The following is a 72,089-nucleotide window of genomic DNA, read 5'->3' on the forward strand; positions in this document are numbered from 1 at the left end:
TTTTTTTGCACTTAGCATGTAAGCTGTTCATCTGTTTCTATACATAGGCGCTGTTACACTATGTTTTAACTAAAGTCTTATAATTGGTATTTCTTTTGGTATTAAAGGTGCGCATCATCTCCGACCACAAATTGCTGTTCAGGCTAGAACTTAAGTCGGAATTTTCTTTATCTAGTTCCCTTAACTAATCTATTAGTACTTTGATTCACAAAGAAATTCAACTTTATCGACGGACGGTTGGATCGACTAACGGATAGACTGACGGGGTTTGTCACATCCTCTTCCACTAAACGTTAATGTATTTCCCATTTGAATGGGCTTTTAGGAGATTGTTCTTGGCACGGGTTAATGCAATCCAATACTTTTTTTTTTTTTTTTTTTTTTTTTTTTTTTTCCTATACAAACTTTAACTTTTCGTTCTTCTTCTGCTAGCCCTGCTAGCTTGGTAGTTATATATTTCCATCTCATTGTCCCGATTCACACCAAATATAAAAATGCATAATTCGTTTTTTTGTTTTTATATTTTTCATGATATTTTATTGCAAACATATATAGCTTAAATATGAGTTGAAGGTATTTGCCTGGTTACTGCCTCAGAACTATCCCACTATATGATACTCTAGGATTCTCGTAAAAGAAGACAACAGAAAAAAAAAACATGTATATAAACTAGAAAGATAGATCATATCGATACAGTAATTGGTAATCAGTTTAGTTTGCCCTATTGAAAGCATTTTGTTCTTTATCATCATCATTATCGTTGACTCGTTTTCAATTTGTTATCATACAATACATATAGGGATTCTCCATACATTCACAAAAAAAAAAAAAAAAAAAAAAAAAAAAAATTCATAGTTGTAGTAGTCGACACCACCCACCCACACATATCTATGTCAAGAATGCGCTTAGAGGCTATGCTTACATAATCGAGTATCACTAACAATATATATCGTTATTAATTAATATATGAATTTGCTTTATTATTCGCCCTCTTCTCATCATTATCATTATAATACGTATTATCATTATTGCTGTAATGACGATTATTATTATTATAATTTATTTTTATTATTATTATTACTCAATTCTCTACAATTTCATGCTTGTACACAAAACAACAGTTTTTATAAATACAAGTTTAAAAAAAAAAATGGGGGTCTCATTATTTTATTTATATATATGTATGTATATATATATATATAGAAAAAAAAAATGCTAGTTGATCCATCTAATATTTTATATTAGCCTAGTAAAAGTATTGTTTATAATGAGCGCCGGTGAGCCAAGCTGCAGTTTGGATTGCGAATACTTTCTCCTCGTCCTTCTTCGATCGATAAGTCGACCTATCGATTCATCGATTATGATTATGAGCAATGCTGTGTAGTCCTAAGTTTTAGCCTGATATTGCATGAATGAATTGTTGCTGTCCGACGACGATGCTTCAGTGATAAAATGCCAGCGCCTTGGCATAGTACGAGGTACATGGTCATGATATGCGATCCGGCGACTGCCGCTGGCTCTGTCCGGCCTCCTCGCCGGCCGCCTGCATGTGCATGTGTGTGTGCGCATGCGCATGCCCATGATTCGCCTGCGCATCGTACTCGGGCGATCCAGATCCGGAGCCGGAACGCGGACCCATGCCCATCAGCGAGACGCTATCGCAGCCGCGTGCCCCAACGGGCGGTGTTATCGAGTGCTGGGAATTGGAGTCGGAAGAGGTGCGACGGCAGAACGGACTGAGGGCACTGGCACCCGCCAGCATGTGGTGCGTCAGGGGTGGGAAGCGCGGCAGTCGCAGGCCGGGGAAGAGCAGCGGATTACTGGCATGATTGAGCAGCAGACGTGGATCGGTTGCCGGCATGAAGCCCGGATTCGGATTCGCATTGACACTGACATTGGCATTTGGATCGGCAAATCCGACCGGCACCTGGCCGTGGCCGTGGCCAGCATGGAAACGATGCTGCAGTGCCTCGAAGCAGAGCGGCATGCTTAGGCCATGTGCACCCGCACAGATGCGTGCCAAAATCTCGGCGTGAATGCTGCTGGGCATGCCGCCGGCTGCGGTAACGGGACCGCCAGCAGCGACGCCAGCACTACCGAAGGCCTTGTTGTTGTTGATGTTCATCAGCTCCAGCAGCGGATCGGGCGGCAGCAGCAGATTGTGCTCGTCGCTGGTGGAGAGCAGCTTGCGATGCAAGTTGAGGTTCGAGCTGTGGCGATCGCGGCTGCGCTTCGAGGGGAAGGCCGCATTGCAGCCGTCGATGTTGCACTTGTGATGGAGCTTCAGGTGGACGCTTTGGTAGTGGGTCTTCAGGTGGAAGTGGTTCTGAAAGATGTCACCGCAGGCGGTGCACTTCAATGGATTCTCCTTGTCGATGGGTACCTCTGGTTCGGGCTCTGGTTCCGGCTCCGGCTCGGGCTCGGGCTCGGGCTCGGGCTCGTGCTCGGGTTCCGGCTCCTGTTCTGCTTCCGGTTCTGGCTCCTGCTCGTCATCTCTTTCACGCTCCGCTTTCGCCTTGATGCTGCCATTGGAGTCACGGCTCTTGCTCGTCATGCTCTCAGTCAATATAATGTTGTTGTTGTTGCTGCTCTTGCTCAAGCACTCCTCGACCGCTGCACGACCAAAGCTGGGCTCCTCGTCGCCCAGCAGCTCCTGCTTGATGCGCATATAGCGATTCTCGTCCGCATCGGCGCCATAGCTCAAGGCCAGCTCATCCAACGGCTCCTGCTTGATAATCGATCCCCCACTGGTCGTGCTCAGCGACAGATCGAGCGTGCCAACTGCCTCGTCTGGGTGGGCGTACGGATTCCCTGCCGTTGCCACGTCCGGCCGTGACACAGCCTTTGGCTGCTGCACCTTCTCCATTGGCTGCTCCCCCTCCTCATCGTCGTCTTCGAGCTCCATCTTAATGTGCGACTTGGCCTCGCTGGTGTAGGGCGTTAGCGGGGGCGAGGGTATCGCCTTGGTGGACTCTGTGGAGCCGGTTAACACCTCGGCTTCTTTGGCTGTTGCGTCCAGCTGGGCGGCCAATGGCGCATCTGTTCCTATTACTGCGGCTGCGGCTGCTGCTGCTGCTGCTGCCGCAGCTGCCACTGCATCCACATCCTCCTCCTTGAGCTTGATCTTCTTGATGGACAGGTCGGCGGCCACATCGTAGTTATCCAGTGAATTGTCGCAAGAGTTCTCATCCGATTGCACGGTGCAGCGCACCGGATTTTGGCTTTTGCGTTTGCGTTTGCTCGCCGTCGTCTGGCCGAGGGCGTGCGAGGAGTCGGTGAGGCTCTGTGAGTCCTCGTGCTGTTCATCAGCCTCCGGGCAGGGCTCCGGCTCAGCCTTGCTCGGACAGGGGCTTGGCTGTTGCTGTTCTTTGGTTTGACTGTGACTGTGACTGTGACTGTGAATGTGGCTGTGACTGTGACTGAGATTGTGACTCTGACTGAGATTGTGAGCGTGACTGTGACCGAGACTGTGACTGAGGCTGTGGCTGGAGATGGCCGAGGTGGAGCGCTCGTCGCTCTCGTTGCCATTGTCCAGCATATAATCATCGTGGCTGTGCTTGTCCTTGTCGGGAATGCTGTCCAGCTCATCGCCGACCACAACAATGCCATCCCCATCGGGATCATCGTCATCATCGTCGCCATCTCCCTCGCCATCCGCCTCGTCATCATCGTCGTCGTCATCGGGCATGTGGATGCCCACCTCGAGTATCTCGTCATCGTCATCGTCCTCGTCGCCCGGCTCGAGCGCCGTCTTGCGGCGCTGTCCCTCGTAGCGGCCGAGCATGCCGTTGCTGTCCATGTAGGAGCGCCGCAGATACTCCTGGCCATGCTTCAGCTCCATGCCGCCCATCGCATGGTGTCGCAGATCGGGCGGCGGTGTCAGCAGCGGGAAACTGCCGAACGGACCCAGCCCAGCCATGATGCCGTTCGGCGCCTGCAGCAGCAGCGGATGCGGCTGGGCGCTGCGTCCGTCATGGGGCGAGATCTTGCGGCGCAAGTGCGGCGAATGCAGCTTCGGATTCGGATTGGCGCTGTGACGATTGCGCGAACGCCGCGAGCTGAACATCATGCTGCAGCCGTCCACCGTGCACTTGTGCATCTCGCGCAGATGCACCGCCGAGAAGTGGATCTTGAGGGCGCCCTTGTCGCAGAATGTCTTCAGGCAGACATTGCACTGGACGCGCTTCTTGCCGGTCACCGGATTGATGAACTGAGTACCCAGATTGGCCGGCATTGAGCCCCACTGGCGCTTGCTGCCCGGCGAGTGGCCCGATTTGCGGCTGGCGCGCATATTCGAGCCGGACCCGGCTCCGGAGCCAGAGCCAGAGGCCAGTGCTAGGCGTGTCAAGCGCTGCGATCCGCTAGCTGGCTGTGCACCCGACGCACTGGACGAGGAGCAGCTGCTGTTCGACTTGTCCCCGGCCACGGCGGCGGCCAAGTGACGAGATTTGCTCGAGATGCTCGAATCCTCCGGCGAGGTGGGTTGTCCGGCCTTGTGATGATGCGAATGCGAGTGCTGCTGATACTGGCTGTGACTGTGGCCGTGACCAGGGCCGTGACCGTGACCGGGTCCGTGGCCGTGACTGTGGCCGTGACTGTGACTGTGACTGTGATTCACCTGTGCGTGATTTGGCGAGTGCGGCCCATGGCCGTGACTAAGTTCTGCGACGCTGCCGGCCAACGACACCTGATTGTTGTTCGATTGCTGCTGCTGCTGCTGCTGTTGTTGTTGGTGTTGTTGCTGCTGCTGCTGCTGTTGCTGCTGCTGCGGCGGTGGCGGCGGTGGGGGTGGCGGTGGTGGCAAGTGATACGGCAACGGATGCCCGGCCATTGCCATTGCGCTAAAGAACTGATTGCTCTGGGCAGCAGCCGCAGCAGCTGCTGCCGCCGCTGCCACCGCAGCGTTCTTCTCGCTTGCTGTGGTTGCCTCATTGATGCGGCGACGCGCCTGCGCCAGCACCGCCGCCTGCTGCTGCAGGTGCTGGTGGTGCACGAAATCCGTCGCGTTCGGCGGCGCACCGAACGAGTTGATTTTGCGAAAGTCAAAGGGCTGCATGTTCTGCAGATCGCTCAACGGATTCAGATGCGCTGCGCTCATGCTCGTCGCCGGCGGCGATGTGCCGGTGCCGCAGATGTTGCGCTCCCGTTCCCGTTCCCGTTCCCGCTCCCGCTCCCGATCACGTTCACGTTCCGTTGGCGATGGCGAAGGCGGGTTGCGAAAGTAGCTGGCGGATAGCTTCTGATGCAGCTGCGACTGGAAGTGTAAAAAGTGAGCGTTCATGCACTGCGTCTGGGACGGCGTCTGTGCATGAGCCTGGGCCTGTGCCTGCGCCTGCGCCTGCGCCTGGGCCTGGGCCTGGGCCTGAGCCTGAGCTTGGGTCTGGGACTGGGAGTGGCTCTGCTGGGCAGCTGGGCCAACGGAGCCAGCGCTTAGTGCATGGCGCGTCGGCAGCGGCAGCGGCAACGGCTGCGGCGAGCTGCGTCGACTGGGTGTCATAACCATGGGACAGCCGTTGGGACTTCTCACTTGCCGCTCGCTCCCAGCGGAGCGCCTGAGGTGCTCGATGTGCAGTCGATGATCATGGCCGGGCGGCAGCGTATAGCGATAGCCAAGCGGCAGGCCGGGATAGTCAGATGGAGCGGCTCCAGCAGCAACGGCACCCGGGACACTGTGTGGATCTGTGCTGCGGCTGCGATTGCCGATCGCCTGCTGTGGCGGATGTGTATGCGAATGCGGATGCGGTTGCGGATGTGGATGTGGATGCGTGTGCGACTGCTGCGACTGATGCGTATGCTTTTCCTGACCAATATTCATCAAGAGCGTCTGCCTTACAAGCTACCGTTAATCTATATAGAGCTGTGACAATACGTTAGACTAGACACTGATATAGTATGTTTCCGTTGCAGATCCAGAAATATTCGTTGTTTTTGCTTCCAAAATATTGCGACAATTTTCGAAGCTGCAATGAGAAAACGAAAAAAAAAAGTATAATGTAGACTAAGTATTATGACTAAAAGCTAAAGGGATCCAGTGAGAATGAGTAAGAGGAAGAGAGCTACTGAGTTAGAGCTACTGAGGCTAGATAAAAAGGGAAAAGATAGAGTGAGACAGAGACGAAAAAAGAGAGGGAGGAATGGATGGAGTGAAAGAGAGAGGATAGAACGCTACGAAAATAGCGAGAAGGAGCGAAAGAGCGGCTGAGAAAGAGAGAGACGGATACTGCTGAGGGAGCAAGAGGTTGATAAAAAGAGAGAGGTACATAACAATAGCGAAAGAGAGAATGAGGGACAGAGAGGGAGAGATTGAGAGAGAGAGAGAGAGAGAGAGAGAGAGAGGGGAAAGAAAAGGAAGAAGAGAAGGTACAAACTCTCTGATGCTATCTCTCTTTTCCTCATTGTTTAAATCTGTTTCTCTCTTTGTCTCCTTCTCTCTCTTTCTAACTACTTATTGCTCTTTCCCTCCATAATTCTATGTCTCTTTCTAGCTTTCTCTCTCTCTCAAATTTATTTCTCTCTTTGTCTCTTTCTCTCGACCTTTTGCTCACCCCCTAGCTCTCTCTCTCTCTCTCTCCATTCATTCGCTCTCGTTCTCATTCTCACTCTCCCTTTTCTTAATTCGCTTGTTCAGGTATTAAGCGTTAGCTTTACAAATTCATTTAAACATCTAAATTCCCCTAATTATTATTTATTATTTTCCATTCGCAATATATAATTAATTGTCACATGATCTGTAGGTATAATAAATCATTTCTTTAGGGCTTATTCGCCTGGCTCGCAAGCGTTCGATTCGAATTCGTGTCTTGTCATCGATGTGGTGCACAGCTCTCTTGGCCCTCTCCCTGCGCCCCGCCCCGCCCCTTGGCCCTTCGTTGGGGGCAACACGCACCCGTCGCTGTCACTGTTGCTGTCTCCATGTGAAACATTGTCCACTGCTGATGCTCAAGGAGTTCCACCGAAACGGCCTAACGAAGTGGCCAACAGACCTCCCAGGCGCACCTCAGCCAACTGCCATGTATTTTGCGTGTGTGTGTGTGTGCGCGTGTGCGTGTGTGTAAATATGATTATTTAAAAGAAAAATAAGAATAATGATGTGACAAATTCTGAGTGGACACTTCACGTTTTTAAGAGCGATGGTAACGATGCCGCACAGACAGTCACTGGACACACAGAGTGGACATTTGGCTGAACGAGCTGAGCTCTAGAGTTGCCCCGGCGTGACATGACAATGTACACACACACACACATACACAGAGGAAGAGAGCGAGAGGGAGAGGAAGAGGGAGAGACAAGTACCAGTGCCAATACGAGAAGAAGACGCTGACGCTCTGACGGTCTTCGTGCTGTCGACCATGGCCACTTCCACTTCAAATTCCCATGTCACATTCTTGTGCGCCGCACAAGAGGCGATCTCCATGTCGATGTCTAGCCAAAGACCGCCATGGCACCAGCCATAGAGCCAGCTAGACCCCCACCTCCCCACTACCAGCCCGTGCCCCAACCCAAGTCGCAGCTCGTGATCGCGATCGCGATCGCCATCGTTGTGCGACTCGGATACGCAAATTATGATTGGGAATGGCCTCGTCATCGTTCAACATCGTTCCCAAATGGTAAGCAGCATAAGCCGATCATTAAGCAACGAGGCGAGCACAAATTGCGCCTAATATCACCTAAATAGGTATATCGAATAGTGGTATACGTATTGCCAGCGAGAGCAACAACATCTTGTCGCAAATGCGTCAACACGAGCAGCGCTGCGGCAGAGCCACCGGAGACAATTTAGTTTAATTTTAGCAAATGAATGAATGACAGCGCTTGTTTTAACAGATTACGGATTGCAAGAGATGAAAAAAAAAAAACTACATTTTAAAACTACATTTTATTAGAGATAAAGAAAAAGATATGGCAACTGAAATTGGCTGTGAAAGAATGGGGATGGACAAGCAGATGGACAGGGCTAAATCAGCAGAGTCGATCTGATCAAGAATGTAATAAGGCCTTCGCCAGTATGCTGTATGCTTTATGCTGTATGCTGTGTATGCTGTATGCTGTGTATGCTGTATGCTGTATGCTGTATGCTGTATGCTGTATGCTGTATGCTGTATGCTGTATGCTGTATGCTGTATGCTGTATGCTGTATGCTGTATGCTGTATGCTGTGTATGCTGTGTATGCTGTATGCTGTATGCTGTATGCTGTATGCTGTGTATGCTGTATGCTGTGTATGCTGTATGCTGTATGCTGTATGCTGTATGCTGTATGCTGTATGCTGTATGCTGTATGCTGTATGCTGTATGCTGTATGCTGTATGCTGTATGCTGTATGCTGTATGCTGTATGCTGTGTATGCTGTGTATGCTGTATGCTGTATGCTGTATGCTGTGTATGCTGTATGCTGTGTATGCTGTATGCTGTATGCTGTATGCTGTATGCTGTATGCTGTATGCTGTACTGCTGTATGCTTGTATGCTGTATGCTGTATGCTGTATGCTGTATGCTTGTATGCTGTATGCTGTATGCCTGTATGCTGTATGCTGTATGCTGTATGCTGTATGCTGTATGCTGTATGCTGTATGCTGTATGCTGTATGCTGTATGCTGTATGCTGTATGCTGTATGCTGTATGCTGTATGCTGTATGCTGTATGCTGTATGCTGTATGCTGTATGCTGTATGCTGTATGCTGTATGCTGTATGCTGTATGCTGTATGCTGTATGCTGTATGCTGTATGCTGTATGCTGTATGCTGTATGCTGTATGCTGTATGCTGTATGCTGTATGCTGTATGCTGTATGCTGTATGCTGTATGCTGTATGCTGTATGCTGTATGCTGTATGCTGTATGCTGTATGCTGTATGCTGTATGCTGTATGCTGTATGCTGTATGCTGTATGCTGTATGCTGTATGCTGTATGCTGTATGCTGTATGCTGTATGCTGTATGCTGTATGCTGTATGCTGTATGCTGTATGCTGTATGCTGTATGCTGTATGCTGTATGCTGTATGCTGTATGCTGTATGCTGTATGCTGTATGCTGTATGCTGTATGCTGTATGCTGTATGCTGTATGCTGTATGCTGTATGCTGTATGCTGTATGCTGTATGCTGTATGCTGTATGCTGTATGCTGTATGCTGTATGCTGTATGGTGTATGCTGTATGCTGTATGCTGTATGCTGTACGCTGTATGCTGTATGCTGTATGATGTATGCTGTATGCTGTATGCTGTATGCATGCACACATATAAATAAAATGCACACAACATATATAAATATAAATCAAAATTCGGAGACTCTAGCTTGTAGGATGTACGAGACGAGTATTATGCAGTCACTTATACCCATTGAAAGTTCTCGGATATACAGCAGATTACATAAGCATTGAGCAATGTCACTTTCAATAAATAATATTGTTATTGACAATTGTACATGTGTCCATAAGTAGATACAGATATACACATACACATATAGAGATGCATATATGTATGTGTACAGTTTGCTTCTCTTTGAAGCTCGTATTGTTTCGATATTATTGTTATTACGACAATCGCTTGTTGTTTGTCGTCTGTGGGCAGTTTGCATGACATATGTCATCTCGGGCAAGTCATTTAAATACTGCACAAATTGTATTTTAATTGCCACCTGTTCGTGAATGTTGTTGTTGTTGCTGTTGTTGTTGTAATGACATTTATTTCGATTACGCCAAGCTCAAAGCCCAGTTTACTTGACGCTCTTGGCTCTGGCCACTTGCCCAGCAGAGATGAACGCTGGCCAAGTTTTAATTGCTTTCGACTGAGACATACATATATATAGCTATATATATGTATGTGTATATGTGTATCGTATGTCTGTCTGTCGATTTATTTAGTTTCATTTGTCACTGTTGCCAAACAAGTTCTCAGCTGTGGCTTTGCCTGACGTTGTTGCTTATTGAAATATTTGTGTAATTATTTCAGGCGTTGCCCATATTTAACAAAATTAAATGACATTTTTTTGTATTTCTCTCAACTACGTTTTAAGGTGTGAATCAATGGGCTTCAGTTTAAAGTGATTTTCTATAATCAAAATTTCCGGTTTATAGACTCACAATAAATCACAGTTGACCTGAACAAATTCAATTATACAACTTTTTGACTTCCATTTGGCTATGTCAACTGGTTCTAATGAAGCACCTTTACTTTCCCTAGAAATTCATTAAAATTTCATAATTCTCAAAAAGACCACCAGAAAATTAATACAGAAATATTCATCTCTCGGCTTAGCGCTGCCAGGCCGGGCCAGACCAGACACCAATCATCTTTATTGGCTTTATATGTATATATATAAATACTACGTATATATATATATATATATCTGTATATATTTTTTAAAGGTAACGCATTTCGAAGGCCATAAAGCAGAAGCCATAAATGCGTGTTAAAGTCGACCAACAAAAATTTCAAATGTCAACCATTAAACGAACCGAATGTCCCAAAAGATGCCATAAAGAGGCGTTCAGGAGTTGCCAAAGAGAGAGAGAGAGGAAGAGAGAGAGAGAGGGAGAGAGCGAGGGGCAGCCCAGAAGCGACAGCGTGTCGTATTCTCTCTATTTTGTAAAACTTAATTTATTAAACACATAAAAAGTGTCAACACGGCTTGCTGCATATAAAATATGTGTATATACAAATACACAGATACATATATACGTAGATACATATGTGTTGGTCAAGCCGGCAGCCGGCAGCCGGCAGCTAACGCTCCAACGCTCCAATCTTCCCATGGTCTCCCTCCGCCGTCTGTGGCCGAGTCAAAGCCGCCAGCAGCGTGACCACCGCATCACTTCAGTTTTGATTATGAACGCCTCTGATCGCCTCCGACTGCCGCCGAACAAAGCTTAACAAAGTGATTTCAACAAAAATTTTATATTCTCTTCTTGTTGTTGTTGTTGTTGTGTGTGTGTGTGCTTTTTTTTTTTAATATGCAAATCGCTTTAGGATCGTTGACGGACACCGCTGTTGCATTGCCAACAGCAACAGCTACAGCACAACAAAAACAACAGCAGCAACAACATCCAGAGGTGGGAAGCTAAGACAACAACAGAGCGCCAACAGACGCTGGCATCCATGTGAGTGCTCAATGGCAGGACATGGACACGAACATGGACACGAACCGGGACATGGGCATGGGGCATGGGGTAGGAGCTGGCGGTTTTTGGCATTGCCTCTGACACATTTTGGGCGACAAATGCATATTCATCTTCGGCGACTAAGACTGTGGCGCTACTTGTACCGGCCGGGTCCCCATGTCTCTCCCGATCAGTTCTGAATGTGTTGGATATTTTTTTTTCGATTTGGTTTCCTTAGCCTTTCGGGAGCACAGCAGGAGCTGGCATTCTCCGTATTGTTCACAGCTTTGTAAGACCCTTGGCTCAGTGAACGCAATTTAGAGCTGAGCCCTGTGTAATTGAATCAAGCACCAGAGATGCTCAGCCAAGCAAATCAACAGATAGCAAATGGAAAACGAACGCCCGAACGAACGAACGAACACGATCGGTAGGGAGGCAAGGTGTGAATTTGCCACTATGTCCTAAATATAGCCACCAAAAGGTAGACAAGTGGAGTTGAAATGCATGAGATCGATGATGACAGTGGCTCTACACTTAGCCGAAAAGCAGGGGACACGATTATTTTCCTATTTCACAGTTGGAGTTAGTTAATTCCATTTATTAAGATACTCCTTTGCTTGAAATTGCATAAAAGTGATCCTTTAAATGTGATGATTTAAAAAGTGATGATTTAAAGAATCGATATTTATCGATAGAGAATAGTTAGTATTTCACAATAGCATAAAAAATTTACTGAAAACTCAAATTTTTCACTATCACATGGAGTTTTAATCAACGGTTGTGAGAGAACTAGTCACACATCGATATTTATCGATAACAAGCCATACGATATATTGAGCTGCACCTGAATAAATTTTTTAGAATTTAAAATTGATTTAATCCTATTGATTATTTCTTATAAGAAAGAGAAATTATAAATCGATATTATCGATAAAAATACCAAATTCGACTACCATAGAAATAATCTATATTAAGACATTCAATTTGCCTAAATTGGATATTGATTGAACTTCTTGCAAGTCGATAGATATATATATCGATAGTATCGATACCAATTCTAATCTATATACTTAAAATTTCTCATGATTTAAGAACATCAATAAATGCCATCCGTTTCGATCACAGATTGCTATTTGCAATTTATAACTAACACTGATTATCAGGAAACACATCTGATATTTTGTTATTTAATTTTCATATTTTGTGTAAATCGAAAAATGTGTAAAGGCTCCAAATGCCAAATAACCATTGTGGAGCAGCAGTTTACGCCCTCCCTTGCTGTGGCGTCATCAACCTGACGACAAATTTATGAGTTATGATACGCTCACTTGGCCACAAGTAAGTCAAAAGCCCTGAAGACAGCCGGACCCCAAAAAGTGGGGGAAAAGGGCAAAGAGAGAGAGAGAGACGGACGAATGGACGGAAAGACTCGTAAATACATTGCCATATAAAAGGCATTTGGTGAAGAAGAGTCAAAAGCGAATGAAACGATGCAATACGCGAGACACAAAACGATACGAAACGATACGAACTGAACCGAACTAAACTGAGCTGAACCGAACCAAAGACAAGAGCCCATTCTTATATCTTATTTGTAGCCGGGAGCGAAACAAACGATTGATTGAAGGCAAGGCGGCGGCTTTGTTCATGTGCTACAACCATCGCATTTAATGAGATTTATATCAGTTTTTAATAGCTTTGTGACTCTATTGTGTTGGCCCGGTATCTGAGGCGCATATCTGAGGGCATCTCGGTCCGCTTAAGATATGCTACGAAACAATAAAAATTAGTCTGTTGTAACATTGTCAAAAACGCCTATGAGTGACCGGCAAAAAGGTAACATGAATGCATAAAGCAACAGACACACAACAGACATAATCTTTGCCACCAAAGCTCCAGATCAGTAAAAGGCTGCCACGGCCATCGATACTTACATATTGAGAAAAGTGCATAGGCCTCCCAAATCAACATCTGCAAATAGAGATTTTAAGTGCAAATTAGTTAAGTGGAAATGGAAAGTTTGGTTTTAGAGATAATTGATAATGAGAGACGTATCATCTGCTTACTAAAAGTCGACTTTAATCGATTTTTATCGATATCATTGAATAATTGGTGGTTTAAAATCATATCACGCTATATATACAGTCTTCATATTCAAGATTGGGCTTACTTTCGATACCATATAATAATCAATAGTAAAGCTATCGATAGTCTAGCCACAAAATGGCTCATTTCTATTTGGGACTGATCTTTCTAACCGTTTTATATACAATTTATAAATATCTACTTATCGATAACAGCTCTATCGATTGTCCAATTATACAAAAATCAAGCAAATATTTTTTACCTATGACAGGCCAAAGGCTTGATTATATTTTTGATAGTGTTAACTTTTGATTACAAATACACACATCTAGATATTGATAACAATCTTATCGATAGTCAGCGTACACACGCACAAACCTTCAATGACAATCAAAAATGCTCTGTTTATTATAGAAATATGAGAATATATTTTGCTAACGCATTTGTAATGCGGCATAAAGCGAATGCCACGAAATGGTGTTAATTCAAATCAAATGACAAAATATAATAAACGACCATAAAATTTAATCCGAGTCTTCTCTAATACGATACGGCAAAAATGTGTTAAGTGCCTTGTGCAAACACAAGATCCCACGACATTCGCTCGCCGGCAGACAGTAAACTATTCGTAGATATTAGAGAGCTGTCAGTCGACTAGGTTCAGGAACGTTTGATGTAATAAATATGCGATAATTTGTGAAACATTTACGTTGGCTATCGATAAGTAAGTATCGATTTGTCATATTCAAAAAAAAATATATATATATATATATATATATATACGCCAAGGCAAAGTCAGTTGACAGCGTTTGACACAAAGTGGAAAATAGAAAACCAATTAAACTGGCTAATCAAATATTATTGTCATTAGCACTACGAAAAAAATTTAAACGGCTTATTAGCAGTACCATTTAGGTCTCACTGACCGCTATCGAAACACTGTGCTGCTTGCTCGACTACATAGGAGATTCGATGATTTAGGTGAAGTGGGAAAGTGTTGGACATTGTTTAAAGAGATTTCAATTTCAGGGAAATCTGTTAACATCTAACATAAGTTCCATTTTTTGCTATTATCTTTTGATCTTCAAACTTTTGAGATCAATACCAGATATAATTATTATTATATTATTATTTCTATTTGAACCATCAAAATATTTTTCCTCCATTGCTGCATATTTAGACGTCGTGCATACCCGCAGCTATCCATGTATGTTTTTTTTTTGGGCAGTGCTTTTCACTGGCCTTTTCTCAAGTTTGTTTGGCTTTAAAACTTGGACAGTTAGCAGCTTAAATTCGTTTTTAACAATGCAAATATTGTATATAGTAATTAGCAGTATTATCAGATGTGTATTATATTTTTTCTAAAAAGGCACATGTCAACGTCGCAGAGACGTATAGATACGTAGATACATGCATGCATACACATGTATGTATGTATGTGAATGCATGAATACTCATAAACGATTCAAATGATCAAAATGAACGAAGCTGATGACGAAGAAGAAGAGGCAGTAGAAGCAGTAGAGGCAACAAAATTGAATTGACAGTTGATAAGTTGATGGCAAAACTGTATGTGATTGGCAGTGGCGCACTTGACAATCCTGGCGACGACCATATGCGCCTCCTTTAGCATTGACGTTGTAATTGAATCAATAATAAAATCAAAAGGTGCTCTTGCCGCACCCTCACCTCATCCCAGACCCCTCCACAATGACAACAACAACTGGAACTGCATATAGCAGCCAAGCGTGTCCGTGTCCATGTCTGTGTCCGTGTCTGTGTCTGTGTCTGTGACACGGCGCCGGTGTCCGTGTCATCGTCAGCGGCGGGAACGGGGCAGCAAGCGCACTTGAACAAGGCTGACTCGCTCGCACCCTCATTGTATGGAGTGAAATGTGAAAAAGTGTTGTTGGGGTTGTCCTGGGTCTCTGACATCGGTCGTCGGATCTGGGGCTGATCCATACGCCTTACACCTTCAATCGAATGTGTACGAACAATGAAGCTTGACTAACTGACTGACTGACTGACTGACTGACTGACTGACTGACTGACTGGCTGGCTGACTGACTGGCCGTCGTCCCATGTGTCTGTGTGAGTGAGTGTCTCTTTTGCGTTTTAGAATTTGTTATAATGTGTATGTATATATTTCATTTTTTGAACTGTCTCCCTGACAGCCTACGAACATTTTGAGTGACGTACAAAATGATGTCGTGTTGTCGTTGCCGTTTGCCGTTTGCCGTTGTGTCGTGCCACGTCCACATCCACATCCACGTCCACATCCACATCCACATCCACATCCACGTCGACGTCCACCAGGTTGACTCTTTCAGCTGTACCGCCGGCATTTCGCATTGCTACGAGGGCCCCGTCAGTTGGGTCCGACATGGCAGTAGTGACTTTGACTTGAATGTGCGACAAGAGAGTGCGCGCGATTTTCGAGTGCGACGTCAAATCAGCTAAGTTTTTAATACCCTGTTAACAATGCGTTGACTTTATGGGTAGTTATAGCAGAGAGCATCAAGTTGAGTCCGGTCGGATCTTCACAGATCTTCCATTAGAATGCATTTAGGTCTTTAGCACACACCGAACATTAACCCTTGAGACTTCCTAATATATGGGACCACATATGATCCATTCCGCTGACGTTTTATGGCCTAGTTGGGACTAGTGAGCATCGTGACAATTGGGCATAAATCATAATGCATCCACATAAGGGTTAACGACGAAGTTTGGCGTCGTCAACTGCCTAAGGAACGTTCTGAAGTTGTTTGGCATTATAATCTTTGCTTTTCGCGCTCGCACGAGCTCTGACACTGCGACTGAGACTTAGACTGGAGACTGAGACTGAGACTGTAACTGTGACTGCAACTGAGCATTGAGAACTGCCAACTGAGAGCTCGGACCGGGACAGAGGACAGAGGACGGCGGATGGAAGATGGAGGACTGAGGACTGAGGACTGGCATTCGCCGGTTCGCGTTTGCGTTTCTTTGAAAGGCACACGTCATGGCTGTGTCAGTGTTTATGCCGGCCGAGCGCCCGACCATGCATTATATACGTAGACAGGCGCTCAGTCAGTCAGTCAGTCAGGCAGTCAGCCAGCCAGTCAGGCAGTCAGTCACAAAGGAAGCACTTGAAAAGTGAACACGTTAACGGGGAAAAATAGTTCGTCGCCTCCTCCAAATGCCATTCTCAGAGACCGCTTCGGGGCGTATGAGTGGAAGATGGCAGAAGGTGAATTGTGTCGCCCGAAAACACTTGCGAATGCCTCTCGACTCTGTCAATCCAATCCAATTCAAAACAACAAAAAAAAAAAAAAAAAAAAAAAGAGAGAGAGAGAAAAGAGAAAACGAAAAGAACTAACAAATTATGTAAACAATTGGTTGGTGAAGCGGTGCAATAAGTTCGAATTCGTTTGATGTGCATTCTGTCGAGGTGTTTAACGGAAAAAGTGACTGAATGTCGTCTATAATAACGTTTGACTGCTCTCATTTCGAATTGTTCAGGAACCATTGAGGTACATAGGGTGGCTTAGTATTAAGAACTGAAGAGAGAGGAAGAGACGGGTAGAGGCAAAGAAAAACAGGTCTGAAAACCCTTCAAGAAGAGTCTAGTTTAGAATTCCTACGTCATTATTACTCCATATTCCTAGGAGCTTGGATGATATTGGCGTGTTCAGCTGAAGTATAGAATTCGACATGATCTGATCCGTTAAAACTTTTGTGCACTTTTCTATATTCATAAAAGAACACTAATCCATAGGCGGAGTAGAGGGCGTCTGCTCTACCCCCCCCACCGCAAGTGAGTGAATCTGCACTTAAGACCCATAACAAAACTTCTCTTTTGGCCAACTGAACTTGGCTTGCAAACTAAATTCAAATCGAACTCGACATTGCCTTAATTTAGTCATAAGTATTTAAATGTAAGTCAAGGACCGGGTCATGAGCAGCTAGCTAGTAGATCTAATTTGTGCACACTCTCTGCTCGAGGTTAAGTTCAGTCAAGTTAAGGCCCGCCGCTCGCCCCATTGATTGCTCGATTCACTGTGATGCTGAGCTGGCCGAGAGATTACTGGCTCCGGGCGATGCGGTGGCTGCGACGTTTAGGCCGTAACTAAACCAGACAAAGTTGATCGGGCTTATACCGATCGGCTGCGGATCAGCAGCTTATGCTGGTTCCACTGCGTAACTAAGCGGAAAGAGCAGAGCAGAGAGAGAGATGCAGAGAGAGGACGAAGGAAACGCGGCACTGTACAGGCGGTGGGCAGGTGGGCCTGGGCACCGTATGTGGTCGCTCGCTGAAGTCAATTCCTTGACCATGCCGCGCAAGCTGACCAAAGAGGCCTTTGGGGCAGCGGATAAAAAAAAAAAAAAAAAAAAAACTGAATAAAAACAGAAAAAAAAACGCAGTTGTGCGTCTGCAACGACGACAGCCTCCAGTTTCAGCTGCAGCGCAGCGGTCGATTTTTGCGCACTCAAATCGAAATAGGCCATGGATCTGCCTGCGGTTGTCAGTACTCGATGTTGTTGTTGTAGTAGCTGGTGTTGTTGCTGGTGTTGATACTGTCCGCGTCGGCGTCGCTTTTGGCACATTCCCAGGCACAACACGGCCACAGTCGCAGCCATAGTCCGTATCGATATCGCGCTGAACGATATGGACAACCGTTTGTTAGTTCTTCTCTTGCCTCCTGCCTGTGTATGTGTGTGTGTGTGTGTGTTGATTCACAGTGATACTTTTACGAGCAAATGTTACCCAATCTGACGATTACAGACACCCATATCCATGGCAATTTGTTGCTATCTTATTTTCTCATCCTATCGGCGGCACGGCAGGACTCTTTGTTTTGATATTGCCGACGCGTTGATCGCCAACACCGATAAAAGTGCAAAACAGAATCAAGCTCACATACGTGCGCGTTCGTGTGTGTGTGTATGTGTGTGAGTGTGTTTGTGCGTGTGTGTGTGTGTGTGTGTGTGGGAGTATTACGAAGACTATAGCCTGCACTCATTCATATTTCGAGTGGTTTTCTTTTTGTTATGGCCAGCCACTCATTGAAACTTGATGTTTTCAGGCTTTGCCGGAGTCCAGCAAAGGATGTCATTATAATATTAATATTGTTATGACTATTATTCTTATTAAATATATTATTGTTATTATTAGAATTACTACTATTATTGGGGGACACACGCAAAAGTTTCGCAGGGAATACTGCGAATACTGGGAATACTTCATACTGCATTTATATGAGCACAAGAAGGGCACAGCATATGGCATAAAGCATACAGCATACAGCATACAGCATACAGCATACAGCATACAGCACACAGCATACAGCATACAGCATACAGCATACAGCTTACAGCATACAGCATACAGCATACAGCATACAGCATACAGCATACAGCATACAGCATACAGCATACAGCATACAGCATACAGCATACAGCATACAGCATACAGCATACAGCATACAGCATACAGCATACAGCATACAGCATACAGCATACAGCATACACCATACAGCATACAGCATACAGCATACACCATACAGCATACAGCATACAGCATACAGCATACAGCATACAGCATACAGCATACAGCATACAGCATACAGCATACAGCATACAGCATACAGCATACAGCATACAGCATACAGCATACAGCATACAGCATACAGCATACAGCATACAGCATACAGCATACAGCATACAGCATACAGCATACAGCATACAGCATACAGCATACAGCATACAGCATACAGCATACAGCATACAGCATACAGCATACAGCATACAGCATACAGCATACAGCATACAGCATACAGCATACAGCATACAGCATACAGCATACAGCATACAGCATACAGCATACAGCATACAGCATACAGCATACAGCATACAGCATACAGCATACAGCATACAGCATACAGCATACAGCATACAGCATACAGCATACAGCATACAGCATACAGCATACAGCATACAGCATACAGCATACAGCATACAGCATACAGCATACAGCATACAGCATACAGCATACAGCATACAGCATACAGCATACAGCATACAGGCACAGGGTTCAGAATATCTGCCTCGATTTAGATTTAATACAATCTTAGCCTTAGTACAGAGGTACATATGTAATCCTTAGGCTTATCGCAATATCAATTGACTTATAGATTTATACGAGTTCTTTTAGTTAACTCTGAGTGAACCTAGGAACGTCTTTCAAGTATTTTCTTTCATTTTACGACACTTGGAATTGTGGCAGCCTTAAGCGACTTCTAGGCATACACTGCAAGAAAACTGTTGACAATAAATCAGTTAGCTTGAGCTTTTTGCGCTGTTTACATGTCGCTTGTTCGTGGCTAAGTGTTCTCACGTTTTTCGTTACGTTCTTTATTTCCCATCGTTTTTTCGCATTGGCATTTTCTTCTGTCCTTTTTTGCGTGTTTTCCTTTAGCGCTAACCAGATGTACTTATTGGACAGAAAGGACCTGGAACCATCCGAAACTCTTCAACAAGTTCAGCAGTCATCAATCAGTCAGCCATCTATATAGATATATTCGCTGTGACTGGCTATGCGGCGTTGCCTTTGCGTTGCCTCACTTTTGGGCATTGTCTTTTGTGGCCCCTCGGACAACCGCCCGCCGTTTGCTCGTCCGCCCCCCGCCCCCCGCCACCAGCCTGCCCCTGCTCCAGTGTGTAGAATTTTTCGGTTGCGTCTGAAAGGTTTTATTTATTTATTTTTATGCGGCATTACATTTATTTTCCTTTTTATTCTCATGCCTGCTGTTGCGGCAACTGCTGCCAGGTGAGATGTGAGCGATGCCGATGCCATTGCTCCTTTGCCCCGCCTCCCGCCTGTCACCTCCCGCCTCTGCTCCTGTTCCTGTTACTGCGGCTGTTCCGTTTGCTTATTGAGCTTGAGAAGAGATAAGTGGCTTCTCTTTTATTTTTTCTCTCCTTTTTTTTTTTATTTTGCTTCTTTTTTTGATGTTGGCTGATCTACGACGCGGATGCGAGTGCTGAGGCGGCAAATGGCGGGGCAAAGTTTTCTCGTTCGCACATTTTATGATGGCTGAGATTGCCATACTTTTTAGCTGCTCCTTGTCCCTGTCTCTCAATATATATATGTGTGTGTGTGTGTGTGTGTGTGTTGTTGAGTGATTGGATTGGCTTGGTTCGCTTTGGATTGAGCCGAGTTAAGCTGTGCTCTTGGCCATATTGATGGCAGGTGTCTCTCGTCTAACTGTTTGGCTGCCGATTCAACTTCGACTTCGTCTTCGATTCGTTCTTTGTCGATTTGGTTGCCATTGTTTTACATGTTTTCGTGTTTAGCATCATCATCCGCATCTTCATCAGCCGCATTATCATCATCAGCTTCGCTCCAACACCGTCAACCGTCGTTGTCGTCATTTTGCGCCATTGTGGCAAACAGCGGCAACTGGTTTTCTGGACATCGTCGTCCCTCAATTCCCATTCCCATGCCCATGCCGATGCCGATGCCGATGCCGATGCCCATACCCATACCGATACTCATCCCCCGGCCCTCGCGCACAACGCCCCCGCCAGCCAACAAACTGTCCTCAATCGCAACTCCATTGCCTGCGTTTGTCTTTTAGCCAGAATTGCCAATCATTCGCAGCCGCAATAAAATTACATGAGTAAAATGTGTCCGCGAGCATTCGTGGTACTTGATCGTTTTCAAGAGTGCGGTAATCGGTTTCAATTTCATCTTTATAGTGTTATGAAACTTGGGGTCCGCAAAAAGAGCTTTCGGCCAGCTGAACGCCGCCACCGACACCGCCACCGCCTCCAACACAAGTCACAAACTGCACTCAGCTCACTCCAGCCGACAGCAACAGCTGCACAGGCGCCGTTTCATATTAATTCAATGGGGATTAGATTCCATTCTTTGACATAATATCTTATAATACATGCATATGTCTTTGTATATAGAGCACAAGACGAATTGGATAGTAAACTATATTAATTAGTTAATATATTCGTTTGAGCTTTCGATGGACTGACTTATCGATAGTTGTAAATTGAAATATCGAATCACAATATATCGAAATATCATCATAATGCAAAGTGATTTGTCGATAGCTGCAACTTATTATAATTTGAGCAAAATATTTATGAAAATCCAAATCGATATTTTGTCGATAAATTATCGATAAATGATTGATCGGTAGTTACATCTGCTTAATTTATGGTTGATCGATATATTCATTTTAGAAATGACAAACTGTCATCGAAACACCAATCAGTATATATCGATATATGCAGCTAATATTCAAATGAACAGTTACATCGATATATTATCCTAAAAGTCAGATAATTCATACAAGAATTTGTTGGCTAAAATATTAAAATATAAGCACCTAAAAATAATGATATAGCTTATTGTATATACTGTTATCGATAAATACATATATCGATATTTAAAGTAAACTAGCAGCAAACTGGCAATAGTTTGCAGCAGTATGTAAGTGACTATCGTTGCTACTCAGCTGGGGCTTAGCCAAGGCCAAACACTGGATTAGCCCCCCTTTACAGTAAGCCCCATTGCATTGGCATTTGTGAATATTCAAGCATGGCTAATGCCATAACTGAGCTCACTGAGCTAAGCCGGCCAACGCCGCCACTGGTTGACCAGGTGCGATCAGCATTTTAGAGACGCAGCTGCCGCTCAACGTCGCCATCGTCGTCGTCTCCGTCGTCGTCGCTGTTGTTGTTGTCGTTGTCGTTGTCGACGCTCTCACACCCAACGCTTACATCCGCTGGTCAAAGATGGACGTTGCATGCCGCCAGGCGCTGCTGCAACAGCAACAGCAACAGCAACAGCTACAACTACAGCTCCTGCTGCTGCTCCTGCTCCACCATTTATTGTGGATTGCCCGCCCTGCCCGCATTTGGCGGCACTGCCCAGAGTTTCAGTCGATCCTGTGCCGAAGCCGAAGCCGACGCCGCATCCAAAGCCGTAGCCGTAGCCTCTTTGCCTGTAGAAAGCAATTCACTGTAATTGCTTTGTGACTTATGGCCCGGCCCAACTTGTGCGCTCGCCGATCGTCAGTCGGCAGGTAGCCAGGGCCAGAGACTGCCAAAGCCAAAGCCCAACCTGGAGTGCTGTGCAGTCAGGCTGTCGAAATGGTAGTGGTAGTGGCGTCTTGACCTTGTCATGCCATTAAATAAATTCAAACAGAAACTAAACTCGGCATGTTCTACGACTCTCCCTCTCTCTCTCTCTCTCTCTCTCTCTCTCTCTCTCTCTCTCTCTGTGCGTTGTGGATGTCGACGGCCCAGGCCTAGTCGTGCGACATGACAAGTGTCCGCCTAGACCCCCACCCACAGCCCGTCACCCGCTGAAGCGCTGCAGCTCTAGCTTAAAGCCCAATAACCGACCCCACCCCCTTTGCGTGCTTCATCACGAGCCGCCGTCAACGGGCTGCCGTTTCTGGCATTCGCAACCGCAATCGTGATCCACTGGCCACAGGTCTTGGCCGACTCGCCCCAGCCGCCCCACCCGCTCCACTCGCACCGCACAGTCTACGACAGGCCCCACTAGCATTAGCTATATAACGAGTTGCCATATTTTGATGGATTCGTCTCTCAGAGGTGTAAATATTAACCAAAGGGCAGTGCGAAAACGTGCAGCCAACCACCGAACCACCAAGCCACCAAGCCACCGAAGCCAAGCCCCATTCCCGGTTCGTCATCTTCGTTCCGCTGTCAATCGGGAAGCCTTGTGTGCGTGCTTAGCGCAGTTGTTGTTGCTCTTGTAATTGGTTGAAGCTGCTGCTGCTGCTGCTGCTGATCTTGCTGATCTTCTTCGGCTATCCCAAGCTCATCCCAAGCCAGCTTCATTGCCTGAGCAATAGAGCGAAATTAGATGTCCATTGATGGCTGCCACTTGATGTTCGCTGAGCACACACATCGAAGTATCAAGTTCTTAAACCTAAATTAGTTCAGGCTGCATAATTGTTTGAGCCACAATGCGATAGTAACAAGTAGATGGATCCATTTACTCATGCTCTTCATTGTAAGCTTAACATGTACGTTAACATGCACTTGTAAGTGCTAAATTTATTTTATGAACTGCTTTGCTGACGTCAAATTAATAAAATCATGTGCTTCTAACTCATGTTCATTGTAAGTTTAACATATACTTTAACAAGTAGTTTAGCATGTATTTGCAGGTGTTGTATTTGTCTTAACTGTATGGCTGAAATAGTTAAATAGGATGGCATAATGTGATATAAATTTGTTTTGACTCATGCTCATGGCAAGTTTAACATGTACTTTGACATTAAACTTAATTTTAATATACGAATTTAAGCGCTAAGCTGAATTTATAACTATATTTATGCAAGTAACATGTTTCCAAACAACTTGCAAGTTTAGCATGTACTTTGACATGCACTTGCAGCCGCTAAGTTTCTGTCATCTAAGAAAATCTTAGCTGACTTCAATTTGTATTGCATTATTGGCTATAAATATAAAATTTCTGTTTATCTATTCTATAGACATTCGAACTATACTTATGCAATTTTTTACATTCCCTCAAAATTTAACTTGTACTTTAACATGCAGTTTATAATCGATGGACTTTTATTAGACATTGACTGCTTTATCATAACAAAATGCATTTCTATCCATGCCAACTCCAATGTTGATCTCTTCTTATGCAGTTAAGCATCTTTAGCTTCACTGTACGTTAAACTTCGTTGGAGCATCTTCAGAGCCTCTTTAGCAATGCTTGGCTAAACTATCAACTAAAGCTTAATCCCGATACTTTCATTTGGCATGCCCAATCGAGTTCCGCATGCAAACAGCTCTCACCAGTCGAAAAAAAAGATGAAGAAGAAGATGAAATAATAATAATAATGATCGAAAGCACATTTGGAGAGCTGTGGGATGAGGGGGAGACGGATGACTGTGTAGGAATGCATTGTCATCCCGTTGTTAATGTTGTCTTCGGCTCTGCAGCACAGCGCCAACTGCTGCCAGTTATGACGAGTGCCCCCCACACCGAGCCGATCCAAATCGACTCGGTCGACTCGAGTCAAGTCGAGCAGAAGCCCGACTGCGCCACCAAGAACATTGACTAATCAACATATCAGCACGATGGCCATGGCCATAACCACAGAGAAAGAGAGCGAGAGAGAGAGACGGGAGAGACAGAGAGAGAGAGAGAGAGAGAGAGAGTGAGAGAGGCAGTGCCAGCTGGAGGGCAGGGATTGAGCTGGCGTTGCGTGTTTGCGACCAACCCATGCGGCGTGGCAATTGCAGCAGATAATGGTGCAAAGTGCCGGCCAGATCATGGCAAAAAAAAAAATAAAAATAATAATAATAAAAAAAAAAAAAAAAAAAAATGAAACCAAAGGGGATCCCGAAATGAATCGCATCGACGCGACATGGCACGGCGGCAAGTTGGCGACTATCGATGCTGGATGCGTGCCCGCTCGGCATGCTTGGACCGGGCTTGTCATTAGCTTACAGCTGCCAGCGTGAGCTCAATTACAGGCGCTGCAAACAGCTCTGGAGCACTGGCCTGGGGGCCAGGAAATCGCTGGCTATTACAAAAATGTCCCAGTTCATCAATAAATACGAGTTTAATTGTGTGACACTGGATGTCACCCGATGCTCATTAAAGCGGCCCCAACGCTCGACCTTGAGACTCACTCACACACTCACTCACTCACTCACTCACTCACTCACTCATCCGCTCTTTCGCTCACTCGCTCTGCTTGCCCGGATCTATTTCCAGCGACTAATTGCAGGCCGGCAAAACCAATCGAAAATCTTATTTGGACCAAAACATAAACATAAAGTTTGCCCCGCGGCCATCATCAGCGCAGCTCGTTAAAACTTAGGCGATGCCGAGACACGAGAGACAGAAAGAGAGAGAGAGAGAGGGGGGTAGTGTGTGAGAGAGAGGCAGATGTTGTTGGCTTTCTTTAACAACATTTGCCCTGTTTGGCATGCGTGATAATTTGAATATAAAAGCATATTACTTAGCCCCCAGCTTGGGTTACTTGGAAAGCTGATGAGCGCGTACCATGACGACTACATCAAGCCAAACAAGAGAGAAGAAAACAACAACAACAAAAAAGACAGAAAATCAGAAAAAAAAAACACACATTTCTCAGACATCAAAAAAATGCATAATTAATTTACATTTGAACCCGGCTCATGTCTCTATCTATAGTTTCCCAGCCAGCCATCAGACGGCCGCCCAGAGAATTGTCAACGTCAGCCGGAGCTTGGCTGAGAGCCAAGAAGCAGCTGAAGTTGATTTGCTTTTTGTGGAGCAATTAAACGCAGTTTACGATGTGAAAAGAAGCCATTAAGGTCGCGCATGTCACAAATTAGCCAAAAACTTACAAAACCTTTAAGCTTTCAAGACGCCGCAACAACAGCTAAAAGCAACAAACAGTCGAAGCCAACATAACAAACAAAACAAACAACAAGAGAGGAAAAGAGTGGAGAGAAAGAAGCAGAAGGAGAGGGAGAGGGCGAGGGGTACCTGAAGAGCATCTACTGCAATGAGGTCTATATAGATGTAGATGTAGATATAGATATAGATATAGATATAGATATAGATATAGATATAGATATAGATATAGATATAGATATAGATATAGATATAGATATAGATATAGATATAGATATAGATCTAGATATAGATATAGATATAGATATAGATATAGATATAGATATAGATATAGATATAGATATAGATATAGATATAGATATAGATATAGATATAGATATAGAATAGATATAGATATAGATAATAGATATAGATATAGATATAGATATAGATATAGATTTATAGATATAGATATAGATATAGATCTAGATATAGATATAGATATAGCTATAGAATAATATAGATATAGATATAGATATAGATATAGATATAGATATAGATATAGATATAGATATAGATATAGATAATAGATATAGATATAGATATAGAATAGATATTAGATATAGATATAGATTATAGATATAGAATATAGATATAGATATCGATATAGATATAGATATAGATATAGATATAGATATAGATATCGATATAGATATAGATTATAGATATAGATATAGATATAGATATAGATATAGATTATAGATATAGATATAGATATAGATATAGAGATAGATATAGAATAGAATAGATATAGATATAGATATAGATATAGATATAGATATAGATATAGATATAGATATAGATATAGATATAGATATAGATATAGATATAGATATAGATATAGATATAGATATAGATATAGATATAGATATAGATATAGATATAGATATAGATATAGATATAGATATAGATATAGTATAGATATAGATATAGATATAGATATAGATATAGATATAGATATAGATAGAGATATAGATATAGATATAGATAGACATTGATACATATATATATTCTTTTCTCAATTGCTGGCTATTTAAATTTAATAATACCCTAGGAATTTCATGCCTGCTGGCTGTAAATTATTTCCCAATTAGTTCTGCGCTTCCGATCGCTCAGTTTGTGGCAGCTTTTTGGTGCAACCAATTGTTGCCGCACGCCCAGCTAGAGACGCGGACGCTGCCGCCCATTAGCCAAGCATTTATAGAGTCATAACAGACCAAGCAAAAGCCAATTGCACATTCTACACACACACACACAGAGAGAGTTGCTGCATGTGTGTGTGTTGGCAGAGTGCCAAAAAAGAAAAGCCAAAGAACACGTTAAGGCTGTTAATGCCGGCAAAGCTTTGATTAGCATTTCACATTTGGCAATTGAAAGTCTTCAGTTAATCGTTTGGCATGGCCAGAACAAACCGATTGCAGCACGCAGCTGAAGCACAGCTAGCGCATACCCTATAACAACTGGCATTCACAGGGTATACGCATAGAAAATCAAGAGCTTGAACAAAATATCTTCCATTGTAGTGCGGCTAAATGTTTATTAATAATTGTGATTGGGTAATTATATTTTTGGTTTCTAATTGACCTTGCTAGAGCTGAGCTGCGTCAAAAGGCCAATATGCATAGATGGAGATACAAATGGAGACAAAGATGGCGATGGCGATGGAGATGGCGATGGAGATGGAGATGGAGATGGAGATGGAGACTTTGCCAATCTCTCACGGCCTCGTGACTTTGACTGTGACTCTGAATTGATTTTGTATGAAAAAAAAAAGAAAAATGCTGTGCATGAATTATGTACGCACAGCTATGTATGTGTGTGTGTGTGTGTGTGTGTAGTCAGGTTGAAGCTGTGCGTTACCCCCTCGCTGAAAAAGCGAGCAATTTGATGTTGCTTATTATTTCAGGCCTGACGATTAAAGACTGTGAGTGGCTCTAAAGCAACAGCAACAGCAAGAGCAACAGTAACTGTATCTGTATCTGTGTCTGTGTCTGTGACTCTGTATATATGTATTTGTATTCGTATTTGTATTTCTGCTTCTGCAATTGCATTCGTACTCGTTGCTTTGTGTACGCGGATCGACTACCTTGAACCGCGACCCCAGCTGCCTGCGCAGGGGGGTAGCTGGGGGGCTGGGGGGAACGGCGATCGGCGATAGCGTTTTGTGATTGCGATTTGACGAGATGCCAGAGCATTCAGGTCCGGGACACAGCGACAGCTAGAGGCTGACAGCACACACACACACACACACACGCATGCATGAATTAATATTGCTGTCTTTTTTTGTTGTTTGTGTTTTTGTTTTGGTTGAGACATTGAGGCATTACGCATACGACACGCTGTACGAATCACAATCAATCGAGTGTTGCTAAAGGCGCAGCAGTGCCACTTCCGGCCAACAGATGGCGCACGTGTTGGCCAGCAGAAGGGCCAACTGAAATTGTATGCCTGCTGCTGATCCTTATTTTAGGCCAATTTAACGCATATCGCTGTCTCGCTCCCTCTCCCTCTCCCATCTACACTCGCTTGTTTATGACTTGCAAAGAGCAAAGCCAGCGCAAAGACTTTGAAATTGGCGAATTGTGCACAGAGCTTTGCGGGAAAATTCAATTTAAAGCCAGCCACAACAAAGCAGCAACAACAACAGCAACAACAACAGCAACAGCAATAAATTGTTTCATTCGCGCACCTGACACATAAGCTCCGAATTGTCGTCTTCATCTGCAGTCGCGACCGTTCGACGGGATCGCATCGGATCGCATCGGCCAAGGTACAGGCAATAATAATAATAACAACAACAGCGACAGCAACAACAACATTGGCCTGTACATGGGATTGAACATCTGGTTGGTGACTTGCTGTGCCAACGCACCGTGGTACGAAACCCTTGCAATTAGGACACAAAAACATATGCATGTTTCAGCAAATTATTCCAAAGAGTGTGTGTGGAGGGAGGGGGGAGGGGGAAGGTTGGAGATGGGGCTCTGCTTCTGGCTATTATCGTAGCTAGCCTAAGCACTCGCCCATTAAGTCTCTTAATTTGCCAACTCAATCTCGTGTCACAAATTGGCAGTTCGTGCGTTTGCCAGCTTAAGAACTTGAAATAGAACCGAGGAAATGTTATTCCAAAAATTTAAATAATAATAATTAGAATAAAGTAGTAATAATACCATATTATTTAAAATATATTTAAATTGGACCTATGCTGTGGCTGAAGTTAACCCAGCTGAGCTTGAGCTGATTTCTGTTGCTGTATTTAAGAACGTCAAGATTTTTTAAAGAAAAAGAGAAAATCTATAAATATATAAAAAAAAAACCTCAACAAAAAAAAAAAAAAAAATATTTATTTGATGCAGCTGAGTTAAAGATGATGAACTGATGGGTTATTATATATATTTACATATTTATTGATATATGTATGTAAATTATTTTGTAGAGCTTTCCTTAGGCCCCTTGATTGTATTTATTATTGTTTGATTTGATAGCTATTGGAAACACTTTCTAGCTCTATCATATTCTAGCTCTATCAATTTCTCTAATGCTGGATTGTTCTCCCATTAGCGAGCTCCCATCTAGTTTTTAGTTTTTGCATGTTTACTGATTATAGTTAATGCATAATTGTATAATAGAATGTATAGTACTTAAATATATATACGTACATATTATACGTATACTTCATATAACATGCGTATACTTGATATGTTTAAAACAAACAACACAAAAAATCATATTGAAATTTCATATGCAAAATAATGCAAAAGCTGAATATTAATATCACAGTACAAATAGAATCAAAAATACATATTTCTTCCGTATCTCGTTTATCTTATAGTCCTTCCCCTTCTACTTATTTTCTCTCTCTCCTACTTCTATTTCTTCTTCCTTTTCTCTTATATTATTTCATATATTTCTTTACTTACTTTAAATTCTTCGACTATTTCCTTCTTTCTGCTGGCTAGAAAACACTTTTTTCTATTCTTTACTCTTTTATTGCATATTGCACTAACAATATATATTATTTACATTCTGCGCCCTTTTAGCGCTTTTGTACCACTGTGCAGGGGCACAAGCGGCGACACTGCAATTATTGCAAAGGCAACGGATTATGAGAGCTGGCGCTGAGCAGCAGCAGCAGCAACAACGACAACAACAACAACGACAACGACGACGACATGTCGGCATGTGAATGTCCGTCCCCAGCAAGAGGGATGGGCGGAGCGGGGCGGGGCGGGGCGGAAGGAAGAGGAGGCAAAGGAAGGGACTATGCAACTGGAGAGCGTGCAAAACGATTATCGTCCTGGACGAGGACGAAGCCGAGGGCAATGGATAATATAGGAGATATCGCTTACATCCAAGCAAAAAGGGAATATCTCATTTTCTCTCTCTGGAACCGGAATTGCTTTCCACCTCATTATAACTCAACTGCTAATTCATGACGAAATATGTTAATTAATAGGCACAGGCAGCAGAGCCACTGCAGCTGACTGAAGCTGAAACTGCAACACGAAACAGCAATGAGAGCAAGCCAGAGAGAAGAAGAGAGAGAGAGAGAGAAAGAAGTCTAAGAATCGTAAATAGAATATATGGAAAGCATATGTGAGGATATACTTAGTATAGAAAATAGATGGAGATATAAAGGAAGGGGAAGAGAAAGAGGAAGAAGACGCGAAAAAAAATCGAAGATGATAACGAAGATTAAAGTAGAATAAGAAGAAAAAGATGGGGGAAAATATATTATGATGAAAATTAAAAATATGAAGGAAATGAAGAAAAATAAGATGAATACCAACAAGAAATTAAAGAATAAGCAGTTGATGAATAAGATAGAGAGGAGGAAGAGGCATCCCTCATGAAGTAAAAGAAACAACAATCCATAGAGAACCATATATAGAAATGAAACTATTACGATTGTTACTAAAGCGAAATTGTTGATATGATATATTTTATGATATCTTTGAGCCTAACCTTTAGGCAAATACTTGAAAATATGAGCAATATGGTATATATGTATATATGTAATCATCATTAAGATAAATCATCATTTAGGTAGCAATTATTAGCATAGATTAATTTCAAGAATTTAGGTCTTGGAATCGAAAACATTTATAGCTAGTCCTGAAGGAACTATAAATATGAAACTGAACTTAGACTTTCATATGGAATTTTCAATTATGTAGAATTTGCTTATGAGGGATATAAAAAAAAACTATAGAAAACTAAGCTTATATATATGAAGTCTATACATACAATATATCATATACATATGAGTATATACTGATAAAGCTTAATATATAAAATATTAATGGAATATATGTACATATATAATAATCAAATATATATTTATATATATAAATTCAAGATTTTCAATATATTTAGTATATCTATGCGCAAATCCAATCGTTATTCTTTTTCTTTTATTTTAATTTTTTTTTTTTTTTTTTTTTTTTTTTGTGCAAAAGTTCAATTGGTTTTAGTCACGAATTATACGTACATATATGTGTGTGTGTATATATCTTTAAATGTATATCTAAGAGACTAGCAAACGCGGCTCAATATAATAAATGATTTATCAGCAATTTGTCAATATTTATTTATTTTGTTTTTGTGGCCACAACTCTGCGGTGGCGACAGAGCAAACTCTATTGTCAAAGCTGTAGTAGTAGTTGTTGTTGTTGTTGTTGGCTTGGCTGCAGCTGCAGGTGCATTGAGGCATTGGTGGGCCCTGAAGTTGGCGTCAAGCGTCAACGCCTGAGCGACAATTATTGCTGGCAATCAAGCATAGGCAAATCAGCGACTGCCAGCAGCCGTAACGAGACGCAGAGCCAAGAGAGTGTGAGAAAGAGAGAGAGAGAGAGGGCGCTTAAGACAGACAGAGAGCGAGAGACAGACAGAAGTAAAGCCTTACAGACTTTTTGTTAACACTTGAGCAGAAGCTGTGTGTGCCTATGTGTGTGTGTGCGAGTACCTTATGAAGTTGCAGCATGAATATATATATATATAAATATAGGTATATATATCTGAACACAGATATATACTATATGCCTAACAATAGCATATAATAAAAGGAAAAAAGTCAACTGGCTGTTCTGTTCTATAGCTAATTATAAGCATGGTGTAAATTTACAATGCCTGTGTTTACAGCTCACGAACAGGCGATTATATATACCAATATACCGATAAATATACATAGGTATACCTATGCCAATTCACCATCTCCCTCTCTCTCTCTCTCTCTATTTCTTCTCCTTTTCACTATTTAGAGCTATGCGACTTGACAAAAGGCAAAGAGCGCGAGATGTTAATGTAAATATTAAGACAACTGGCAAATATCGAAATTCTTGACAGCAAAACACAAACACACACATAGATAAATATATATGTATATACTATATAAATATAGATAAACGACTTTGCTTAGCGCAGCTGGTCAAAAATATTTCAAAGACTTTCATTTCTTGAAACTTTGTTTTCACTGCAGAGCAGCAAAACTCTTTCTATATTTAATTTCTGTATTTTTACCAACCTCTGGTAATACAAGGTGTTAAAGATATTGAGAGACGGATCTCAGTTCTTAGCAGATTTCCAATTAATTTCAGCATTGTCCAGATGGAAGTTTGGTTCTTAAAGATATTTATAGATGTAGAGAGAGATACATATAGTGTATATATAGAAAGCGAGAGATTTATTGAGTGAAGATGATAAACTTAGTGAACAAAACTAATGCTAACAACAAAACCATTATACCCTGATTTTCACACATATACATATATATGTACATATATGCTATCAAGAGTCTGTATATATAACTTCAACTCGGCGTACTCATTATAATAAACTAAATTTCATTGCTATAACTCAAGTAATTCTCAAGATCTGCTTAAAAAGGCTGTGAAAATCATCGATGTTTAAACAGTATACATATATAGGATTTGTGTTGATTTCTTATACATATATATTAATATTATTATTAAATTCTATGATTTAATAGCTTACAGAGAGATAAGCAAACATACATATAAGGAAATATATTTTGTATATATGTACATACATAATACAGCTACGAGCTGCAATGAACTTTAAATGCCCTCAAGAGTATACGTATATGTATAGCCCATAATACATGTATAATCATAATGTGTTATCCATTATATAAAGAGTTGACATATAGCTTATTCTATATTTAATTAGTAGTATAAGTATATAAAAAATATATATAAAAATGATTTATATAGAGTTTATATGTAGCACATTATGTAAATATAGATATAGCCCCTTACTATGTATATACTCTTTGCAATCCTTAGTTTCGTTTGTTCTACTAGTAAATCTACTCAAATTTCTATAAGTCTTTGATATAACTGAAGATAGCCAACAACATATTGTCTATGAGTGGTATTCACTTGTTGTAATGTCTCATATATCATATTTCTTATTACATATATTTCAATTAAATGTTTAATTGAATTTAATTAAAAAAAAAAAAAAAAAAATCCTAATAAGGATATACATTGTAAATGGATCCTTCAAAGAAATAGTAGCAATGGTAGTACTATAGTGTGTATGATGATTATACATACATACATAGATATGCACTTATATATCAATTATCAGTTGTATATGATATATACATAAGTACATATAAGCATGTATATATTGTAGTCACTTTAAAAGTAGAGTGAGACAGAGAGAAAGAGAGAGAGAGAGAGGGAGATCTCTGTGTCAAAAATGTCAAAGAAAGTCTTTGTCGAGCATACGCCATGTAACACTTAAAATCTATATAAAAATCTGTCGAAACTTATATAAATCTAGAAAATATATACCAAGTATTTACTATATGACATACAACTATACAATAGCTAGTTTCTTATTATCGCAAGATAATGCGTTTAAGCCAAAATGAGAACTTACCTGAATGCTGAGTTTAATTCTTTCTGCTTTTGTTAACTCCTTTCTTAGTTAATACTCTTGGAACAGTTGTTGTAGTTGTTGTTTCAGTTGTAATTGGTGTTGTTGTCGTTGTTGTTGTTATTGGTGGAGTTGAAGTTGCTGTTAAAGTTGTTTGGTTTTTGTGTTTTCGTTGTTGTTGTTGTAGTTGTTGTTTTGATCAATTTGCTTGATGTGTTTGTTAAGTTAGTTAACTCGTTTAGTTGTTGAACATCGTTACACACACTCACACTCACACACACACACATACATGCACATGCCAAACACACACGCACACTGTTGGGCATATGTATGTGTGCGATTGTTGTTGTTGCAAATGTTGAGCATTTTTTGTTTAGCTTCTTCTTCTTCTTCTATATTAACTAAGTATTATTAGGTGTTTGTTTTTGTTTTTATATTTCGTTAATACTTCGTTGTCAGCTCTGTTTCTTCTACTTTGTTGTTGTTGTGGTTAGCACCTTTTGTTGTTGTTGTTGTTGTTGGTTTGTTGCTGTTAAAATTCTGATCACATCATAATTATAATTATATAAAATTATAATTATGTTTTTTTATGTTTATGTTTATGATAATGTGCTTGTTGTTGTTTGTTTGTTGTAGTTGTTTTTGTTGTTTGTTAGCTGTAAAATTAATGTTGATTTTTTATTATTAGAATTTGTTTTTGTTTTTTTTTCTCTATGGGTGCACCAAAACAAGCTCAAATCTTAAGTTCTGTTTTTGTTAAGCACAGCTGCACCCACACGCGCGCACACACACACGCACACGAATGCATATATACACTGAAACAAAATGTTTTGTTGCATATTTGGGTTAAAGAATATGTTTGCATCATTTATTTGATTTGATTTGATTTTTTCTATATTAATTCGATTAATTCGATTAATTTGATTGTTGTTGCTGTGTATTTGTCCGTCCGAGTGCGATTTTTTTGTGCGACAGGCAGAAGCAGCAGCGCCGCCGCTTTTGAAAACGGTTATAAAATCGCACGACACAAAAATTTGCTGCGGCAACGGCGACGACGACGACGACGGTTGCTTCTGCTGCGGCTGCTGTCGTTGTCGTTGTCGTTGCTGTTGTCGCCATTTTTGCTTGGCAAAACTTTTGTGCACTTTGCACTCGCTCTCGTACACACACAGACCCCCACACACACACACAGAGGCACGTGCATGCATATATATATGCAGCTAATGCGCTCTCGCTCTCGCTCACGCACACACAAACACATACACACACGGCGAGAGAGGACAACGACAACGACAACGACACAAATAACAAACACACACACACATACACAGTCACCCGCACCCGACGCCAACGACGACGACGACACACACAATCAAAAACTCATTCGGCTACTTGGGTGCACACGCCTCCTCGTGCTACCAGCCCTCGGCCCTAAAGCGCGCTCGGCCACCAGGCAGACCAAGCATTTCTATGTGCCACACCCCTACGCCCTTTGCATGGACTCTAATAAAAAGCCAGCCAGCCGCAGCAGCAGCAGCACCAGCAGCAAGCCGAAAGCCAATAAAAACAAAAAAACACAAAAATAAACGAGAAAAAAAAAAACGTGCCGAGACGAAGGTTTTGCGACAATATGCGACGACGCCGACGCTGGCAGCGCTGTTTGCGTTTGCCTTCGACCAATGACACTCGACGACAATATTAAAGAACACTCACACACACACACGCGCACAAAAAGAGCTACGCACACAGCGACAGCATGTATATACGAAACATGCAAAAAGCGAATCTCAAAAAAACGAAATGTCGTCGTCGGCGTCGCTGCGCGGCTGGAATGGGGGCGAACAGCGCTGCAGATGCTGAGGGACAGCAAAATATGTATTAAAAAAGAGCAAAAAAAAAAAGAAAAAAAAAATTACGCAGCCACACAGAGTACCTCAAGGCAGGCGACAGCAGAGACGACGTCGGCAGCGACGACGACGACGACAACGACAACGACTATGTAATCCAATCGAATCGAGAACAAACACACACACTCGCACGCACACAGCAGAATGAGAGGGGGAGGTAGAATAAAAAACGAACGCAATTGAAACGCCGAAACCAATCCAGAGGACGCACAAAATGACGAAGCAGAAGAGCAAAAGGCGACGGCAGCAGCAGCGACAAGCGACAAACGACGCGCGACACTTGTGTATGTGTTTGTGTGTGTGTATGCGGCTGTGCCTATGTTTATGTGCGAGTGGGAGCGAGAGCATGGCAATTGGAATGCAAGCCAAAAGCAAGCAGTGTAGGAATAGGAGTAACTGTCGAGTAGGTGGTGCAGGACAGCACCAGCACCATCTGAACAGAGCAGAGCAGAGCGAGAACGTTGTCGTCAAACGACGAGCGCGACCCCTACAACAACAGTTAGCTGGGCTCTGCCAGCCAGCCAGGCAGCCAGCCAGTGGCGACAATTGAGGGTAGTCATTTTTTTATGCTCGTCCAGTACATAGCCAGTCAAGGACTATATACAGTTATACATGTGACTCTCTCTCTATGTGCGTGTGTGTGTGTGTGTGGGTGTGGGCGGAGGGTGTGTGTGTGTATTAGGGGCAGTTTTTATGGCTTGTCCAAGTTTCACTTGCAGCACATTTTGTGCATTTGCATTTCGCATTTATCACAGAGTTTCCTTGTTTCTCTCTACTTCTTTCTCTTTACACATCAAAAACAAAAACACAAAAAAAAAATTATATTATTATTATTATTATTTTTTGCTGCAATTGCAATCAACTAAAACTATAAATTCTCGTTGACGAAGCACAGTAAAAAAAATAAATAAATAAAATGAATATATACCAAATAATTGAATAAATAATTTAAATAAAATGCTGGTAAACGAACGTGGAAATGTTTTTAAATCTTTTCTTTTTCTTTCGATTTTTGTTAATTTCGTTATTTATTTAATTTTTGCAGTTGTTCTGCGCTTTGCCGTTTTAGCGACGGCAAAACAAGACGCGCGCGCGCAACAGCAGCAACAACAACAAAACAGAAACAGAACGCAACGCAACGGAATACAACAGAACAGAACAGAACAGTACACAACACAACGTACAGAGGAAACGTACACAACAAAACGACAACGAGGAGCGTCAACGACAGCGACAACGACAACGATAGCGACAGCGACGGTGGCAGTGGCAGTGGCAGTGGCTTGGCCTGGCTTGGCTTGGCTGGGCTCTGGCAAAGTCGGCAGCGCAGCCAATGCCGGTGGGGGCGACAGTGCAGCCACAGCCACCACAGCTACAGCACAGCAACGGCAGCGGCGGCTATGGCCGCGACGATAAAATATCGGTAAGCAGTTCAGTTCACACAAGAGAGACTATGACTGCGACGACAACGACGACGACGACAGCGGCGACGGCGGCGGCAACGACGACGACGACGGCGACGACGATTGCGATGCGATTGCGATGGCGATGCGGCAGCGGCAACTCAACTTTACTATTTGAAATCACATCCAACGCACGTCGCCGTCGCGGTTGCTGCTGCTGATGTTGCTGCTGACGCTGACGCTGCTGCTGTCGTCGTCGTCGTCGCCGCATGGGCCTGGGCAGTGTTTGGCGCTCGTGCTTGGACTCGGAGACCGAGACCCACCTAGCGGCGAGAAAAGACAGCATAAATACACACAACAGCCACACACACACACACTCACACCGCCTCTCTCTCTCTCATATATTTCGCCGCATGCATAAGCTGAACGGCCACTGGTGGCGACCAGCACACAAACACACGCACACTCACACACCAATGCACAAATACATATACTGGCGCCGCAAGTGTCCATTCGCTTCTGTGCGTATTGTAGTGCTTGCTCCCTCACTCTCGCTCATGCCCAGCCCATAAGCAGCAAGCACACTCATATACACACACACACACCGAGAAAGACGAGAAAAAACATATTGGAACAGAATGGCAAAGAGAGGGAGAGTGATAGAGAGAACCAAAAAACAAGCAAGCAGTTCAAAATTGAATTCAAATGCTTATTTCCCACGTTCGCTCTTAAGAGCGAGCTCTGCGCTCTTTGGTGTTAGCGATGACTCTCTGCACTATGGTTATGCACCCTACGATTCGGCCATTTGTGAGCTCTTATCAATGAACAAATAGTTTAAAAGGTTTCTGTATTATTTTCAATACTTAGCTATGGTACTATAATACATATTTTTTACATAACTAATTGTAATTTTTTTTTATAACATGATTATTTAGCTTAGCCTCTACTATTACTTCAAATACATTTTTGTAGGGCATTTAGAGACCATGCTGGCCGCTCTGCTCACTGTCCAACTCATTGTGGGCGCTGGGCATGGCTTGAATCAAGTGTGCACTAATGAAATAATTAATTACGAGCACAAGCACAAAATTCAGCCGTTGCTCAACACACACACACACACGCATACACATGTATAGTGAGAGATGGGTCTATGCACACTCGCATATATTTATTTGTGTGTGTGTGTGGTGCTTGCTGGACATCTTAGCTTTAAGTGTCTCTCTGTGTGTGTGTATAAGTATCTATTTATGTCCGTCTGTGTGTGTGTGTGTGTGTGGATGGGGTGTCGCCGTTTTTGATGCAGCCAAAAAAAATCGAACACAACAAATCAAATCAAATTTAATTAAACCACTTTAAGCGATTTCTCAGCCACAAAATGCTATTTCCATGCAAATGCACATGCATAAATACATAGACATTTATATATTCATATTTTAATATATTTATATATTTATATACAAATATATTGATTTTGTTTCATCGAGTGCCGTCGGCAAATTTCATTGATCATCGATTAATTTAATTGTTTTTAGGTTTTGTTATTCCATATCAAATATCAATTGAAAATGAAGGGAAAGAATAATATAAATTATTTAATCAATTTTAGTGTACAGAAATATTTATATTTTAGAATATGAATAGTTGTTAAAAAAAAATAATAGTAATAGTTTTATGTACATAAGATTAAAGAATTAAAAAAAAAAAAATACTTTTATGTAAAAATAATTATGTTTTTTTTTTTTTTTCATTTATTGCCATTCAATTTATAAGAAAAAAACTTTAGAAAACATAGAAAAACGGTATAGTATATATAATAAGGCTTTTGCTCCTATAATTATAATTGTGCATATTTTTCTTATAAATTTAATATTTAAAAAATCATTATGTCTAATATGTTATTTCTTTATTATAATTAAAATTTCATTTTCAATCAATTTTTTTTATTTTTTATTTTTATTTTTTTTTTTTTTAGTTTTAATTTGCTAATCTGTTGATTTAATTTATTAATATTGCTTGTGGAATTATCCTCATGAAAAACTCATTTTCATTAAACTTTTTACATTTGAACTATATTTCCCTTTTTATTTGAATAGGTTATTCATATTTGATTTCTTTTGTGTGAAATTCGCTCGATAAAATATATATTTATGTGTTACTTCTACACACGTATATATTTATGTTCATATTGTCTATATGAATATTACAATTTTATAACAAATTTGTAGCTTTAATTAAAGTTTGAAATGAGCATTTGTTTTTTATCTTGTGGTATTTGTTAAATAAATATTTTTTTATATGGAAATGCAGCCTATTAAATATTTCGATCTTATACTGTTTCCAGTTTGAAAATTAATTTTGTATTTTGAGTTTCGAGAGTCCCGTTTTATTAAATGAAATCATATGTATGTATATACGTATATAAATATCATAATTAATTTCTTTGATTATGTATTAAAATTGAAGATTCAGTCTATAATTGATTTATAATGACTTTTATATCACTTTTATCTGTTTGTACTATAAATTAAAAATGTATAGAACTATTAAAACTGTTATATATGTTCACAGATATTTATGTAAATAAACATACATATGTACATATATATCTATGTTTGTGTCCCATTTGAAGGTAAATCATTTGTTTATGTGAACTTCCTTCCTTTTGGCATCTTCCTTCTGCTGCGGCTCAGCACTCATGGTACCGTTAGCTGCTTAAGTCTGTTCGTAATCGTCAACGATTTATATATATTTACATACATAAGCATATATGTATATGTATATACATATACATATGTATGCATGTATACATATATAGAGCTCTCCTTTTCCCACACGCATTCACCAGAAGCAGCAACAACAACAACAATAACAAAAACAACAACAACAACAACAACAAATCGACGACAACTGCGACGTCAGCCAATGGAGCCAACGAATGCGGTCGGCAATGCCACCCTAAAGCCCCACCCCACTCACCTTTCCCTCCCTCCACCCCTCGGCGGCTCCTACTGCACCACCACCGTCACCTCCACCTCTCGCTCTAGCACACGCTGCCCACGCAACGAATGTGACACAGTGAAATGTGTCGCGCGTCGAACGTTGTCGTCGCATCGGCAGCCGCGCCCCTCGCCGCGACGCCCTGCTGTGACCCTACCCGATCGAAAAAAGACAGCATTGGTCAAAGCCGAAACGGATGGCCGCGCATGGCTTTGAGCGAGAGCGAGAGACAGAGAGGGCGCGCGAGCGAGCAAGAGAGCGTTAGCACAGAGGCGTGCGTGCGAGTGGGCTACAACTAGAGCGTGCCTCTCGCCTCCACACACACACACACACACACACAGCAATTACCACTGTGCTCTCACTCTTATGACAATGTCGGCAAAGCAGTGCAAATGCCTTGCTGCTGCTGCTGCTTGGTCAAGGGAGGCAGGGTGGCAGCGAGCAGAGCGTGCAGACAGAGGGAATGACTGCGAGAGGGAGTGTGGCAGGGAGGAGGAAGGGAAGACGAGTGTGTGTGTGTCAGTTTAGGGCCAAGCATTAAAATCGCAACAAAATTGCGACAATTGCGACAACTTGACCCAATAGCCAAATAAATATTTATGTGCATCAAAATGCTTATGAATAGATCATAACTGTTATTTGGAGAGTGGCACTTCAATTGCTGCTGTTGTTGCCGGCGTTGTTGTTGTTATTGTTGTTTGTTATCTTTGTTGTTGTTGTCGGCTCAAACTTCAAATTGGAGTGTGGGAGCGTCGCGGTCTTTTGTTAGCCAATCTGAAGGTCGTCAAGTCCAGGCCCCAAAGACTCTCGTACTTAGCTGCTTCCTCTTTATCTATCTCACTCACTCTCGCTCTCGCTCTCGCTCTCTTTGTGCGCTTGCCAAGGATGGCTAAACCGGTTTTTATTTCGTCTGCTGATTGCAATTGAGGTTTTAGCGCGCAGCATTTGAATTATCTCAACACTCGCAAATAGTTGCAAATTATCAAATACTTTGGCTAAACGATCGTTGTTCCACCCGCAGCATCACTTTTGATTTTGTTTTCAAGATTTAACTCAGCAGGATAGGTGATTAAAGAGAGAGAGCTAGCCTTAGATATGAATGTATGTATGTATATACATAAGTTTGCATACATATAGCTTTACTTGATATTAGAATATCATATAACGATATCTTCATGTCGACTGAGCTGAGTGTGCTAATGTATATGTTTTATAGAAAATTTCAACAAGTGTTCATCTAATCCAATTTACATAAATCGTATCTATCATTCTCACTTTTTAAAAGTCTGTAGTAGAATATAATAATAGTAATATAGATCGATTTCAATCTATAATAACGAGTAATATACAAGAGCCAAATGAAATGTCATGGCTTGTTTCAAAATTGAGTAGGTCTATATATAGAACTTCTATATGTACCCAATTGAAATGGTAATAATTAAAATATTACATTTTACTACATACTTATTTGAGTTCGAATTGGAAATCTTTAAAAAATCATTGATTTTATATTGAATAATAATAATCATATGATAATTAAATATCAGATCAAAATCTATAATATACATATGTTCTGTCACGAATTATATGCTACTTGAGATCTTATTCTGATATCGAATTTGGAATTCTTTACAAATGCATATGGCATATATCGAATATATATCGAATTCGAAGTCCATGAAGAATTATATAGCTAAGACATATCAGATTAATGTTTTATCTTATGGAATTACATATTACGTATCCATATTAAATCGAACTCGAAACCTGAATCATAGTAGGTACTAGATCGAGTTCGAAATCTATCAAGTATCGATTTCGATTTCGATCTTTCTTTACATCCCTGCATAAGTATATAAGTATAGGCATACGTATATTCTGCTATCAATTCGAACACGAATTCCATATTTTTCACTTATTGCTTCAGAATAATGAGTATATGGATATCAGTTCGAAGTTGAATTCGAAACGAACTATTTACCGCTACACACGAACGCAAAACAATTCGATGTCGTTGAATTCGATATTATTCAAGATTCCGATTCGATCATACTCGCATTTCCATAACCTATAATCAATTTTCTGCTACTATAAATAATAGTAGAATAATCCGGAATATTTGTGAGACTTCCTTTGTGTCTTTTAGTATTTCCGATTTGCGTGTGACAGCTGTGACTAGTTCTTAAAGGCAATTTGCTTGGGGATTTTGTTGGTTCGTGTTCGAGAGCGTTAATTTGTGACAAGAAGATAAATGTGCTGTTCTCCCCTCCCCTGGCCCAGCGAACGCCACCGTCTGCTGCCGCACCTATTGCTGTTCTAACGCTGTCACACAGGGGGCGAGCACTGCCCCTCTCCCTCACTCCCTCACTCGCTGTGCGACTGTCGGTCTTACTGCTCATAGCCATGGCAAAGAGCATGATCAAAGACAAAGCCGAAAACGTTGCCGTTGCTATTGAAATCAAGCCAAGCCACCGAAGCCACCGTAGCCACCAAAGCCGCGCCAGCCCAGGCCACAGACGAGGGAATTGACCGCAATTATGCGATAAAGATAAAAACAATGTGGTGTCATTTTTATGGTTCTTTTTCGATGTCCGATGCTCGATGCCCGGGCTTAGTCCGCGTTGCGGGCGGTGCGACAGAGATAGCGCGCACACACTGCAAGCGGGATGGCAACAAGGTGATAATATATAATTGCCCTTTGCTGCAACAATTGTTCCTTTAATTCCACCGCCGACGACGACGACGACGACGACGACGACGATCCGACAAAATGTGTCCCTACTGTCGCTGCGGGTCGGGCAGGACGACGGGCCGAGCAGCGGCCCAGAGGCAGCGACATTTGGGTAAAACGTGAAACGAATGCGTTGACAGCTTGCGACTGTTTGCTAGATCTCTCCCTCTCCCTCTCTCACTCTCACACTCTCACACTCACTCTGCCTCCCTCTCTTTCTCTCTCTCCGTCTCTCCCTCTTGTCTTTGGCCAAGTGATTAGGGATCAAAATATCGTTTATAACTCATAATGACCATGACAAATATTGAATAGGACTTCTGTCTCTTCTTCTGCTCTGCTTCTTCCTTTTCTTCTGCTTCGTCTGTTGCACGCTTTTGGGGTCCTTGCAGTCGTTGCGGTCAGCAGTTGTTGATTGTGTCGTAAAGGTCACGCCAACTGCATAGCCACATGTCGATCCCACTGTCCACACTGTCCACTCTGAGCAGCAGCAGCATATGGCACTTCAACACTCGCACACACGCACGCACACTCACACACACACTCACTCGCTGCTCTTCTTCTTCTTCTTCTTCTTCAGTTAGTTCTTTTACGGCTGTTGTGGCTGCTAATGAAGCGCAGTGGAAATTGCGCGCGGCTGATAATCGCTTAATCGCTTATCAGAAATTGCGCCCATTGCGGCGAGTTGGGCTATCGGTTCCACATTAACCGCAATTAGAGTGACCATGGCACGGCAATTAATTTCACTTCAGTTAATGTTAATTGACATGGCCAGGCCCATGGCACAGTGGTGTCAAATACAACATTTCACCAAAATGTCTTACATGCCCATTCACTGGACGTTGGCAGCAGATGGAATGATAAGGGAGAGGATTTCCAGTAGTAGCACCTAGTTTGTCACCGTTGATTGACAGTCAAGTTAGACAGTCAGGCAACTGGTGTGGTTAGTCAATCAGTCAGTATGATAAACCGTCAAGTTATCAGATACACAGAAAACTTGTCTCTCAATGCGAGTCAATCAGTCGATCTGTCAATCAATTAATAAGTCAATCAGTCAATTATTTAGTCAGTCAGTTATCCAAAACTTTTGTCCATCAATCAGTAAATGTTAGCCAGATCATCTGTTAATCAATCACCTAGCCATCAGTCATCAGACGATCAATCACCCGATTGGTGCGACAACATATTGAATATTTACATATTTTGGTCAATCAGTCTCTCAATCAATCACTCAGTCAGACGGTCAATCAATCAATCACTGATCTGCCAGTCTGTCATCAGTCAATCAATGATAAGGAATCTCTTAGGTAGATTGCGTAAATCAGTTGAGTCAAATATTTGATCACTCAGTAGATTCATAAGCGAATCTGTTGGTATTTATTTATTCATTCAATCAATTGGTCAATCAAATCGAATCGATTATACCACCAATCTGTCAATCGACAACTCAGTCATAGAGTTAATTAATCAGTTAATTATCCCTCCATCAAACTGTTTATCAATCAATCGATCAATCAGCCATGAGTCCATGTCGGATAGGTTATCAATCAGTCAATACGTCCAATTAATCAGTCATTCAATCAATTGAATGAGCGGTCAATTAGTAGTGTCAATGGGCTCGATCACGCAGTCCATCAGTTTAGTCAGTTAGTCCATCAGTTAGTCATTCAATCAGTTATTTCATCAGCTTTCAATCAGCACTTAATCACTCAGCTGTGTCCGTTATGCCACCAAGAAGTTATCCAACAATTCATGATAGTTAACTTTCCACTTGTCTAAACAATATCATTCCATAGATCGTCTCCCTCTGCTGCCTTCCATTTTGTTGGCAGTTTTGACGAGTCTTCGAACCACTGTGCGAGTGCATGGCTATCGGAGTTTTCAATCAACATACTCGTAAATTTGCCAATCGCTGACGCAATTGAAACGCTCTCAAATTACGAATACCCTGCACTAGTCTGTAGATAACACAAAAAAGAGACAAAAAGAAAAAAAAAAAAAAAAACATTCCCAAAACAGATCGCGGACACGCACAGTGGCTGTCAGCTAAGTCAGCTTCATTGTTCACTTGTTTATTTCTTTCGTATTTTTTGTATTTTTCTTATTTTTTAGCGATGTCACCTTGTTGGCACAAGGTAGAGCGTAGTCGTATTCGTAGTCGTGGTTGAGCCACACACACAAGCAGAGGACAAAAAGAAAAAAAGAAAAAAAGGATGCGCCAATGTGGCTGGCAAAACAATGAAATTGTGAAATTTTGGTTGGGTTCAAAGAATGTCATGAGCATTTTATGATTTAATCCCCTTTGTGTGAAGCCAAACATTTACCGGATCAGGCCGAAGTGTGGATCAGGACTCTCGAAACGTAAACACCCTCAAATACACACTGACAGGGAGAGAGAGAGAGCGAGAGAAAAAAGGGACAGGATTTGTTATTTGTCGCCGCAGAACTCTTGACTGCGGCTCAGACACCTGACATGCGATTAGTGCCGCGGCCAAGTGGCCAAGTGGACAAGTGGACAAGTGGCCAACAAGGGCTCTTGGCCGGGCGTAGGCGATCGCAGTTCCAAGTCAATGTGATTTACTTTTGACATCAGCCTGCCTCAGGCTGCCTCCCTGCCTTGCGATGCTATCTGGCCGGGATCGGAAACACAAATGCCCCGAGTCATCAGCTGCAATGCAAAGGCAACAGCAATAACAACTGCAACAACAACAACAGCAACAACAACAACAGCAGCAGCAACTGCAACGGCAGACTTTTGGCTAGTCAGTTGGCTAGGGTTGTGCTGGGTTGGGTCGCGGCCAAGCTCGAGTTGGATGGGTTGATTGAGCTGGTCGATAGCTGGCCAGTTTGCAGCTGCCTAAATGGGCAGAGCATCCTAATCGAGTACATTGATTCAGGGGTCGAGCAATAGTCGAAAGTATTTCCACAGCATATGTAAATCGGTCTCTAAACGGGGTTCGTTCTGACTGATGGAGTTGGAGAAGGATTGAATGTATGAGTGAATGATTAAGTGACTGATTGGCTGACTGATTGACTGAGACTGACTGACTGGTTAGTTGCTTGGCTACTGATTGAATGAGACTGAATGACCAAAGGTTCACTGATTGATTGACTGACTGACTTTTGTGCCGAATGTCCATTTGTGTGGTTGATTGGCGACTGATTGACTGAGACTGACTGCCCAAAGATTGATTGAATGCTCGACTGATTTAATGACTGATTGATAAAGGCTGATTAAACTATTGGTTATGAAACTGGATTGCATGGATTGATTGACTGAAGAGCTGTCATGTAATGTCAATCATAACTGGGTGATTGTTTGACTGATTGACAAAGTGACTGGCTGTCTGACTGCTGTTTGAAGAACTGGGAAACCAGTTAGCTGACTGAATGAATGATTAACTGAATAGTTAGCTGACTGACTGATTAATAGAGTCAATCAGTCGACTAGCGATTGATTAATCAAATTTAATGAATAACTAACTGAATAGCTGGTTAGTTCCCTAATGCAGACCGACGACTGATTAACGATTGAGTGAAATCCTACTTGGCTGACTGATTGATTGAATGATGACTGTTTCAGAGAACTAACTGACTTAATGATTAGATTACAACTACTACTAGATTAACGATTGGATTGATAGAATGATTGGTAAGTCGATTGATGTAATCAGAGTCTGAATGATTGATGGTCATCTGGATAGACTGATTGAATAGTTGAAAGATGACTGATTGACTAGAGCAAATAGGGAATCAAAAAATGAACTAATTCTTGAATTGATTGAACACAAATTGGCTGATTGACTATCACATTGGACTGATTGACCGAGCGTTTCTCTCACATTTCATATGAAAGCGAGAAACTCTAAAGTAAATCAGGTAACATTGCTGATATGTTTTGCCTTTGTAGCTGTCGCTAGTTCAATGCGAATTGCATATTGAAAATGATTGATTTGAGCCGTGCAATGTATGAGAACTTGAGCTGCCTTCAGTTCGCGGTATGCGGTAGCCGTAGTAGCGCGCTTGCGATCGTGAGAACTGCACTTAATTGATTTCCACATGCATGTGCCACAAATGAGTTTGCTTATAGTTCAAGCTCTACGCATGAGCGTCACAAATCCGATGTAATCTCCGAGCTGGGGATTCAGCTCTGGGGTTTGGGGTTCAGCTTCAGGCTGAGTTTCAGTTGCTGGCCAAGTTCAGTGCGATAGATAAATGCAGCGCCGAGAAAGTCTTTTTTTTTTTTTTTTTTTTTTTTTTTTTTTTTTTTTTTGTGAAACGTCAAGCTAAAGTGTGTGTTTACGAGTATAGCGAATCGAATCTTTGGCCATCTGCCTCGTTCTACTGGCGACGCTAGTTCAATGGCGACCTGAGCGCAAAGCTTCCTGTGCCATGCCCTTTTGTTTTCAGATCTGACTCTGTGTGTATGTGTGTGTGTGTGTGTGTGTGTGTTATCTAAAAGACCAAGCTCTTGGCCTGCGGCATGTTGCTGCAATTTTTCATTATTCGTACTCTTTAAGTGATCGATCGAAATTAAATAAGAAAAGTAAGCAACGAGAAAGGAGGAAAATGCCCTGCCGATTGCCTGGCGTCCCACAATAAAAATAAAAAAATGGTTTTTTTTTTTTTTATATATATAAGGGAACCAGCGACTGGCCCCCAAACCGTCACAGCTCCAGCAACAGCCACAGCCATAGCCAGAGACTCTGGCACTGACCAGAGTTCTGACTGTGGCTGGGGAATGCGATGGTTAATGTGCGTTTAGATACGAAGACATGTAATTTTCCCAGCCCCATTGCGATCGGTCGCACAGCCAGCCAGCTGGACAGCTGGACAGCTGGACAGCCGGCCAGCCGGTCAGCCGTCCAATTGTCTGACTCCAGCTTCGATGCTGAGCCAGCCACTCAGTCGCTGGCCGAGTGGAGGGGCTGTGCCAGCTTAGTCGCCCCCCAAAACCCGCCAGCCAAACTCGAACTGTTTTGCTGTTGTTGTTGTTGTTGTTGTTGTATATATATTTCGTTTTTGGCCCCGGACAGTTGTCAATGGGGCAGATCACAACAGGAACGCCTGGGGAGCTGGCTTTGGCTGCAATCGTGCACTGACGGCCTTTGATTATGATGCCAACCAATGGCCTGGCTGGCTCTATGTGCTCCATTCCCATATTGCAATATTGCTGTGGATTCGATCCTTATTACACGCTTGGCTACTGCACTGGGGACATAGCTTAGGCCGGGCCAGCTAACTGCCTGAATACCTAGGAAGATGCACGCAAGCTGCATTCGCCTTCAACAACATCATCATCATCATGAGGATCATCGTGATCATCATGATCGTCATTATTATTAGTGTAGTCATAGCTGTGGCTTGCTGCTGCCACCTGCAAATGCACCTGTGAACATTTTTGAGCACATTTTAATTGGGGTTTAGTTGTCGGAAATATTTAAATTTGATAATGGGCGGCATTAGGCGTGGGCGTGGTGCAATTAAAACTATGAAAGTGACTTGTAAGTATCGCGTATATTGCATGTATACTATATATGGTTTGGGCTATAGGTTATGTAAGATCAATATCTATACATTTCATTCTCAAATATACGGTCACACTGATAAGTTGACTTACGTTTCTTATATGAATGCCATTTATAATTTAACCGCATTTTGGCTGCAGTTCTAGTTTATAGCTAGACTTTAGCTTGTTCTTTCTAGGCATTATCCTTAAATGCAAACGGTCACACTGATCGACAGTTAACCAAAAACTATTTTCACTCCCTTATGACAGTTTGTACATTATTTTTTGTATTTGTATTAATTTTTGTTGTTGTAGTTGCGATCGAGCCTCTGTTTAATTAACGAATGAATCAAGCGAGATCTGCACAGCATCGCCGCATGCTGGGCTCGATTCACACATTGAAGCTCGCTGGGCTGCCCAACTTTCCCAGTGCTTCTGGCCAGCTGAGCGAGCGCAGCGACTCGCCTAGACCCAACTGCAGCGCAAATTGTTTACAATTCGAAAAATTGTTGCCGCCTCTGTTATCTGCGGGCACATCTTAACGAACACGCAGCTCCAGAGTTGCCCCAGCTCCGCTGCAGAGCAGGAGGTCCCCCATACCCATACCCATTGCCCATACTCATACTCATACTCATACCTAAACTGAAACTGAATCTCAGCTGAACTGAACTGAACTGTTCGGAGCCATCTCGCGCAGTCAGCCGTGTGTTGTTGTTCAGTGTTGGTTAATTTGGCATCATTCATCGTGGCCAAAGCCAAATGTCATGCAATGGCTAAGACCCCGCTTCGCTAATTACAGCCTCTTGTTTGTCCATGTGTGTGCGCCATTCTCTGTATGGGTGTGTGCGTATGTGTGTGTTCGTGTGTGTGGCAAGTGCCGCAATAGAAGCTTCTGACTCCTCACGTGACACTACATCACGCAGCGTGCCAGATCGAATGCAATTGATCACCACAACCTGGGTGTCATTCTTATCGGCTTTGTTGCCTGTTTCCTCACCATCCTCGCCCCATCCCTTGCGCTCACCATCTCCATCTCCTTCGCCCTTTCTGCTCTTTCAGCATTGTTCATGTCAATAGTTGGTTACCAAGGCGACCCAGCGAAATTCCATTTATATTTCATGATTTGATGAATTATTTTTATGAGCTCAGATTGAAGGTAACTCCTGAGGATATCGTACTGATCGTTCTATGGTATAGGTCGAAATTACTAGAAAAATATGAATTGTGTTCTCTTGATTTGATCAGTCGAATATTTTATGGAAAGTATTACGCAATTATGTTTAGTAAGGGGTTATCTCATAGTTTATCAAATAACAATGATAATAACAGTGAATGGAATTAGCAATGCTAATGCTAATACGAATGCTGATACTAATGCTAATGCTAATGATAATGCTAATGATAATGATAATGCTAATGCTAATGATAATACTAATGCTAATGGTAATGCTAATGCTAATGCTAATGCTAATGCTAATGCTAATGCTAATGCTAATGCTAATGCTAATACTAATGCTAATGGTAATGGTAATGCTAATGCTAATGCTAATGCTAATACTAATGGTAATGGTAATGATAATTATAATGATAATGCTAATGCTAATGCTAATGCTAATGCTAATGTTGATACTAGTGCTAATCTCAATGCTATTGTTAATGCCAATTCTAATAAAATTAAAAGTAATAATGACAATGAAAGGAATAATGAAAACGATTAGATGATGATAATGATTATGACACTGCGATGAAAATCGTAGTATCAATGAGAATACTACTGAGATTGAGAACGAAAATAAATCAGAATGAGAGTGACAAGCACAACTATAATTATGATAATAAGAACAACAGTCATAATATAATTCATCAATATATGGATAATGATAATGAGAATAACAGCAATAGGGATAGAGATAATGATAATGCAAATTTGAGCAAACCTGTGTCTAATATGAATGCAAATCTCTTGAATTATGTCCCCCTCTTTTGATATATTCATAGAAAATATATCTCAGGTTTAATTGCCTTTTGTCTGAGGTGTTGTGCAGAAGTCAGAAACTAAAGCTGCTCGGGCTACGATCGAATCGTAAAGAATTCAGCTAAGCGACAGGTCTCGCCAGAATTATGAAATTGCATGGGTGAATATATTGCCTAGAAGGCTACAACTGTGACGAGGCAAACGAGTTACGAATTTAATCATAACTGGGAATCACTGACCCATTAAGTTGATGAGATCACCCCAACTGATCCACTTTGCATTTGGCCAAATGGCCAGAGTTGGCTCTGTTGACATTTCTTGACCAGTTTCTTGGCCCGTGGAGTGGCCATACAGTGTGGAGTGGTGTATAGTGTGTGCTGGAGTGGTCTCTGTGGAGTCGAGTGTAGAGCTAGACTCGACTCGCATAATATGCAATCGCCGGAGGTGGAAACAACAAAGAGATCTGTAAGCGACAACAATAACAACAGCAACAACAACGGCAACGGGGCGATGTCGGTGACGGTTGTCGACGGTGGCGTTTGCGTGTCAAGCGACATCATTTGCATAACAATGCTGGGGACGATTCAAATTTTTGGTCTCCCAGAGCAATTTTCAGACACACACAGAGATACAGAGTGAGTGTGTGTGTGAGAGAGAGAGAGAGAGAGAGAGACACCCTCTGGCACCTGCTCGTACACATTTAGATATCAACGAGTACATTAATGATTTTTCAGCTGAAGTCGTCGTCGTTGGCGTCACAAATCGCTGGCAAATACCTGCACACACGCGTATGCATATGACATTATCCAAGACACTAGCCAACCTGACGATCCACAGAGAGGTAGGTGAGAGATGGGGAGAGAGATTGAGAGAGGGTTGGGGGGATCCCTCCCTCAGCTGCGTTGCGATTGCGTCGCCAATGCGGAACGGAACGGAATATCGCGATCCGCGGTGAACGCGCGGAGCTCGAAGCTCTGGGGTCTCGGCCAGCCCACAGCTGTTGAATAATTTATGCGCCACTGTTGTCAGCGGCACCTCCTCCGAGTTGAGAGTAGAGCTACGGCTACGGCCGTAGCTGTGGCGGCAATGTCGCGCTGTTGCGTCGACTTTTCACGTAACCCCGCTGCCGCTGCCGCTGCTTGGGGGAGAATTATTTGCGTTCGCCTCCTTGCGTTTCTAATTAAGCGAGAGAAATATTCAAAACCTTTGCCATTGTTTCAGCGATTTTCAAGTTCAATTTACATAACATTCCTAGCCGCCCCGTCGCATCGTGTCGCCCCATTTTCTATATGTTGGATGTTTTTTTTTTGTTGTTTCCATTTCAAGTCACAGCAACTGCTTTGCTATGTAGATATTTCTCTTCATGTTGTCGCTGCTATTAAAGTCACAGCCTTGAATTGTTAATCTGCTCGGCAATGCGAAAGGTTCAAGGCCAGCGACGCGTCGCACCCGGTGAAAGGTCACAATCGGTGCACAGATCTTGTGGATCTTGGATCAAATCTAGCTTTGCAGTTAACTTTTGTAATCATTTGCTGCAGGAAATTACGCATCGATTTCATAATTGAGCTGCAGAATAATAACAACAACTGCAGACGCAGCAGCAATCCATTGATTCGTAATCAATGTGCTAATCCTGCAGTGCATCCGATTTCCGAGGCAGCTGCTGCTGTCATTGGCTTTGGCTGTGGCTGAGGCTGTGACTTGGAGTGAGGGCAGAAGCAGAGACCCTTTTACCCTATTATCAACTGTCGAACGCCATTTTGTATAAAGCAAATATGATATTACATAACGCTAGACTAGATTTCCATGCCATTGTTCGAATGGGATTTGCCAACAGGAAGCAATTTCATAGGACTGTGAAGAGCTCTGTCTGTGATGGCTATGATCCATGAATATCGTTAGCATAGTGAAATTTCATTAAGAAAATCATGCCTGACTAGGTCTCTAGGTCTATAAGCAAAGTATATGAAGAGCTCTGTCTAAGATATCTATGTTATTGATGATTCCTGAATATAGTTAGTATTTAGATATTTAAAATATCAACAGTATTCTAGAAAGGTCTCTAGGTCTATAAACAAAATATATGTATGTAGCTTCGTTTGCTTAGTGACTTAAGAATGCGAGAAGCATGAACTTGTATAGGGCAAGCCGCTAGATAGTTTTTGAAGAGCTCTGCCTATGATATTTAGGATATAGATGATTCATAAATATAGTTAGTATTTCAAATTTCAATTCAATTATAATCAGAATTCTAAATATTTTGCTAACAGCTGATTTGTTTCGTCATATCTTATGTAATATTATATAATATTTAAGTTTAATTTGCTTAGTAAGTTTTGATTATGACAAGGAAAAAGTTTCCTTGGGCAAGCAGCTGGATAGACTGTGAGCCGTATGAACTATAAGCACCTTAAGCGAAATTCTAAAGATCAGTCAATATCCTATATCTCATAGGTATCTTATATAGGTATATCTTTTACTGTATCGCTAGGTAGGCACTAAGTCTACAATTCAGCTATAGCTTAACTAATTACAATAATATTAAACTCAGTTTGTCCAGTATTTTCTGATACTATATCTCTTCTGTGTTCTCCCTGGCTACGAGTTTCGACTAACTCAAAGATCGATAGATCGCAGAATATTAGGTTTGACAGTTGGTTCCACAAAAGATTCGCTAGTCAAATTGTTGGACGTTATAAATCTTCATCACGTTGAGGTGAGTGCGCATAGAGATGTCAGGGCGTGCATGAGTCGCATTTGGATGCGCCAAATTGAGTGGCCTTAAGTACTTGGCAATTGTTGTGTCTGTTGTGTGTCAGCCGTATGCGCTATATCCTCTGCACAGCAATTCAGGCAGGGAAGCAACTGTCTCGATTCCCAAATGAGGGGCTAAGTAGCGGGCCCGATGAGCCAGCGCGATGATAGGATGTGAATAGAAATGCCAGGCTAAAGCAGCCCGGGCCAGGCCTGGCGGGTATCATAAATGATAATAATTTCTGTAAATAAATATTGTGTAATCATCGCCAGACGCCATTATCAAGACGCACACGCCTCGACCCCTATAAGGAAGCTCTGCTGCAGCATTATTATGCTGTCATTTTTGTCTAGTTGTTGTTGTTGGTGTTGTTGTTTTTGTTGTTCTCAAATAGAAATCCCAATTCTAGCGATCCGCTGCGACAGGCCAAATGACGAGCATGATATTGAAGACATGGCCAGGGCCATCTGCTTGGCTCAGACAGCATGGAGGACTCGCTGTCGTCCTTTTCCACAACGTGTATTTGTATAGCAGCGAGCTGCGAGCATTGTGCCTACGCACTTTTGCCCATTGTCTGCCTTGGCATTGGCCTCCATTGTTTAGACACTTACGCAACATATTGTATATGGTCCTGGGCATGAGCGTGGCGGTTGAAGGGCTGAGATCTCACTCACCCCCTCTCTCTCTCACACACACACATATACAGGCACTCTCTCCCTCTCTCGCATACAGTCTCTATGGTAAGGGTAGTCTAAATCTAGTTCACAACATATCCTCCATATGTAGTATATGCCTCTCATAATCCAGGCGGCAGAGTTCCCACAATGAAATACTTATAAGGTAATTGCCAGGCAAAGCGTATCTTTTCAAGTTCAGCACTTACCTAAGTAAATACGTGGGTATATAACGGGCCTGGTGTGTGTGTGTGCGTGCGTGTGGGGGTGTGTGAAAAAGTTGCCATTGCCCTATATGGATAATGCATTTGTTTTATAGGCCAGGCAAATTATGGATATCAAATAGCGAAATGCTTAAGCACTTGATAAAATCATAATATATATATATCTTAATACGATATGGAAAGATGATGTTGGTTTTGTGCAATCTCCATTCGTATAACCATCTGTCTGCTCGTCTGTCCGACTGTCTGTCTAACCGTCTCTCCAGCCGTGTCTCCTTCCGTTTCATCCATTCGTCTACCAGTTCGTCCTGCCCATATGAACGCAAACCATTTCTCCGCTATTTCAGTTAGACATTGGGAACCTTAAAACGCATTTCCGTTTTGTATCCTAGAGTATTCAGTAACGTTCTCTAAGGGCGTGGCAAATAGATATATAATACATGTGGTTTAAACGAAAAACTATTATAAATATAAATATTTTTGGTCCCCTACTTATAATATATAGTAGATGTACTTAGGCCCATTGTGGGCTATGAGAATTGGGAAAGCTATAGCCCCAACTTTCGTTATGGAAATTACTGCTAATAAATATCCATCGAAAAAAATTGATTTCAACGAATTCTGTTATATTTCGAGATGAAAAATTTGGAATGTATAGAACATACTCTTATATATACATATTTGACGAATTTTTGACTTGCTATGCATTTGGACATATCGGATAAGTCTCTTTATCTTTATAAGTGTTAGAGCTCCAAAAATTGACAGCACAATTTTTACTCCAAGGCTTACAAAAATCATTAAAATTGCTTTTGGATCATAGCTTATAATAAATTTACTCTTGAGCCTAATGATAATCCAATAGATATTGAAAAAGAATGGATGCTTTCTCTCTGTATATTTTCGTGCAGCTACACGAACTTGACGTAAATTTGGGATAAATTAAAAAGAACTCACAAATATTTAGATTTTGCTCTTAGTTTTAGATCTATTTTAGCTGCTCAGCTTGGGCCTGACTCAAGTATAACCATATATATGCTTAGTTTCTCCTGCATTTTATTCGTACATATATATTCAAGCTGAAATATTTTAATTTACAAACTGTTGAAAGATGCGCTTATGGAGTTTGATGCAGCTTCGAAAGCAGCGGCCCCTTGCTGCTATTAAAGAGTGAGAGAGAGTGAGAGGGAGAGAGACAGAGGGAGAGTTAGAGCTAGATGGGGTGGGAGATAACGATGTCATAGTCAATTTTCTTGTGGATAGCGACACGGCATGCGAGTGATAGCGTTACTTGGAACTACATTTACACATCTTTGGGGTACGTAGTCGCATTCGTCTTCGTATCTCTAATTAAGTCCAAATTTATGCGCGTGTTCAGTGAGGACGATGAAACAAACGGCAAACGGCGAACGGCAAACGGCAAACTGCACAGCCAAAGACGTTACCTTTACTTTGTTTTTTTTTTTTCCACTTTCAAGCATTAATTGCGACTGGACTGAGTAATAACTGCGACTACGAAATCGTAGCTAGCCAAGTGGCAGTCCCTAGAGATGAGCGCGTGTCGATTATAATTAAAATAAAATGGATTCACTCTTGGCATGCATCAATTGGAAATATGAACTGAAATATATGATTGTAAAAAGAGATAAAAAGAATATAAGATATGGAATATGACTGAGCTAAGCAGAGAGAGAGAGAGAGAGAGGAGAGAGATAGTCACATATAAAGAGAGAAAGAGAGAGAGAAAGTGACTGATTGAGAGAGAAAGACAGGTAAAGAGACAACGAGGGAACGAAACACAGGAGGAGAGGGAGAGAGAGATAGAGAGAGGGAGAGAGAGAGAGTGAAAAGGAAAAAATATATGAAAATAAAGAGATTCAAACAAAGAGAGCGATAGAGATAAAAAGACGGAGAGTAAGAGAGAAGTTTGCGAGAAAAACGACAAAACAGAGAGAGAGAGAGAGAAAGCGAGAGATTGAGAGAGCGAGAGAGAGAGAGAGAGAGAATGTCTAATGAATAGAGACTAAGACAGATTGGCAGGTACAGAGAAAAAGAGACAGAACGAGAGGGAAGTACATATATAGAGAGATATAGACAGAGAAATATATACCAATAGAGATATATATATTTGAGAAATATATTAAATCGGAATAGAAATATATGAAATATAGTAAAACTATTTAAAAAGAAAGACAGCTAGAAGAGATAGGTCTCTCATGACATGTGTTCAAATGCAAACTGTAGATCGTGTCACGCTGTCATCTCTACTTGGCTGAGCCTCCCACAGATGAGTGACGCACGACGACAGCGACAACGAATCTTCGTGGTCAGCCATTGGGCATTGGTTGGCTCGGTTGGGCTATATGGGCAGCGTGTAACATAGTATGCCTGGCATGGAGTATATTTAGGTACTTGTGAATGAGAGTGGTGTACACACACACACACATGCACACACACACATACACATGTAGTTGGTTACATGCTCGATAGCTGCGCTGCGGCCGTGCAGAGGCGCAATATCTTGGCATAATAAATCCATTTAATATATTGTATTTAAACCGTTCGTTATGATCTCCGCGCTCGCTTCTGCAACGCCCTGATTGCTTCGCTATTAATGCAACGGCCAGCGACTGGAGACCAGCGGCCAGCGACCAGCGACCAGCGACCATGCTGCAGCTCTTTCAAATGTGTAAGACAGAGCCACTCCATGCGACTGCGATTGTACGATTGAACGAGTGGCCATAGTCTTAGCCCGTACTCGTAGTCGTACTTAGTCACGCTCAGGCGCTCAGCGCTCAGCGCTGTGATTAGAGGACGAATGCTTTTGGGGCCCGTCTCCAAGTACGTCTCCACCTGCGGCTTACTGTCGTGTACTCGTAAACCGTGCCCCCCGTACCGTAACAGCTGCCCCCCTAAATATACATACATATGTGCCATACATATGCATAATGCTTAGAAATGAGTGTGGCACGTTCGTTCGAGCTACTTGCGATGGATTGTTGCCAGTTGCCAGTTGCCAGTTGCCAGTTGTTATTGCTATTGCTATTGCAATTGCTATTGATGTTGCTATTGGTATTGCTATTGGTATTGCTATTGCTGTTGCTATTGGTGTTGGTGTTGGCTGTCGTTTCACTTGGCACCGATCGCTGAAAGCTAAAATAATGATCGCAGTGGCGATGTCCATATCCATGTCGATGTCGCTGTCGCTGTCCATGTCGTTGCCGATGTTTGGTTGATGAAGCACCCATAGCCATGGATAGATATAGATAGATACCACATGCACATATGTATGTATACATACCCCTAAAACCCATTCACAATTTACGACCATGCGGCCGGGTTTCATGTGCAGTAGCCCAGACGCGCTAACACACACACACACAGATACACACAGACATACAGCCCAATCTATTGGAATCGCTTTTGGCCATCGCATAAACGATTGCAAATCTCAACTGGCAAACGATCTTTTTTTGCTGTTGTTTTAGTTCTTGCTTTTCTGGGCCATCAATTGGGGAAAAGCAATGAAAACCCCGTCTTTTTCTTAATGGCTATACGAAAGAATTTTTGGAATGAACGCTCATTATTGAGAAAATTCACGATTTCGTAGTTAAAATTGAAAATAATTAAAAATTAAGTTACGTGCAGCAAAGAATATCCTTAAGGAACAGGTAAAGGATCAGCTGTCGATCCGTAATCCTCTCTACCTCTTTTTCAATACACTTATAAGTTTTATAATAATTATATAATTATTATAATTATAATTTTTAAATGTAAATTTTGTTCTGTTATAAGCAAGTGATTGAATGACTGAAGATCTATTAATTGTTAAGGACTAGTAGAGCAGACCTCTAATGAAATGTTGATTGAACGTGATCTTTCAACTTCAAATTAGTTGAAGTGGAAGTCTAACTGAAATTCATTGAAAATGGGAAGTCAGCAAATATTTTTTGATTATAATAATATATAACAGGCAGAAGAAGGCGTTGCAGATCCCTAAGGCTTATCCACTTTTACTATCTAGCTTGACAGTCTAGTTGATATAAATAAATTAATTTCCGAGCTACTAAGATCCAGTGATAGGTTATTCTATTTTTTTTTATTTATTTCAATTTTTTTTTTTTTAGTGAATATGATTTTAGTGGATAAGATGATAAATTGAATTAAATTTTTTTTTTTTTTTTTTTAAATTTAAATCATATTTATTTCATAAAATCGTTATATAATTTTCGATTGATCATTTCACACGGTGAATGGGTTAATTTGTAGCTCTCATCGTGATCTGCTGTAATGTGACTAGAGATGAATCTTTGTAAGCTTTATGTACTTTCAGTGAGCCGAAAATTGCAAGTGCTAAATAGCAGAGCTTTATGAGTGTGTCTCTGTATGTGTGTGTGTGTGTGTGTGTTTGTGTTTTGTGGCTAAGGAGAGTCATTACCATTAGCACGACCCACGACCATGACAATGAGTTTAGCTTTAGCTTTAACTGCATGTTGCAATCTGCGGGGCCCCCAAGTATTGGCACCCCGACCCCACACTCCACACTCCACACTCCAGGCCGATGGGCCGCAGCTGATGGCAGTGCGGATTCTGTTGCCGGGTCGAGCCGCAGGCCGCAGGCAGTGCTGCTTAACGAGAGAGGGCAGTTCCTGATGCAGTTTATGCAGATACGTTTCAATTAGCTCAATCCGAACGTGAAAGTGTGAATATGTGTTATTTATAAACGGACTGCTGCACCGCTCTCTACGCGCTGAGGTACGTGTGCTCGCTAGCAGCTACTTAGCACTGGCTATATGATGGCGGTGGGCTCAGCCCGGCCCATTCCATAACCATCCCATGGCATCCCAGCCCATCGCATCGCATCTCTGTATGCAGACTTTACCATTTCGAGAAGTCTCCTGTCTCCTGTCTCCTGTCTAGAGTCTCTTACTCTCTAGTCGCCGGTTCGCGTCATCTCAAACAACCCGAAACAAGTATGATTGCTAGAGTCGGCTGTGATCGGCGAATCGATGCCCTGTACTGTGCATAGAGAAGAGTCAGTGATAGGCTGAATCGATACTTATCGATATATTAACAATAGTGAATGAGATACCGCTGATTATTAATTTATCGATCTAGTGATCAGCCTATGTCGATAGTAGTGGACGTAGAGGTGATTTGTATTCAAATTGTACTCACATGGATCACATACAAGAGCTTGATACTTATCGATTACTTATCGATCTGTTGGTTAGATTTGTTGACCCACCGACATGCACAATACATGTTACTTCTATCTGCTAAACATGCTCATACACACCTTTCATATACCTCATTATCGCATTCCGAAAGGGTACAGGGTATAACAAGCAGACAACCAGATGCTGTGGGCCTGTTGCCTCTGCGAAAAGCCTCAACTGAACTGAAGACGAGGCCGGGTTTTGGGAACTTGAGAATAACAAAAACATAAACAACAACAACAACATCAGCAGCAGCAGCAGCAGCAGCAATAACAAGAAAGGAGAAGGTAGTACGAGTAAGTAATAAGTAAGAAAAACTGCCTGGCGTTGAGTTAAGAGTTGGCAGTGTGAAATGTGTAATATGCAATGCAAATAGTCATAATTGCAGGCGGGCAAGCAGCGGCAATTGTTGCTGCTGCTGCTGTTGTTGCTGCTGCTGTTGCTGTTGTTGCTGCTGCTGTTGTGATCATTAAGCGCAGTTGTTCACTTAACGCTTGAAGGGATAAACAAATGCACGCGCGAGAAATTCTCAAAATCAATTTACCATATGAGTACAAGTGATTTTGTTCAGTTTTTTTCTTTATATATATATATATTTATATATATTTGTTGTTGTTGCTGCTGTTTGCTGATGATTCACGAATGCATGTGAATGTCATTGAATGGGGAAGCGCAAGTGGACAAATGTGATTTTAGCAAAATTCAAAAGAAAACCCATAAAAACTGCCTCAAAATGCCACGCACCATTGTCCTAACCAAAGACAAAACAAAGCAGAGAGCAGGAGTCTTGGGCTAGTTGTAGCTGTATGTAGGGCTCATTAGAGAGAAGCAAACAGGAGTGGATGGAATAGCTGTGAATAGTGCTTTGTGAATATACAAATGAATGAAATGCATACATGTATAGTGCTGGTATACTAATCCAAATTGCAAGAGTAAGGAATACCCTATGAGAGGATGAGCACTAAACGAGTCTAGATTATGTAGGTTTTAAGAGAGATCGATCTATATAGACTATGATATAAAATGTTCATTACAGAGTTCTCTCAAACATCTCATGGGTCCATAAATGAATGGAATGCCTGTCGAATCTGAAGGAAAAGCTATTCTTGATTTGCGTTTGCCTTGAACCCTCCTGGGGTAACCCTTCTGATGCTGGGTGACTTCTCGGGTTAATTAATATCATATCGCTGCAGTTTCGATCACTCCAGAAGAAGTGAGTATTACGAACATGGCTGGCCATAGGCATGGCATATGTCTGGCTGCATCTTACATACATATAGAGCTCGAGTATCTAAGCATAATTGCGCTGCATGTCCGATTATTCCCCTATGCTACGCATGCTTGTTTGTCCGGAATGTGCATGTTTCATTGTGCACACACACCGACACACACACACACACACACACACACACATGGGGAAGGGTGGTGGACTATGGGCTATGTGGCGGCTGCATTAACATGTATCCAAACGCATATTGGAATCATCAGCAATATGGCACGACTGCGGCTGCTTCTGTTTCGCGAGATGATTGCGAGGAGCCGAGCATCGGACGTTGGACGTCGAACGTCGAACGTCGAGCGCCGAACGCCGAACGCATGTGGCCTACGAAGCGTGCAGCATTAAACATCATTAATTTGGAATTGTTTCCAGGAAAAATTGACAACGATGGGCTTAACCGCAACAAGGAGAGCCACAATAGCAACAACAGCAGCAGCAGCCAGCAACAAAGAGGCGGCAGCAAGCGAGCAAGCGAGCGAGAGAGAGAGCGAGATAGATCGGCTATTGTCTACAAGCTTCCAATCAGCAAGATGTCCGCCCCTCAAATGTTCCAGCCAATGCAGCTCAGACAGTTGCTATACAATGCTTAGGATGTTGGATCCTTAAGCTGTTTGCTGCCAATTGTAAGATTATTCCAAAGTTTAGCTCTTGAATGGTCATTTGTTTAATGGGTCCCTTAATTGGGCACTGCCAGAACAATCTAGCTGAGCTGGGGGTACGCTCTTTAAGTGGGCTGCAGCAGCAGCAGCAGCAGCAGCCGTAGCCGACGCACGTGCGACACTCGAAGCGACTCATTAGCCCCCTCCTCCCCACATACAAAAAAAGAAAAACTTCCGAAAAGCCAGAACTTCCAACCAGGCGCTGGGCTTGCGCCGCAGCAGACGCCACAGTAGCAGCAGCAGCAGCTGTGGGTCGTGCCCCTGCTCCTACCCCTGCCCCTGCCCCTGCCACTGCCCCTGTTCCTGTTTTCGTTCTAATAATAATACTCGCATTAGTTTCATTTTGATGCGATTAAAAACAAGGTCCAAAGTTTCAGCGCATGCCCCACCAGAAGCCAAGAGAGAAAAAAAAAGAAAATCAACAATCAAGAAAATATAAAAAGAAACGAATGGGAAATGCGCTCAAAGACTCAAAGACACAGATACACATAGCCCAAGCAAATCTGTATAATATTTGATAGGCCTGCCGCTCGGTTAGGGTATGCATGCAGGGAAACTAACAGCACATTGAGATACTTTCCGCATAAGTGGTTTATGGCGATAAGCGAGTTTGCCGAGAGCACTCACCGTGCGCGCGTTTCAATTACCATTGTCAATTTCGCTGGCGGCCTCGGCGATGCCGCTGACGATTCCACTAATTCGTGGGGCTGGTGGTGCATTCTGCGTAGCGGCTGTCTCACTCGCTCTCTCGCCCAAAACGGCCAGAGTCAGAGTCGGACTCGGAGTCAGACTCGGAGTTGGAGTGGAGCTCGTCAAGTGCCATCGCTTGCTCCAAACATGTGAGATTATTGCCATGATTGTGCCAGCCGCAAGGATTACAAAAACAAACCAACCAGAGCAACAACAAAAAAATAACACAACAAAGAAAACAAGCGCAAGTGCTCTAGCCGAAAGGGAGTGTCCGACTAGCAGATGCCCTCACCTATGCCACATAGATACTCTACTTTCTACTTTATTTTTCTTTTCATATAGTAGTTGAATTTGCGTAGCTTTACTGTATGCAAAAGTTGAAGGATGAGCAGTGAGAATGCTTGGAACTTCTATAATTGTGTGATATAAAGATATAATCAAGATAAAGTTGATCGATATTAATATGAATTCAATAGCTCAAACTGCACAGTTCGACTTGTGATTCCTGACATCAAAAGTATTTACAGTCTGTTACAAAATTGCTCTAAGAACCAGCATACCCTTTTATATTAGCCCATTGCCATCGGTTTCGGGCAGCAAACCAAAAAAAAAAAAAAAAAAAAAATATGGAGCTGAATAAAAGAAAAACATTTGATTGGGCCCCAAGTGTTGGGCTCTATATATTGTAGCATATATTCTGTGCTTTCTTTTTTCAAAAGGCATTCGTTTCAAGAGTTATCACAAGCACTAATCCACACAGCTTCCGATTGCAACACCCTCTTCAACAAGAGAGGTCGCACACACACACACATACACACACACACTTACAGAGGACAATTGGCGTTTCCGCATTCAAATGCAGCTCAAGTGAATTAGATGTAAAATATCATTAGAAATATTCAAATATTTAATCATAATTAAAATGATTTAAATATTTTAGAAAATATTTAATTTAATTATAGAAATAACCCTTGCGACTTAGTAGCCTGCAGGCATCCTTTCACTTGAATGTCCTTAATCAGGCTCGTGTATATTTCGGCCGTTGTTATTATTGCATTACATTAGCAGACATTAGACATTACCTGATGCCGCTGCCCACCGTCTGTCCGTCTGTCCGTCTGTCCGTCTGTCCATCTGTCTGTGTGTCTGGCCCTCAATTGGTCTCGACCTCGGCGGCGACCTCGGCTCTTAGCTCTTAGCTCTTAGCTCCCAGCCCAGCCAAGGAGCATTTCGTGGCCCTGGTCGAGTTCTGTGCGGCTTGTTCCATGTTTGTTTTGAGCATCATGGCGACGGTTTTGATGTTGGGCCGCATGTAGTCAAATTGGTTTGCCTTTGTTTGGTCCATGGTCGACACACACACACACACACACACACACACACGCACAAAATTGAAATAAAATGGGGAGAAAAAAAAAATAAACTGAAAAAAAAGGTAAAAATTCACAAATTACTCTCATTTCGTTAAAACGGCACAAAGGCATCAGGCAGAGCGGCAGCAATAACAAAACGACATAATCATCGTCGCCGTCATCTTATCCGTGGTTAAAAAATTAATAATTTAAATTTATGGAAAACGGAAAGAGAATGAAGCGACGAAGTCATCGCCAAAACAACTTCAAAGCCGTAGTCTATTATAAAACAACATGACTCGAAGCAAACACACACACACACACACACAGATACAGAGCATATGAAGCAAAGGCCATGCCGGGCCGGACATACATGAAACGCGTCTGCGTCTGCGTCTGACTCTGGGTCTGGGTCTGGGTCTTCGATGGTCACCGCGTTGTCTGGATGGATATACCTACATATATACAGATAAATATATGTATATGCATATATGGGCATGGTCATTCACATAGATATGGATTGATTTTGTCCGTGTGAATGTGGATATAGGAAGCTCTTTCAATATAGCGCATACAGGGTGCCCCCAGGGAACACCCTGGACTCATCCAGACATCATCTGTGTCTTTTTAGTGATAATCATCATTCGCATTCACATGAAATTTGAGAATTAAAGCGAAATTGAACAACCTTCAAAAAATGCACCCTGTATGGGGCGCTGTGAAAAGCGATATACAGATTACCGAAAAAGCTGATCGAACGTACGTACATAATTTAGAGCGTAAAATCAAAAATTTGTTCATCCGTCATTGTGTGGCGGCCCGAAACCCATTAAGGTTTTCATTCTATGTATAAATCTAATTCCATGCGCCCCACGAAGACGCCATCGACATCGACATCGCCATCGACATCGACATCAGCATTGAGATCGAGATCGGCACTGCCGTCATGGCCATGACCAGAGAATGTTTTGACTTGTTGTAAGCCTTTTGTTGCCATTGGGTTAATTGTTGCTTTAAACGAAGAAATAAGTAGTTAATACCCGTAAGTACAACGGCAATTCCGATATGTTTGAAAAAAATTTGAAAGTCATAGCGATACATGACTAAAAGAGAGGCAGCAAGTGTGAGGGAGAGAGAGAGAGAGAGAGAGGCGGGGCTAGAGACAGATCAATAGAGAGATATTGTAATGAAATTAATAGAAATATCAGGGATGACTTTGACTAAGTTGGCGCTGTGTGTATACCCTGTAAATATTGCTAAAATAGGGTATAAGCTTTATCCATAGGCATAAGGGAAGATCTATAGAGAGAAAGAGGACTCGTTATTAAGGAGAGTGAGAGAAGAGAGAGAGAGAGAGAGAGAGAAGACAGAGAAGAGAATAAGTGAGATAGAAGAGAGAGAAGAGAAAGAAACAAAGGAGAGAGATATAAGAGAAAGGGAAATAGAGACACAAAGAGAGAGAGAGAGAGAAAGAAACAAAGGAGAGAGATATAAGGGAAAGGGAAATAGAGAGAGAAAGTAAGAGAGAGAGAGAGAAAGAGAGAAAAACAAACAAAGGAGAGGAATATATGGGAAAGGGAAATAGAGAGAGAAAAGGAGAGAGAGAAAAAGAGACAAAAAGCAAAAAAGACAACGAGAGAGAGAGAGAGAGAATGAACAAGAGAGAAAGAGAAGGGGAAGAAAGAGAAAAAGAGAAGGGATTGAGAATGAAATATAAATTAAACAAGAGAGAAAGAGAAGAGGAAGAAAGAGAAAAAGAGAAGGGATTGAGAATGAGATATAAATTAAAGTATATTGAAGTAAAATCGTTCAAGTAAGGAAGGACTCTTACTGGGGTAGCCCGTTATCATTGAATCATACCATATTATTCATATGTAATGCATGAATCTTTTATGCCTATGAGCTACCTATTCAAGTATTTCTAAAAGTATTTCACAGCATTCACACTTGGGAAAAATTAAAGTCAACTCAATTTTTAGTTTCAGTTATCATCAGTGATCATGTTGGATCAATGGCGACAATGAAACAGTTGGCAATCATTATCAGAGTGATGAGTTAAATGAAACAAAAGTCAGTTCCTTGCCCTCTACATTGTTGCGATTCGACTGACCTTTGATAAGAATTAAAGTCCGCTCAGTGTGAGTAAACAATAAACGGAAAGCACTATACAAAAAAGTTGATTAATATTTTTCCAGCGAATCGCAGCTAACCAATTGTATATCAGCCTTATCGAGAGGATCACGGCTCAAGTAAGTTTGTATTCTTGAATGGGCAGTTCGAAAGGCTTAAGACGCATGCATAATGGAAAATTGGGGGAGCTCTAGACTCATTTTCGGCAGAACATCATAATAAATTAACAAATAAAAGTCGAGCTACCAAATGGATTTACTATACACAATCAAATAAAGGCAAATTTGTTGCCATTCTCTTGACTTGATTCTTTCTTCAAGGCGCAGACGTGGCATGGGAAGCCAAAGGGTTAACACATAAGCCCAAAGCATATACATGTACATATATACATACATACACATATGCATATACATATGTGGATATGCTGTGCCATAGTCTCATTCACATGCTCATTCTCAGTCTTCTCATCCTTGTGGTCCTCGCGTTGATTGTCGTAGATGGGTTTTTGCTTTCCTCTTTTTTTTGCTTTTGTCTCCGGCGAGTGGTACTCGCGTTTGGGCTTAGGGAATCCATTAAAATGAGTGCTTAATTTAATTTCTTTTTTGGACTTGCTGTCAAGTTATAACCTGAGTTACGAAGATCGGCGAGAAATGGATGCGTTAACGTCAAATCCCATCGAAATACTCACAAAAACATAAACAGATCACAAAAAAAAAAAAAACGAGAAAAGAAAAAAAACGCACATCCGTCTGCAGATCCTGTCCAGACTTGAAAAAAAAGGCCACCAAAAATATATTTATCGATACACAAAAAGCTGTCTTCGTGCCCTGTCGGCCCTCATAGAATGAATCTTAATGAATTTCGATTTGGAATATGCAAGAATCGGCAAGTGGGTGTTACCTTCTGGCTGTAAAGTCAAAAAATGGCATCTAAACTCCAGACAGATAGGTGGACAGCGAGCTTTTTTCGTTGCTGTTCCTGTCGCTCGTTTCTTTTCTTTTCGTTTGTTGTCGCTGTTATTGTTATTGTTGGTTTTTAAGGGCAGTTCGGCCAAGGAGCCCTGGGACTGGGACACAGCACCGGACTGAACTGGACCAGAGTGGACCCAGTTTACGGGCAAGCGCCGCCGATCGATGTTGGTTCACACAGGCACAGACAAAGCGGGGAGAAAAAAAAAGAAAAAACAGCTAAAACCGAAAAAAACGAGAGCACAAAAAGCACGCAAAGCGAAGCGAGAGGATATGTCTGGGCTGTGGCTTAGGTCCGTCCAGCTTCAAGTTTAGGGCGCGGCCTGTTTTGGACATAACGAAAATGAAAACGAAGACGACAACAAAAACAAAAACAATGCAAAATCGGAGACAGCACGCACCGTTTCCAAAGAGTTAGCCTAAAAGCGGAACGCCCGATCTAAAACGATCAGACGACGCATCAATTTGCGAGCAATTTGGGATCACAAGATTTCTTACCTCAAAAGCAAAACTTTGGCTACTTGACAAAGTGCTAATGCCTAAATAAAAGAAAGCTGAAGGCCAATTGGTTTGAGCCAAATGTGGATAATTTCCTATATAGACATTTAGATTAATTAAACATTTTTAAATCTTTGAAGATCTGCAGACTAGAGAGGAGATCATGAATCTTAAATAGTCTACAATATGATATTAGATATACTTCAAAATTTATTGGAGAGATTTAAGGATCTGCATACTATAGAGGTTGATGAGTTGATGAGAAATGCTTCTATATGTTTGACTCTTATATAAAGAAGCCCAGACATTATGAGGATTGGCAGACTGGATCATGCTGTTGAAATAATGAGAGATGAGACGAGCTGATATGAAATATTTCATCTAAATGTAATTTTCGTTTCATAAATAAGAAGACATCGAAATACCTAGCATATATTATGGATCTATAAAGATAGGCAAGCTGGCGAATTTTATATGATAAGTTGCTGTAATATGTTTCTACTGATAGCTAAAAAAAAAAAAAAAAAAAATTAATATATTTTTCTTATAATATTTTGTAAAACTTTGGGAATCTGCAGATTAGAGAAGATCATGAATTCTAAACAGAATGGTCTATGGCAAGTTGATGTGAAAATTGTTTAATCTATCTATAAGTAATTTTCGTTTTTCTCTTCTATCTGGGGGCCATGATGGGGTAACACTTTGTCCTAAATTGTTGATACGTACAAAGATCATCACGACAGTTGTAACATTTCCATGTGCACATCTGTGTTATGCGCGCTCTCTATGGGTCGTATAATATGTGTATGTGCACATTTGAAGTGTTAATGGCGCATGAGTCAACTTATTCCTTAAATCAACAAACAGAAACATGCATACATACATACATGCGTATGTATATATGAAGACGTGGAAAAAAAAGAAAAGCCTAAAAAAAAACATAGAAAATGAAACTTAAAGAAATGAAAAACGAAATGATCATTTGCGTTTCCTACAATCGAACAGACGAAACCAAACGCAACGAATAGAAACAAATTGTGAACCGATACGATCCGATGGGATCCGATGCGTTGCCGTGCGAACTGATCCAAATGGAATGTCTACTTTTGGGCACAAGTACCGACTACCGAAAATACCTTTTAAGTGTCTTGTATTTGTTTACTTCTGGCTAAATGTTTACCCAAGTTAGAAATAAAAAAATTTGTAGTACGCATTAAAGTCTTGGACCGCTATTTTTCACGTGGCATAAACCAAATAGAACGCTTCATCTTCAGCTGGCACATGCGGCCGGCTAGTGCCACAGCTAGGCCCCCAACTCGCCGTGCGGTGGGCGGGGGGCCGAGGTGATTAGATCAGATTTTGAGGAGCTGCTGCTAACATGCAGAGGAATGAGCATGACCAGATAGCTTTTCACACTGCCTGCATTGTTAGTGTACACCTAGCTATGATTATACACTAAACAACATACCCCATGCCCCATGCCCCATTCACCATACCCCAACCCATGCTCATGCCACTGCTCATACCTATGCCCAATTTCATAATCTCACATTGAGCGCCGGAGCTGAAGTTAAGGAAATTGTTAACGGGCAAAAGAGGAACAGTTTAATGGAGCTTTGCTTTAGGGGATAAGCTTGAGGAGGCTTGAAATCTTCGCAGCCAGGAAAATGATCTGTTTGAGGCTTAGTTAGAGAATCTGTTTGACGATCGGTTCGAGGATCCGTCGGAGGATCGGTTTTGGGAATGGTCTTCATCATCTAACTGAGGATCTATTCCTTTGAGTATCAATTTGAAAATCTATTTGGAGATCTGTTTGCATATCTGGCTGTGGATCTGTTTGACTATCGGTTCGAGGAGCCGTTCGAGAATTCGTCTGAAGATCTGCTTTGAGATGGGTCTCATCATCTATCTGAGGATCTGTTCCTTTGGGTATCAATTTGAGAATCTATTTGGGGATCTGTTAGCATATCATGTTGATGATCTGTTTTACAATCTGGTTGAAGATTTCTCTGACGATCTGTTCGAGGACTTGTTTTGGGGATGGGTTTGACGATTTGTCTGGGGATCTGAACTATTGAGTAATAATTTGAGGAGCTTTTTGGGGATGTGTTAGCATATTTGGTTAAGGATCTGTTCGACAATCTGTTTGAGGATCAGCTTGGAGATGTGTTGGGATCTGTTTCAGGATGTGCTGGAGAAATTTGTTTGGGATCTATTTGAGAATCAGTGATGCTTCATTTGGGAGTATAAGGATAAATTTGGAGAGCCGTTTGGGGGCAATCGAACTGAAATCTTTACATAAGCAATAAGTTGTATCTGCTTGAGGGTTTTGTTTTCAGACGCTTGAAATTTTCGGCTAAACAATGATTTTAGTGTTCTCTGCTTCTTTATGGCAACAGTGCAATGAATTAGCCCGAGTTATTTGTGTGTGTGTTTTTCTTTCATTTGAAATAGGATTTCGTGCTTCTGTGGAAGCTGTTTCTGGGGACTGCAGTGGAGCAGGGGTGACCAGGCGCAAATATAAACACATTGGAACAAACAGATAGATACAATTGCGTATTGTATTTGTTGTATGTATAATTAAATTTCATTGGCAATGACTTGAGGTGAAATCTGTTGTTCACAGTGGTGTGTGTGTGTGCGGGGGTGTTCATGTGTCTCCATGTGTGTGCGTGTGCGTGTGCGTGTGTGTGTGTGATTTGGCTGGGCTACATAGTACGTATTTTGTGGCGTTTGGTTGGGTTAGAATTTTGTTTGCTTTTTCATTATTGTTATTAGAGCACATTTTTCATCGTAATTTCTTTCACGCGAAATAGTAAAAAAATCTCGACTACTAAAAAGTTCCCCCATACCGTGGGTCTTCATCTTGTACCTACAGCTCGTGCTGCTTCTTGCCGCCCAGATGATTCGACTTTGTCCGTCAATAACGTGGCTCCAGCTGCCTCTGGCTTGTTGTTCTTGGTGTGCTTTGGTGAGTGTGCGGCATTTGGTTGCAACGGCCCATTAAAAAGATTGGTCGGGTTCGCGGCTGATCGCCTCCATGATTCCCGGATTTGCACTGTGCCGCCACTTCGACCTCGGCCATTTATAATTGTAATTCAAGTTTTGCCATTTACGATCCAATATTAATAATCACTATAAAGCCATAAAGGCCAAAATGGCAATAATTAGTGCAGATCTCGAGCAAGTTGAATGCGGAAAATTTATTAGTAATTTGTTGCTGCCATATGTATAATGAATAGAAATACATATAAATATACGTATATATGTAGGTACACAATATATACAGAAGACAGAAGTAGCAGCAACAGCAACAGCAACAGCAACAGCTACAGCAAAATACTTAATTGTTAAGTATCAACAAAATATAAATCTAAGATGCAAAGCAAGAGGAGCGATTAAATTATTTGAAATCCCCACAAACTCGCATCGCAAATGTTGCCCCGAAACAAAAGCAAAATAGACAAAAAACATTCGAAAACCAAAATGTATACAAAAAGTTAGAAATTACCATTAATATAGGGCAACGCGCCGACAGAAACCAAGTGCGAATGATGTGCAACAGATGGCCCCCGCCCGAATTCTTGTTGCCGATGCTGCTACCAAAGCGATCCAAAGCGATCCAAAGCGATCCAAAGCGATCCAAAGCTGCCAACGCTGATGCTGATGGCGACGACCAAACTGGCGACGGTATTAGCCGACGCCAATGGCATACACTGGAAAAAATTGAAATTAACTTGATTGCCAAATACAAGTGAGGCGAAGAGCAAGAGATTCCAGAAGGTGTTGCAATAGATCCAATGCATAAACTTTCCTAACAGCTCGCTTCGAGTTGCTCTCAGCAGAGAGCAAAGTTATTGCTGCTTCCGTTTTGTGGCGACATTCGTAAACGTAAAGGAAACAGAGCTTGGAAGTATGAATATTAGATATATTACATATAGGGGAAAGTTGAGTTCAATTTTATAGATATATAATATCTACATATGCAGAAAATTCAATAAATATAGCTACTTAATGTTTCCTTTTCATAGAATGAATTATTTCGATATCTATATCTATATACATAAATATATATATATATTGTTTATGGCATGGACTGAAAGGTGAGTTGCTGGATTGTTGTGTTGAGTGGAGCGCGCCTACAATGTACTCGTATAGGGTAGAACATTTGAATGTTTGGATTTGGCTGTGGCTGTAGCTGTAGCTGTGGCAGCGCCTCGTTCATGTCGATGGCAGCGGCGTCAAAGTCAGCAACGGAATCGAATCCGAAATCGGCGTCGAATCCGGCCAGCACTTAGACACTTGAGTTGTCCAAAATAAAATGAAGAGCAGAAACAACAGCAACAATAGCAACAACAACAAGTGCATGTGTGGAGAAATTGATCAGGACTGTTTCATCTTGAGGCGTTCAAAGCACAGCAGGTTGTCTCCAGCATCAGCATCAGCATCAGCAGCCCACGGCCCATGGCCCACAATCCGCATCCAAATCCGAATGATGATATAAACATTCGCTGGCGTTTTGCTGTTTGTACTCGCTTGCAGCAATAGACAAATAAACGTGAATTGGAGTTTCAAAGTGCATTCGCATGCCACAGCCAGCGCATGGAATGCCTGATGTGATGTCGGCACACGAGCCGATGCAAATCGACAAACTAAACTAAGTGGAGGAAACAGAGCGTGAGCTGATGCGGGCTACAAAGAAATGCTACTTCGCAATTGTATTGTAGTGCGAGCCGATAAATAATTTTGAATGACAGTTAATGAATGATTAGTTAATGGCATTAGTCAACATTCATTGAACTACATATATCCAAAATGCAAATTGTATTTTAAGATAAGCAAAAGGGTGTTTGATGCTGCAGTGCCTGAACTGAGTTAGCTTTCATGATTTGGGATCATCGGATTCAGCATGCCGAAGATCTTTGAGAAAACCAAGCCAGCATTATGAAATTTACGATGGACCTTGCATGAATTCCAAAAACAACTAAGAATGTAATATGATAGCACAGTTTGCCCAGGAGATAGAACTGTCACTATATCTCTCTAGCCAAGGCAATACATATACCGCCCTATACTACCTTCTGCTTCCATCCCAGTTGCCCACTTGCCCGGTTGCCCGCTTGCTCTCCGGCTGGTAGCTTAAATTAGTGGGTCACTTAGACACATTATCTATCGAAGCCAGCAACGATTAGCTGTTACATGCTACACACACTCATGCATACAGACATATGTACATATATGCTACGTTTTTGCAGCCATTTTCATCAAGGGGGTAACATTGTGCACGGTAGTTAGGAAATACAATAAAAATGACGTTGTTCCGCATAGACCACTCCTTCAATTATCTTTCACTGATTTATGGCACGGCCCTCCCACGGAAAGTGGTGCCAAGCCTAAGCGGAGACAGGCCATTCTAGCCAGCTGTATGTACGTACGGCTTTCACCCCTAGTCCGATACGAACACGCCCTACTGGCTGCGGTGCACGCGAATTGCGACCCGTAATGCAGACGCGACGGCAACGAATATGACAGCAGGCGAAATGAAAACTTTTAACAGTTCGAGGGGGAAAGAGAGATGGAGAGAGAGAGAGCAATAAATTGAA

General features: G+C 42.0%; 1 protein-coding gene across 11 annotated transcripts; it reads right to left on the reverse strand.

Moving 5' to 3' along the window:
• Nucleotides 1-506: 506 nt before the first annotated feature.
• Nucleotides 507-36,747, reverse strand: disco-r (disco-related basonuclin zinc finger protein). 11 transcript variants are annotated; one of them, XM_089473278.1, is made up of 4 exons: nucleotides 36,627-36,747; nucleotides 33,526-34,178; nucleotides 13,028-13,064; nucleotides 507-5,960 (listed from the first exon to the last, which is right to left on the reverse strand). In XM_089473278.1, exon 4 carries the CDS (start codon nucleotides 5,813-5,815, stop codon nucleotides 1,487-1,489), a length of 4,329 nt encoding a protein of 1,442 aa, XP_089329404.1. In that variant the 5' UTR covers nucleotides 5,816-5,960; nucleotides 13,028-13,064; nucleotides 33,526-34,178; nucleotides 36,627-36,747; the 3' UTR covers nucleotides 507-1,486. The 11 variants fall into 11 exon arrangements, with proteins under 11 accessions (XP_089329404.1, XP_089329411.1, XP_089329408.1 ...); XM_089473285.1 differs by having other exon boundaries at nucleotides 33,526-34,051; nucleotides 36,627-36,742; XM_089473282.1 differs by having other exon boundaries at nucleotides 33,526-34,062; nucleotides 36,614-36,734.
• Between the last annotated feature and the right edge of the window lie 35,342 nt (nucleotides 36,748-72,089).

This window comes from Drosophila arizonae, chromosome X, assembly GCF_054131065.1.
Source record: "Drosophila arizonae isolate 15081-1271.41 chromosome X, UAZ_ARI_1.0, whole genome shotgun sequence".
In the NCBI taxonomy this organism is placed as follows: domain Eukaryota; kingdom Metazoa; phylum Arthropoda; class Insecta; order Diptera; family Drosophilidae; genus Drosophila; species Drosophila arizonae.

Bases quoted from the DNA above. Each gene is read 5' to 3' on its own strand.
- disco-r (XM_089473278.1), bottom strand. From the start codon at position 5,815: ATGAATATTGGTCAGGAAAAGCATACGCATCAGTCGCAGCAGTCGCAC.